We start from the raw sequence: 72,089 nt of genomic DNA, 5'->3' as shown, positions 1-72,089 counted from the left end.
ATCTGAGACCTTCTTCGTTGAGTTATGATGACCTTTTGCTGTGACATTAATAGAAAAACTGAAACCACACAGCGCTTCATTTCCGCCGAAACCTTTACACAAGAATTAAAAAAATATTTTTGGACATCACGTCAAGCACACAAAATAGAAAAAAGGTCAAGAAATAACCAAAGGGGAATACCGGATATGTGTCATATATCCCGGCATTCCCATGTTTACGTGCTTGTTTGTTATTCTGTATTAAAAAGTTACTGCCTTATTTTTTTATTATATTTCGCATGATGAGGCTATATAATGGGACTGCCAAAAGTCCCTACACATTTCATTTCATCTCAAGCACACGTCTTGGTGAAGATGCAGCACTCTTATTTGTTTGCACTCCTGACATTTGTGCTGAGTCTACTTCTAGTCGGGATGGTTTTCTGCTACGATATAAGTAAGTCCCCAATGTCCTGAATGTTCGTCAACGTTTTTCTACACCAAGAACGTATTTCATATCTTCATTGCCTAATATCTAATAGACGTTTTACAAAACGATATCACGTATATTAGCAGTATACAACTTGTGCCGGAGGTTCTAAAATAATTATTTCGCAGGCTGGTTAGTACATTGTTTTTGAAAACAGTATTTTTGGGAGAAATAGCAAGGCGGGGGCGATGTAAAAACATTGCACGTTGCAATGTAAAAATGCACTTCTATTTCAGCGATTCGTTAGGCTTGCGATCCACCCTCCGCCTATGTTATTACCGTGATGAGGTAACTTAAAAATATGGATTCTAAGAAAGGAATAGAATGGGGAAAATTATTCCTTTCATTACATTGACGTAGGACACGAACGCACAAGAGACGTGCACTGGCACTGAAAAGCGATTGTATGAGTTCCTGTGTTTTGCCGCTTGTGTGTCTGTAACTGTGTGACAATGTCGGTACTACGACAGCAATGAAAGCTAATCAGTAGCATGCGCACGCATGGGACCTGTCAATTCTTAATAGCAGGAGTTAGAAAAAATACACCATCACAATCATTATTTTATTACATGTTCATGTTCCTGATTTCCAAGAAAGGTCCTATGTGCAATAAATTTTCCTAAAGTTAGAATAGATCAGCTAACTTCAAAATTGTCGTTCAAACTTTACGGGTAAAAGCACCACATATGTATTGCCTTGCAACCGCCTTGCCATTTCATCAACAAAGAAGTAATTCACTATATTTATCTCCGCACAAGCGACGGCACGAACGAAAAGAATTATTACGAGGAAGCTTTAGCTCGGGATCTCCTATCTTGATGCACGTAAAAGGTGAATTCGTTTTTCTCGGCAACCACTGCACCAAATTTGACGAGGTTTGTTACACTTAAAAGAAAAGCTTTAAAATTGTGGCTGTTTGGTTTTCATTCTTTATTTAGGTCGTCCATTGTATATTAAAAAGGGGGCAAATATCGAAATTTCCAGAAAGCGAGACTATCAAGTTTACAACTCTGTAACTTCGCAATAAAAATGACATCACAATTCTGTGCATTCCATCTAATAGTACATCTGAAGTGGACAAAATTGATATATTACACATGAATCTCAGAACATTATTAATATGGAAATACAGCTTTTGCAGAACCCTTGTACGCAACGTAATGGATTCACGTAAAATATGACGACATAGTCGAACTTGTCCGCTATGAATAATCTAATGAATGCCGTTTACAAAACTGCTAAATCTGTTCTTGATGCAGAGCTATTATTTTGTAAACTTCGTGCCTATATTTTTTTGAACTTTTCATATTTTAAAAATTTTCAAACAAAATTCAGACTCTAAATTGAAATTCAGCCTCCAGCAGTCACTAGAATTTAACTTTTTCGCTCAATTGCAACAAATTTCATTAAAATCAGTCCAGGGGTAATCTCAGAAAAGCGTTTCTGCGTTTTACATGTACTTGAATAGATCGCGTCGGAGTTAGTCCCGAGCTAAAGCCTCGTCTTAAGGTCTAATTGTTCTAAACTGAAACATTGCCTGCGACACCGTGCACCTATAGCTTGCACCTTCTTGATTAAAAGAACTTTCTGAGAATTGAGTGAATGAACCTGCGAATCTGACACGTTTCTGTTTCGCTTCAAGATTGTAATGCCACAACCGGGCCCTGCCGTTTTCCAGATGGTGAGTTGTTCCAACCAATGAATTTTCTGGCACTTTCTAGTTCTTGCGCAGTTTATAACGCCAATCAAACAAAAGATAGCTATTTTTGTGCTGAAAATAACAATCATCATCATCATCAACCTATATTTAGGTCCACTGCAATCTCCAATTACCCCCGTCTTGCGCTAGCTGATTCCAACTTGCGCCTGCAAATTTCCTAACTTCATCACCTCACCTAGTTTTCTATCGTCCTCGACTGCGCTTCCCTTCTCTTGATATCAATTCTGTAACTGTAATGGTGTACCGCTTATCCATCCTACGCATTACATGGATTGCCCAGCTCCATTTTTTCCCTCTTAATGTCCACTAGAATATTGGCTATCCCCGTTTGCTCTCTGATCCACACCGCTATCTTGCTGTCTCTTAACGTTAGGCCTAACATTTTTCGTTCCGTCGCTCTTTGTGCGGTCCTTAACTTATTCTCGAGCTCTTTGTTAACCTCCAAGTTTCTGCGCCATATGTTAGCCCCGGTAGAATGCAATGATTGTACACTTTTCTTTTCAATGACAGTGGTAAGCTCACAGTCAGGATTTGGTAATGTCTGCCGTATGAACTCCAACCCAGTTTTATTCTTCTCTAAATTTCCTTCTCGTGATCAGGGGACGCTGTGAGTAATTGACCTAGATAAACTTTCACACTCTATAGGCTGACTGGCGATCCTGAATTCTTGTTTCGTTAAAAGGCTATTGAGCATTATCTTTGTGTCCTGCATGTTAATCTTCAACCCCACTCTTACACTTTTTGCCTAAGGTCCTCAATCATTAGTTGTAATTCAATCCCATTGTTGCTGAATAGGATAATGTCAACTGCAAAGTGAAGGTTGTTGAAGTATTCGCCGTTGATCCTCACTCCTAAGCCCTCCCGGTCTGAGAACTGGAATACTTCTTCTAAGCTTGCAGTGAATAGCATTGGAGAGATTGTGTCTCCTTGCCTGACCCCTTTCTTGATAGGTAACTTTCTACTTTTCTTGTGGAGAACCAAGGTAGCTGTGGAATCCTTGTAGATGTTTGCTAAGATATTCACGTATGCCTCCTGCCTCCTTGATTATGCAATTCCTCTATGACTGCTGGAATCTCTACTGATTCGAATGCCTTTTCATAATCTATGAAAGCCATATAGAGAGGTTGATTGCACTCCGCAGATTTCTCGATTACCTGATTGATGGCATGGATGTGATCTATCTTGGAATATCCGTGCCTGAAACCAGATTGTTCTCTTGGTTAACTTGGTTCACTTAAATCAAGTGTTGCCCTGGTTCTATTGCAAATTATCTTGTCGAATATATTATACAATACTGAAACCAAGCTAATGGGCCTATAATTCTTGAATTATAGGTTGTCGCCTTTGGTTATTGGTTATTGGACGCATTGTCTTACGACTGGAATTATAGGTTATTGCACGCATGGCCTCACGACTTCAAGTGTACCCGAGAGCTGGAAGAACGCCAACATTATACTAATCCATAAGAAGGGAGACGTTAAGGAATTGAAGAATTATAGACCCATTAGCTTGCTTTCAGTACTGTATAAAATATTCAACAAGCTAACTTCAAACAGAATCAGGGCAACAAATGACTGCAGTCAACCAAGAGAACAGGCTGGCTTCAGGAAGGGATATTCTACGATGGATCATGTCCATGTCCAATCGGGTAATCGAGAAATAATCACAATATATGGGTTTAAATCTTAATGCCTAAAGATTGGAGGACGCTGCTAAGAACGAGGTTGCTGGATGAATTACCGGCCGCAGCGCCCACACATCGATGGAGGCGAAATGAAAAAAACTGACGTGTACCGTGCATTGGGTGCACGTTAAGGAACCCCAGGTGGTCCACATTATTCCGGAGTCCCCTAATACAACATCCCTAATAATCAGATCGTGATTCTGGCGCTTAAAACCAAATAATTTGATTTTTAATTGTTGGAGCATGAACTTGCCACTCCGTGATGCTGTGCACACTGGAATACGATGTTTTCTTGAACATATAAGTATGGTTAAAATGTACCTACCACACCTAATCGCTCTATTTTGAAGCGAAAGCTTCATTACGCTATCTCGTGCAGCCGTCGGCGACTCAACAGTTTTCACTTTGAGACCTAGAGGTCAAACAAGAGAGCATTAAGGCGCGTTTATAGTCCGACGTTATCGGCACGCGGGCGAGCGTCATCAGACGTCGGGCGCGTCGGAGCGCATTGGCCCCAAGAGAGCATTATATTACGCAGCCCAGAAGGGGAGAATTGCCGCCGTTGCCCGAGGAGACTTGAGCCCGGCTTTGAGTTGCAACCAAGTCTCACTACTTTACTGATCACTGCAGTGTCTTCGTAGGCATAAAAAGTGATGAATAAACACTGTATTCATTGTAAACATGTGTATATCATTTCGAAATCACACCTCGGCCACAGCTCGACAATGGGCCAGGGCAGTGAAGCTTTCGCTATCAGCCAGGGTTAACCAAAGCTAAACCACAGCAATTTTTTTCTTGCATAAACCGATTACTATCGGCTGGGAAGGGCCCGGTACCCACCAGCTCATCCCGCGCTAACCAGGAAACAGGCGGTGGCCTGGCGCCTCCTGCAAACAAACATGTACCCAAACCCGGTGGCCTGCAGCAGATTCTATCCAGGGCAATTCAACGATCAATGCAAATTATGTAAATGTAGGGCGGATCTGCCACATATTCTATGGGCATGCTCGAAGGCGGCTCCTTTCGAGGGCCGCAAAATTCAAAACCGGCAGCAGTGGGAGACCCTGCTGCTCAGCTCAGACCAGCAAGACCAGGTCTGGGCCGTCCAGTTAGCCGAGGCAGCCGCTGAGACCCAGGGGATCTCGGCCGTCTGCTAGGCAGAGGGAGGCTGCGTCCGCCCTCCTGGCACCATTAAAGTTGTATCTCTCTCTCTCTCTCTCTCTTGCATAAAAGTTCTACTAGAAAAAGCAATTGTGTCGTATTCGAAAAAGTACTTTCAAAACCTTTATAAAGAAAGGTGTCGCGTTGTCTCCATACCAACTTATGGTCCTTAAGCCTGAATATGTTACGTGTAATGCATTCTTTTACGGAGTATCAAGTTTCAGCGAGTGTAAAAGGTTTGCCTATTATGGCCAAAGGCCGCTGTTATTTTCCCTATTTTCACTCGACAATTAACACTTTATCATTGCAATGTAGGAGTCACGCATACACAACATTGCAATCTAATATACCTTCCTTCCATTCACTAGGGCAATCGCAATAGTTAAGTCATTTTGCTGGTGTGAAATGAATCAAAACTGCAAGTGGCGCAAGGGACTCCGCGGACCTGATCGGTTCCTCGCTGGTCCTGGCTATACAAAGTGATGCTGAGTTATACGAAGTAATGCCAAGCGATGCTAAGTTATACGAAGTGTATAAGCATTTCCTCGTGGTTCTTGGCATCGGGGAACGCCTCGCGAAGCACTTGCAGTTCGAACAGACGTAGGGGAAGTGGAGCGAAAGCTATGCACAGTGTACGGGTGGCGCGCAGCAGACAACACACCGCGATGACGTCACGCGCATGCGCAGTAGCGCGCGGGTTGTGGGAGCTCGGTCGAGCCGCCGCCAGAGGTGCCTGCTGCAGTCACGGACATCGCGAGCGTTCGGCGCTAATGCGGGGAAACGGAGAAGCGCGGATGGCGTCGGCAGCACCTCTGCGCGTCGCCTCGTTGGTGCTGCAACAAGTTGTTTCTCTCTCTCTCTCTCGCTGTCATTTTGCCTTTCCCTCTCACGAGCATAGCGCGCGACACTCCGCGAGGGGGTTGCTAGGCGACGCAGTGGCAGGCGGCACACTTTACGGCTGGCCTAAACAGCTCCGCTGTTAAAACACATAAGGGTTTCTGCGTCATCTTATCGTTGTCTATGGCTCCTTTACACGCTCCTAATCTGTTGCACCTTGGGCTATCCGCTTACGAAAGAGCCGGAAGAGCCCACGCCCTGTGGGAATCGATGTTATGCGAAGCAGTGTGCGGGGGGCCTACCTAGTAAACGAAACGACCATGAGAGCACGAAAACGTAGGCGGCTGTTTCATGACCTACATGACACGCATGTCATGACATTCGCGTAATGAGTTCCTCAGTAGTCCCTTTAGCTATGCTTAAGAGACATTAAGGTAAAAGCCTTAGTCGTGCTCATGACTTTGACTTCGACCATCAACCTTTAGCCTTTCCTTCACTTAGTACCCACGTCCGAACCCATTTTAGTGGTTTCTGATTGTTAATGTTACTCGATGAGTCATTGTCATTTTTGCTGAGTCATGCTTTGAAATATGACTTCTACCGTCATCTTTCAGCGTTTCTTTCACTTAGTACCCACGGCAGAATCCATTTCAGTAGTTTTTGAGTGTTAATTTTCTTGCTCAGTCATTGTCATTTTTGCCGAGTCATGCTCATGACTATGGCTTCTTCCACCATCCTTTCATGTTTCCTTCACTGAGTACCCACGTCCGAACCCATTTCAGTAGTTTTTGAGTGTTAATTTTTTTTTTCGCAGAGTCGTTCTAATTTTTTCTGAGTCATGGACATGACCATGAATTCTACCACAATCCTTTAGTGTTTCCTTCACTTAGTGCCCACGTCAGAACCCATTTCAATGGCTTTTGAGTGTTAATGTTTTTTCGCTGAGTCATTGCTATTTATGCTTAGTCATGCTCATGACTATCATAGTATGCTAATTTTGGTACATAACAATTTACCGAAACGACCATGAGAGCACAAGGACGTAGGCGGCTAGATAGATAGATAGATAGATAGATAGATAGATAGATAGATAGATAGATAGATAGATAGATAGATAGATAGATAGATAGATAGATAGATAGATAGATAGATAGATAGATAGATAGATAGATAGATAGATAGATAGATAGATAGATAGATAGATAGATAGATAGATAGATAGATAGATAGATAGATAGATAGATAGATAGATAGATAGATAGATAGATAGATAGATAGATAGATAGATAGATAGATAGATAGTAGATAGATAGATAGATAGATAGATGCCGTCACGTGCCCTATCACGCACGCACTAGTTCCCACCTTTAGTGAGCCAGATGGCTGTGACATGACGTGTGCAGTGAAGCACGCACTAGGCACACCTTTAGTCGGACACAATCTTGGAGCCGCCGTGGCGTCGGGGAAGCGTGCTCGTCTTTCTCCACGGAGGCTCGAGTTCGATTCACACCCAGACAGAAATTTATCAAATTTTCTTTATAAAGCAATTGATTAAATTTTTTATAGGTACCTCCCGGAGAAATATGACGTCAATCCGAACACTTTCATGCGTCTTTACGCTTTGCGCCGTCTGCCATTTTTAGTGCCATCACTCAGTGGTGACCCCGACGACGCCGGATTTTCGCGTAATGGGGCATAGAATGCTGTCGCATTAAAACAATGTAACTTTCTCTGTGCAATAGCCAACATGCACTTCGTTGCGTCCCCCTAGATTGCTTCAGCATATATTTAAACGCTGAATAATTTGGCAGACTCATACCTCAAATAAGTGGAACTTAGTATACCACGCAGACCCTGTAAGCCACAAACAGTCTTGCATACTTTTGTCCACGTAGGGGTGGCTTCTGCAGTACCGAAACGCGTGAGCGCAAGCCAGCCTGCGTCAGCACAGAAAAAAAATCAATAGGTAACTTGTACCAGTCAGCCGTTTCTTTAGTTGGTGAGCCAATTTTTCTATATAGGAGAGAATCTGCAGTTTCTTTTTTTTTTTTTCGCCAGCTGCTTGGCTTTCGAACGGCAAGAGCTCCTTGCGTAAGTGTGGAGAGTACCCCCAGCATATCGCCGAGCACTATTATCTCATCGGAATAAATATGAACGAACAAGCCCAGCAACAAGTGGATATTCGTTCCACTTTTCAGTCTTTTTTTTTTTTTACGTTAGCTGAAATTGCCACTGTGCAATACGCTGGACGGCCAGCAGGAAAAGAAACAGGAGGATGGAGTTGCTTCAGAATAGTTTGGCTTGTAAACGCTAGGCCTGCTCCCTCCTAATGTTCCTTTTTTTTTTTCATCTGTGCTATTGTAAAATGTGATACACTAAAGTAATTTTAAAGCCGGCAATACTACATGTTTGCCATTCATTGTTTATCTTTTGCATGTGAAATTGCGCCTAAATAGTTTCTGTAGCCGTTTACTTGTTCTTATGGTTTTATTGTGCGAGTAAATGAATTCAGAGCACAATCCAATGACGACACCTTTGCTTCACCATTGGGAGCCACAGCGTGCGGAATCGGATGTCCAATGTGGTTTCGAACTGTTTCAAAGCAGTCAACTGAGCGGTTACCCCACACTCCATGGTGACACCCAGTTCATGCCGAAATTACGGTACCTGTCGGTTTGAAGGGAATAGACGTAGTGATTTAACTTGAAAGTTGGAGTTATATTGTGCGGTTGAGAGCCTGGTATCTTGTTTTTTTTAACGATATTTCCCCTTCCACACACATTTATACAATAATAAACTGAGAATAATCGGAGGACTATGGGTCATTATGCCTTTAAGAGTTTGAAATAGCTATCGTTACGAACCGTAATATTCTGCGTGACTTGAACTATACTTCGATCAATCATTTTTCTCTGTCGTTCTTGCAGCATGCAATTGTCCAAAGCCGAAGGAGGACCAAGAACACGGACGTCCTCTCTTTACCTTCGACAAGGCAACAAACTCGTGCGTTTCTATCATAGCAAAGAACGACAGTTGTAACACCTTTGAGATCCAGCAGGGTTGTGAATTCTTCTGTGGCGATGCAGAAGACTACCCAGACTACTAGACAACGGGCAACAGGATAACGGCAGAAAACACTACAGCTGCACGTAACGCTGTTGAATAAATGCTTTATTTGATTTTTGTAGCTGTTCTGCATGAGATTACTAATTACAATATATAACTTTTTGATGACGGCTCTTGTCTACCACTATGTTTATTCTCTGCCAGCCATCTTTTTTTCTTTTCTTTTCTTCAGTCTTTTCTGCCTCCTCTCCGTTCATGTGCATGGTATTGTCTATTTCATCTTCCGCGGTTTATTTTCATTGCATTTCCTGGTGTAGCGTGTGAATACATTTTGAATTGAGACACACCGTACGCCACTATGCTTCCAAGTACCAAACAGCATTAAAACGCCATGTTTCTGTGGCGTTTTACTAACACACAATAATCTGAAAATAATGTTTTGCGCTACTTTTACCATGTAGATCAACCAATAAGGCCAGTTCTAAACTCTATCGCAAATAGACGTTCTGGTAGTTAAAAATATTTTCCTGATCACGAACTTGCTTTGTGTACATATCCAGCCTATCACATAAGTGCACAAAAATTGGCCTTGTGGTCAGGGGGTAACAGCTTCCACCGGACGGTGAGAGAGACAGTCATCGTCTCGGGACCTTGGTTTAAGCCTGGCGATTTACACCAAGGTCTCGAGAAGCCTCCAAGGTGGATGCTCGGAGGCCTTTAGAGGAGATAGCCAGCAGAGAGAATGGTGGATGGTAATGACTGAGAATAAGGGTTCATAGTAGTAAGGGCGGTATTTTGGGAAAGTTCAGGCCAAGGCGAAGCACTCATGCTCTGTGTTAGAATAGTTATCTTGAGAAATGGAAAAAATGCGACTTGCATATTCAATACCACAGGTCTCGCGTCGCTCGCGTTTGGCGAACACAGCTTTGATGCCGTGTCCACTGGCGTTGGTGCGAATTTTACTGGGCGCGATTGGATCGAAATCCGCTAGTATAGGTGGTGAGTTCCGCAAGTCGATTAGCGCGGATAGTATAGTGGGTAGTTCGTGGCCCCATGATCAGTGCACGTCCGTATGGAAGGGCGGTAAAGGTGATAGTAATTACAGAATTTTGCACGAAGCTTCGGAAAATAAAAACAAGTACATTTAGTATATGTTTAGTGCAACAAAACACAGGGAAGTTCTTGACGGTGCGAATCTTCTCAAGCTTAGGTTGGCCACAAGAAGCAATAAAAAAATAATCAACCACATTGATTCGTAGTCTGCCGCAATTACACTTGGAGGAGCCCAGCTGAAGGGTACCTCAACGAAAGACAGCTACAAAGGTCGAAGAGGAGTATGAACAGAGGACGACTGTCCATTTATAGCAATTGAATAGTGTACGTTATGCGTTGGAAAGTATTGCACAGTACAAAACAAATCACTTTGGATTAATAAACGCCGCTTAGTATAATAGGCGCTATCATTTCTAGAATCCAAGTTGTCCACTATAAATCTGCTATAGTCCGAGCCCAGGTCTATGAATGAAAACTATTTGGCTGCGTGAGCACAGCCGAGGGTGTCATGAATGCGTGGTAGCGGATATACGTCTTTACGAGCTACGCAGTTCAAGGAACAATAGTCGAAGCAAAACCGCTAGCTGCCATTCTTCTTGGCCAAGACGGCAAATGACGCCCACCGGTCAGAGAACACTTGGATAAATCTACTGGCTCGCTTCATATCTACTTCGTGATGGAATACCGAGCGTTCGGAATGTAACATGCAATACTGGACGTCGTCTGATATGGCTAGGATCACCGCGATGTGCACAAAGAGTCACAAGTGACTCTTGACCTAATGAAAGTGTTGGAGACTGCGCGAAGGGGTAGCCGCCGTTGCCACGGTTTATTTAGACCGGCCAGCCATGCGGCCATGGGGTCTCGGGAGCGGCAGATACATCGGGTGCTGAAGTCGAGAGTGCTAGCTTGTTCACTTTTCTCGTGCTACATGCACGTGAGCCATCTTGTTCCCCGGCTCTGGAGGCGATAGTCTCGCCGCTAGAGGGGCCCCCTCCTAGTGCGCAGAGAGAGAGAGAGAGAGAGTAACGTTTTCTTCTGAGCAAGCGCAGCTTGCGTCCTAGGTGGGCGGCCTACATTTGCAGGTAGCCGCGGGCCCTGGCCATCTCCCATACCCGTTCGATCAGGCTGCGCTGTTTCTTCGGGTCCGGGTCGGTTAACTTGGCCTCCCACTGCTCCTGGGTTAGTGTTTGGGTGTCGGCGGTGCCGTGTTTTCACATACAACATACTTCCACATACCATATCGCATAGGGTGTCTGGGACATCACAGTACTTGCAGATGTATGGGTGCTCAGTGGGTGAGATTCGGTGCAATAAGGTACTGTGGACGTAGGTATTAGTTTCCAATTCCCTCAGGGTTACTGCCTCTTCCCTAGTTAGGCAGGGGTGAGGTGGCGGGTACGTTCTTCTGTTTAGTCTGTAGTGTTGCAGAATATCGGTGTACCTTTTGGGGACTTCATCCGGCCTCCTTGGCGCGTCCTATGCGAAAGCCCGGTGAACGGGAGCTCGGCCAGAGGCGTCGGCTGCCTCATTCCCCAGCAGGGACTCGTGGCCCGGAGACTAAACGATGGGTACGTCTGGTAGTTGCTTCTTTGCCGTTTCTGAGAGGATTTGTAGGGCTTGTCTGGAGATTCTCACTTTTTGATAGTTTCAGCAAGCCGCTTGAGAATCAGTGAGTATTACTACGAAGCGCGATTAAAATATGTACGAAAGGCACACGTACAGAAAGAAGAGAGATTGCAAGCCTATATACATAGTGGCAATTCGTAGCGTCCCTTAAGTCCCGGTAAAGTCCGTGATGCGGCGAAGGGCACAAATAGCTCTCTGGTGGTGGTGACTGGGAGTTTCTATGCACAGGGCGCATTCTCTTGTGCGTTGGGGACGTCGGCTTACATTGTCAACGTCTGCGCGCCCAGTGCAGTGCAATTCGGCAGGCAGAGTTGAGGCGTATTGGCCGATTCTTGGCGGGTGCCGCGAGTTCAGGCCGTTGAGGGGAACAACGCTGAACGCGGAGTCATCAAACGGCGTGCAGCAGTGGCAGTGGGGGAGAACTGCGAGTGTGACTGTGCCTGGTTTCCCTTGCTGATTCATGCGGCATCACCATTTCCGGTGCGGGTACGGTTGTACAGGGCGGTGTATTGTGACGACCACCAAGACCTTGGTCTCCAAATGGCGTGGTCAGTACGGCCGCTGCTCGTTTGTTGCGTAATTTGGCAGGGCTTGTGTCAGAAGGCTTACGAAGAGCAGATACCCTCATCGTTGGTGTTATTGGGTTCACGCAGTCCTGAGGGAAATGTACCAGGCAGCACCGGCAGCGTAGGTTGTGAGCTAGGCTCAGCCACAGTGATGCCGTAGTGTGGAGTCACGACCTGCCGTAGGTTTGTGTAGATGCCAAGGCCTAGTAGAAGTCGCAGCTCCGATAGAAGACCTTCTGGCAGCTCGCGACTTGCGTCAATATAGCGCAAGTGTTGGTTACCAACGTTGTTCATGTAGAAGTGATTCTCGAGGTGAACAAACCAGATGGCAGAGCTGGTCCTGCAAAACTTCGGTAGGCCATGCATCCGTGGAAGATGCGATCACAGAACACCGGGAGGCTAGCCTGGCGCTGCTTGCGGCGAAATCTCGAATACCGATAGCATGAGGGTTGCGGTGACCGCTGAAGAAATCGTAAAGGATGTGCTGGTGATGTCGACGTGCCGGGGAGAGGGAAATTTGCGCCTATTGGAGCCGGTGGGAGAGCGTCTGAGCCGGTGATGAGTGAGGTACCCCAGAAAAGAAAGCGGATATCTTGCGGGAAAGTCCAAGGAAGGAGAGCGGCGGGCCGTAGAAAAGGCGAAAGCGCTTGTGTTTGCCCCTGTGAATTCCTTGGAAAGAGTCGTCGCGCCACTGCATTTTAGTTGAGGAGGAGACTCACGGACCGAGTATAGGTGTGATGCTGGCGCCGGTGCGTCCTGACGACCGGCATTGGTTGGCGCATGCGATGTGGGACGACGAGATGCGGAATGACGCGACGGTTCAAATGGCGAGATACTGTTGTGACTGAGTGCTCGAGGTGGCGTAGTGAGCACGGACGGCTGCCCGCAAGTCCTTGTAAATGTTGGGGCCGGGGGAGGGGGGTGGCAGCAGGAGCCTGGAACGCATCCGGTGTCTGTAACCTTGTTGATACGGAAGTGACTGTCCAGCTGGATGAACCAGATGTCTGGCATGTCGCTGTAGAATTCCCGGACACCCTACAACCGCGGGACATCTGCCGGGCCACGTGAGGCCACGTCACTGTCGTCTTGGTAGAGTCGCTGCGTTGAATCGGGCAAGGCTGGGCTCAGTCGTACGGGTCACCAAATTCTGGGAGGCGGGGCGAAGAGGTAGCTGCCGTTGCCACGATTTATTTAGACCGGCAAGCCATGGTACCGGGGGCGGGAGCTCGGGAGCAGCAGATACCGCGGCGCTCAGGTCGAGAGGGCTAGTGTGTCCACTTTTCTCGCACTACATCCACGTGAGCCGTCTTCTTCACAGGCTTTGGAGGGAATTGTTGCGCCGCTACAGTGTCTGTATGCCGCTTGAAAATTGTTGAGCTCTGCACCTTGGGGCAATCGTCTTCATAATTATGTCGATGAATATACTAGCGGCGCTAGCTGCGATGAAGGGTGAACGAGTTTCAGTCGCCTCAAGACCCTAGTTTTGACGGAGCGAGGCCTCGCCGTGGCCGCAGCGTTGATATGGGCTCAGCGATCGATTAGATTCCGTACTCAGGGCTCGTATTCAAATTATTCATAATGAAATATCTTTTGGTCATACACAGTCGCACACTTTGAAAGTGTGCAACTCGGGAAATAGAGGACCGGCCGCCTATGAGCTCCGCATCGCTGCGGCCTTATCATCAGTTATCTAAACGTCTACAGCATTCAGGTTACCACTCCGAACAAGATACATTCGTTCAGTATTTCACGTTCAAGTCAATGTATCCTCGGTATCTCAGTTATGCTTCTTTCATGTGCTTCACAGTGTGTTTGCTATAATCAGTCCAAACTCTTAATTACTCGATATGTTTGGTCGACAGTCGACCGCGTTTGAAAGGATAGCGAAATAAACAAAGGCTCGCGTGCGAATATTTTCCAAAACTTTCGTGTGCGTAATCGTGCCCTGTGTGAACACCACAGTGGTACCCTTTGCAAAGCTGCTGTTATTGCGATGTGTCTTACAGAATAGATTCCCTTTGAGCCATTACCTGTATATAACTCAACGATTGCATGGGTTTAGATGTCTTAGCGCGGCGTTATCACTCCACCTTCCTTTCTGCTGACTGGCTGCTACTGTTTCCTTAGTAATCAGAACCACCCCAGCTAGGAGCGTGCACAAAGCTAAAAAATGGCAGATTCAGTAACGGTTAACAGCGACACTTTGCTAGACACCCGAGTTTCGCTGGCCTTAAAGCAGTATCTCGTTGCATGCGTGTTGAAAGCAAGTGTTCCTGTCGGTGGGTGTAGCGAGCGATACTGTGCTCGAGAATGTGAGCTGCCGAGATATCTCAAACTTAGTCGCAAAGTGGCATAATGTGAGCCATGTTTTACCTGACCCTTTTCCAATGTTTCATAAAACTTCGGTGGCTTGTTATCGCGCAAAAATGCATAGATAAATTGATCAGGAGAGCGTCTTATTGTTGCAACTTTGTCACGCCTACCTTTCTGCTTACGCTGAATATTTGTTTTGTGGTTTACAGGTTAAATACCCGGTGGATCCAGAAACTACTTGCATGACAATACGGAGTGGTGTTGCCTGTTCCCGTGTATCAAGAATTTAATGAATGAATCAACTGCACAATGAAATTTGATAGTTTATAAGGTCGGCTTCAAGTAACCTTTTATATAAAAAAGGTCTATTACGCATGTGGAGTTTATGTAGAGCCTATACTGCACATTTGTACACATCATGCGGAAAAACATGTAATTTATTTATTCTTTTGTTTGCATAACCTATTAGAGGTTGGTTAAAACTTAACAGCAGCCAATACTGAAACATCGGCATTATTCAACTTCATCAAAGGCCAATATTATAATGAACTGTACGCATAATCACTATACCTGGCCGGATTACCTTTCAAGCTTTATTGAGTATCTTATGAATATTTTTAAAGCTATGTCACCTATGGCGTATAGACTAAAAGTGCATGATAAATAGATTCAAAGTGCATCCTAAAAAGTGAGCATACACTTCGTCCGCCGTGCCCATTTGCAATTGCTGTGAGATGGAGACATTCTCAAATTCTTTGATTTACGTTACTCCTAGCAGTGACTGGCAGGATGATTAGGCACAGGTATTTCTAGAGCGTTCCTTGTTCTGCCCGCCGCCTTTCATTGTCGCTGCTGGTCGAAATTTTCGCGAGTCATGGAACACAGTAACGAAGATGAAGACGCTGTAGGAACACAATAAAAATTACAGAAAATAGTAATTGCTGGGTTATCAAATAAAAGTATTGGGAATACATTTTAGAGGATCTGCTTTACATTCACTGCATCAACAAAAAATTCCTAGTTATTGTCAGTTCGTATTCTTTAATTTCCTGGCATACTACAGGGGATTTTGTTAAACTTTGCCATTATATTCTCAGCGTTAAATAACTTTTGATTACCCAAGGCGCATGTTTGTGATAAGTGTTGTCGCTTCATTTAAATCACTGTTCCTCAAGCACCGCCATATCAATAAACAAAATTCTAACTAAAAATCGGCCCGCAGCAAGAACGAGCCCCACCAATGGCGGCGATGTGGTCTTTAACTACCACTAAATTCACTTTTCGCGTACTAAGCTGATAGGTAATTGGGCGAACTTAAGTTCAATTATTCGAGTTCAGGACAGGTGTTATCTCCAGCTGTGACACACATTAGGCTCATTAAATAGTCAATGCAATCATACAATTCTGTGCTTGCTTTCGTAGTGAAGACAATGTTAAACAACCGGAGCAAGTAAATTCAATGAAAACATTCAGTATTTCTTATCATTTGGATCATTATGGCCTTTATCAGCACACAAGCACATTTACTTGCTTAGCCGTTTTCCAGAGCGCTTCTTTTATACTGAGCAATCAATATTATTTGTTTTCAACATGCTATGTATCGCAAGTTAAAATTGTCGGGTGGCTGTATTAGGGAGCCAGCTGCTGTGCGGCATGCAAAACTTCTTGTGTGTGTTGCAGAGGGTGCTTGGGTGCTATACTTATTCACGCAATAAAAAACTTACGGCAGAACTGATTCTGATCTCTGTCGACAGTAACGCGATCAGCACTCGAGCCATGCAGCAACACACCGTATTCGTAATGTCTTGTTTATTTAACATGTGCAGAGGTCATTCAAAACTTTCGTTACCTCGGCTATATTCGGCATACTGCGATATCGTTCCGCTTTGCTCTGGCACTCGCTTGCCAAATTCACCCATGAGCAGGACGCATGATGGTTACTGTATGACGCCGACGAAGTGACAACGATACAATTATTAACTAGGAATTACATTACTAGGAACGACAAAGGCAGCATAACGACAATGATATGGCAACGACTGAATGACGACCCTGGCTGACAACGACGACACGAAGAGAGTCGAATGTCTAAGTTATAATGATAACGATGTAACGATCGCGTCGGCAGCACGGTGACGGTATGACAACGAATCCATGAAGGCGACGCATGACGATGATGCAATGAGGACAATGGCTTGACAAGTGTATGACGACGATGGGTTGACGACGAATGTATGATGACAATGACGTTGCGACTATTGCAGCGTGAAGCCTGTATGACGGCCATGGAGGAACGACAATGGCTTGAAGACGATGGCATGACAAGATTCGAATGACGAAACAGGAGTTACGAGCATAGCACAACCAGGACGACATGGTGACACCTGTCAGACAACTGATGCATGATAGCGACTGTCTGACGACGACGGTATAAGAACTGTGGCCTAATCGCCATTCAATGATGGCTTACAATAGAATGACGAAGAAAGGTTGACGTCCACAGAACGACGAAGTCTGTATGACGACGAGTGCATTATGACGACTGTGTGTCTACACCTATGTAACGACGATGGCATGATGAAAGTCGGTGAATATCTTGGCAAGTATCTACACGGATTCCACAGCTACATTGGTTCTCCACAAGAAAAGTAAAAAGTTACCTATCAAGAAAGGGATCAGGCAAGGAGACCCAATCTCTGCAATGCTATTCACTGCATGCTTAGAAGAAGTATTCAAGCTCTTAGACTGGGAAGGCTTATGAGTGAGAATCAACGGCGAATATCTCAGCAACCTTCGGTTTGCAGATGACATTGTCATATTCAGCAACGATGAGGACGAATTCAAGAAATGATTCAGGACCTTAACCGAGAAAGTGTAAAAGTGGGGTTGAAGATTAACATGTAGAAGACAAAGATAATGTTCAATAGCCTGGCAAGGGAACAATAATTCTGGATCGCCAGTCAGCCTCTAGTCTGTAAAAGAGTACGTTTATCTAGGCCAATTACTCACAGGGGACTCTGAGCATGAGAAAGAAATTTACAAAAGAATTAAATTGGATTGGAGTGCATACGGCAGGCATGGCCAAATCCTGACTCGGAGCTTATCACTGTCGCTGAAACGAAAAGAGTACAATCATTTCATTCTACCGGTGCTAACATATGGGGCAGAAACTTGGAGGTTAACAAAGAAGCTCCAGAACAAGTTAAGGACCGCACAAAGAGCTATGAAACGAAAAAGGTAGGCCTAACGTTAAGAGACAGGAAGAGAGTGGTGTGGATCAGAGAGAAAAGGGGGACAGCCGATATTCTAGTTGACATTAAGAGGAAGAAATGGAGCTGGGCCGGCCATATATTGCGTAGGATGGTTAACCGGTGGACCGTTAGAGTTGCAGAATGGATACCAAGAAAAGGGAAGCGCAGTCGAGGACGGCAGATAACTAGGTGGGGTGATGAAATTAGGAAATTCGCAGGCGCAAGTTGGAATCAGCTAGCGCAAGACAGGGGTAATTGGATATCGCAGGGAAAGGCCTTCGTCCTCCAGTGGACATAAATATAGGCTGATGATGATGATGTTACCTTGCGAGCACCACTGCTGTTTGTCTGCGTAGTATACAGAACACAAAAGGAGACGTGCTGGCTTGAGGCGTTGTGGGACGCTATTGTTCATAACCTCCAAGAGGGATGAGCATTGTCATTAATTGTCTCCCATGACACATCGCATCGTGGCTGAAGTGTTAAATTTTAGTTGAATTTTGGGGCTCTGCGTGTCACAACCACAAGCGGATTATGAGGCACGCCGTAGTAGCGGACTCCGGATTAATTTTTACACCCGGGTGTTCTTTAACGTGCACTTCTATCTAATTGCACGAGTAAATTTGTATTTCTCTTCCATCGAAATCTTGTTGCCGTGGTCGGATCGAACCCGCGTCCTTGCGCAATGCCATAGCCCCAGAGCTACGGTGGTGGGCACATAAGTGTTGATTTGACGTGCGACTGCTTCAGTAGTGTCGCCTGAATCCTACGGTACTTTCATGCGGCTTTGCGTCTGAAACCACTGCGTCAGTATTCCGCTTGACCAATGGGCATGCTGTTTATTTTTCAGGGCTATCAGAGACAAAGAAAACTTAGCTTTAATGAACGCTTTTAAGTTGCCGTAAACGGGGTGGGGTGTGAATCTCGGTGTCGCGGTCGCCCTCTGCCGTTTGGTTCGCCAATTGCCCGAGCTCTATTTTTCGAAGCGTGATCAGGATGCCTTAGAACGCGTAGTTGTGAAGCGAGGTGCACCAAGGAAGAAGCATGTGCTTGCTGCGGTATAGTTAAAATTAAATTAACTTATGGGGTTTTACATGCCAAAACCACGATCGGATTATGACGCACGCCGTAGTGGGGGACTCCGGAAAATTTGGACCACCTGGGGTTTTTTAACGTGCACCTAAATCTAAGTACACGGGTGTTTTCGCATTTTGCCCCCATTCAAATGCGGCCGCCATGGCTGTGATTCGATACCGCGACCTCGTGCTTAGCAGCCCAACACCATAGCCACTAAGCAACCATGGCGGGTCTTGCTGCGGTATAGTTAAAGCAACGATGGAATAAGATTTATTAGACGGTGAAGATATCTATCTACCCAGCTTTTATTTTAGGCTCCGCTGGCCATTTTGAAGGCCTTGGGTTCAGGGATTGCATGCGGGAAATAAACTTGTTCGCAATAGTGATTCGTAAAAGGCGTTTTTAGGTTTGATGGCAGAAAAGCAAGGCTACCACAAACAATGAAGACATACAAAAACAAATTTCACAATAGTGGTTCCGAAAGTTTGATGCTGGGAATTCTTAGTGCATTTTTTTAATCTCGCAGTTTCGCCCGAAAGGCAAAGCATCAATTGCGATACCAAATTAGTAGAGAGCTATACGGAGTATATATCCCTTACAAAACATTTCATTGAGAAAGCATTGCAATACCATAGATCAATGTTGACAATAACACTGAAAACGCATTGTGATTTTGTTGATATATCATTTGGGAAAGTGTTGAGGGCTCTTGAATATTGGCCACTAAAATTTTATTGAAACACTATTAGACAAGTAAATGTTGAGTGATTGTTGGGCTACTGTTAAAAGCACATTGTGCTTGGGCATCTCGTTGAGTAATTTTCGTTGAATTATGGCTGGGTTATCATTGACGCAGCATTGTAATGGTGTTGTGATAGTTCTGTTGACCAGTTGAGTCATTATTCCCACAGCATTGAATATACATTGTGCCACAGTAAAGATAGCATTGAGATTTCATAACTCGCCACTGAAATATGATTGATATTTCGTTGTGGTAGTGCAATATTGTTCATCTATTTTGAAATAGCTTTACTATATATTCACACTTGCATGCTGTGGTGCCTGTTCTTCATAATAACTTTCCCTAACACGAACAAACTCAAACGAGGAACTATTCCAGGTACCTTTATTTGCACCGAAGATACATGCACATTAAACATTATTACAGTATATAAGCCACAACTGCATCGAATCTGAAAACACAGGCTAGTGCCTATAGCACTCTTAACAGTGTAAGTACATCTGAAATACTATACATTTGAACTCAATCGGAACAATCAGTGTGATCTTCTCTTGTAACTTATGTTTATGACTAGAAGGCAACGTGACTCAAACGCAGGCCTTAAGCATAGCCTTGTAACAACTTTGAGCACATGAACTCTTGGCTTGCATGCGTAAACACACAAAATAAAGACCACTGGATACCTTACAGTAAAATGTTTCACACACCCAGTAAAATATTTCCCACACCAACACTCACAGAAGGAATTACATGGTGACTATTTTCCCAGTGAGTAGGCCAAATAACAAGTGGACTGGAAACGAATGACTTCATCTAAATATATACAACACACCTGAATCATGTGTTCTTATTAGGTAAACTTCTAAAACGTTTGTGTTGTAAAAGCAGCTTACCTCCCTGGCAGTAGTCAGCAACTGCAGAGTATTTGATTTCTTGTGTTAATTTTAGGTACAGAAGACTTTATTGGCGGCATTTCCTGAATTTAGTGCGCTCATCAGTGAATTTTTCTGGACTTGCAGAAAGCTAATGGAAGCATTCCTTTGGGCCTTTTTCACCCTATGCAGCAACTAAGTGGTACCTCGGCCAATAAGGAGCTAATGCAAGGCTAGCTAATACTTTCAATGATATAATAAAATGACATGATATACTTACTTAGCACAGACAACTGGAGTGACAGACAGCTAACACAATTCCCAACAGTGAAATAAATGGTCACCTGCACCTGCATCATCAAAGATCCCAGAACGACTAACTCATTATAACGCATGAGAAAATGTTCCAATGACTGGATAGCCAGATTGGTGAGCTAGTGAAAAACACAAATAAATGCACATACAAAACACCATTTACCTCCTTGCACATGTAAAATATAAATAAAATGCCACCAGCATTTCGCTGCATAAAATATACAAAAGTTGCATAAAAATTGCGAAAGACGGAGGGAGCTGGTTTTAGGAAAGGCCTTTCGACTATTACACAACTACCGACAGAATTTTACAGCTTTGAAATGTTGGTAATAAATCAGGGTGATTATATCTGATGTTTAATAGTACAAGGACTTGGAATGACTAAAGAGTGCCGTGAATGTTGCATGATACGTATAATAAATAAAAATTAATTCCTATGAAAAATAAATATTCGCTCTATACAGACCTAAGATTACTATCTGTATAGAGCCTAAAATATATATGCTACTAAAATCTGCAGCAGTACAGAAACCTAAAATATATATGCTTCTAAATGACAGCCCCAATTATATTATGCAGAAGAGAAGGGGGAACTCACTGCCTGCTTAGTAGTGGTAACGTTAAAATTCCGGCACTGTCAGGGGTGGCCCGGGCTCTCAGGGCCCCCCTCTAAATCTGCCAATACCACAAGCTCATTTTCTTCTAAGGAAGGAAATAAGCTTGTGGCACTTGCAGGCACCCAACACAATTAATCCATGCACAAATACATGCCTAACTAGCTTAGTACCAAGTTTCTATGGTTTTTACATGTTTCCATTACTTTCACTGTGCTAAGGCAGTCAGTGTGTAGTAATACTGCTTCATGAATGCTTGTGCCTTTCACATATTTTATGGCAAAAATAACTGTTAGTGCTTAGGTTGTAAGAATGCTCGTTTGCAGATTAACAGCCTCACATACATTAAAAGAATGTCGCAGCACTGCAAACAATACTCTTGCTTGTGATTCTGAGGCGTCGGTGAAGAACTCTGAGATGGCATACTTATATTGGAGTACTAGATGGTGCAGTTGTATACATGCACACGTAGTACATGCTTGGTAGGTAGGTAGGTAAGTAGGTAGTAAACTTCATTGATGTGCTGAAGAAGTCACCCCCCCCCCCTCCGTTTTTATGGAGGAAGGACCACGGGCCTCTCCCACGTCGGGACGAGAAGGCCAAGCCTCACCGCCGCATCGTGGGCCTTCTGGACTGCCTGGAGTTGATGGAAGTTTTAAAACATGAGGTGTCGCACTCTTTGCACTGCCAAGGTGGCAAATTCTTAGCAGGGGTCATTAAATGATTTGCAAGGATCGATATGGGCAAGTTCTTGCAGCAGTGGTCCTAACATGCATTCCGAATGGCAGTCTGCATGTCGGCCGTGTAAATAGATCAGAGTATTTGGCATGTAATCTACCGCAGTGTGGCAGAGCTGTTCAGGGTCTGGGTGAACCTTAGCATGAAGCTAAATGACGCACTTGGCTGGGGACGAAGAGGGTAAGGGAAGGGGTGGCTGCTTAGCCACATACTAACACAAATATTTCAGGGAGGGGGGACGTGCCCAGTACAGCTATACTTACTACAGCTATAGTAAGCACTAGAGACCTATAGCTCGCTTCCAAATATAGATCTCTTGCTTCCTTGAGTAGAGGAATTACAGTGGCTTTTTTTTTAAATGTCGGATGAAGATGGTAACTAGGTATGTGCCATTGGGAATGTGCCGCTCTAGAATGAGGAAGAAGATCCTTTAAATTTCTCCGCTACTGTCTGTAATCGAGCCCACGTCTCACGGGCTCAAGGACAGCAACTCGACGCTTTAGCAGGCAGCGCCACAAATGCACTGGCTAGAAACAATTTTGAAAGAACGCCTGTTATGCCAACGCTTTAGTGAGTTGCCATGAATGCACGTGGTATGTGACGCTCTTTAATGAACATCTCACCAACTTGGGTCACTGAGTGTGCGGAAAGCAAGGGGACAATGCTTAGTGTTCGCGCGCACTCGCGTGCCGCTTCTCGTATCGGAGGCCACGCGGGGTCTTCTCGGAAGTGCACTAGATGGCGCTGAGTGTCCTGAAAGAAGCGAGAGAGTGGAGCCTGGTTGTCGCATGACGCGTTTCTCGGCGTTCGCGTGCGCCCGCGCTCCATGAATTTCGGAGGCTTGCACAGGCTTCGCGGTGGCGCCCCTAGAAGGCGCTGAGTGTTCCTCGGCACACAGAGAATGTACGTAAGAGGTCAAGAAAGTTCAGACAAAAGTACACGGTAATTGGAAGTGTACATGAACAACCAGGAGTCGCCAAAACGAAAATAAGAGGAACTGTGACAGTAAATTGGATGCACAGAATGAAAAAAAAGAAAACCATGCAGATTTACAAGAATGGCAAGAAAGAAATTAGGAGGTAAAATCTGTACGACAACACAAAAGGCAGTGCCTTGCCATTTGAGAGTCGAGCTGGTTGCGTGAGGACGAAAACACACCGGAGCAAATATTCGCCACAAGCTGGAGCATATGGCAGCAGCAGCAAAAATCTGGAGACCACTCAGCCAATCCTAGTGTGATGCTGAGGCATTCACCCAGTGTTACTCGTAGGTAGCGTACACCTTCCAGAAGTGCTTAGATTTAAAGTGGATGGAAGCATCAAACGGTCAGCAGTGGAGATAGGCAAGAGACGTTTAGAGTACTCAGAACTCATTCAGAACTCATTTCATCTCAGAACTCATTGGAATAGTGTGTATGAGTCATGATGGGCAGCAATGCAGGAAATCCTCCCGTAACATTGTTCTAGAAGGCGCTTTAGTATGTAACGCACTTCGGTAATAGCAATTTAGTCGTGCAGCCTTCTGCTTAGTTGTTTAGCAGAAAAGTGGGAAAACAGACGACTTTATAACCCGATCTTCTCAAGAAGCAGTAAGGACATTGACACTTGCAAATAAAAGAATAAGGGCAATAGACAGAGTAAGTCTGACTCGCGCAAGTTAACAAAGAATGCTCACCGTTCATATTATCTGTTCCTTTACTGGAGAAATACATGAATACCAGCTGATATCGCTTGAACGCAGCTTTTAAGCCCTAAATCGTAAATATAAACAAAGGCGCCCAAAAGCCTGGCGTAAGTATGCTTGCAGCGTGCGAACTATGTCCGTGTTTTATCTGTTAACTTCAGGATGGCTAATATCTGATGTGCAATGGTATTCCGGAGTACAATGGCTCAATAGCTATGGTGGTCCGCTGCTGGGCAGAAGGTTATGTGATCAATTCGCACTTGCAACTTTCGCATACCGGTGGATACGGCCAGCAAAAACGCTAAAGCACTATAGGCATTCTGCGTTCCTTAAAAGCGCTGGATGTTCTAAATAATTTGCAGCCCTCTATCATAGTAGTTTTCATGGCCAGGTGTTTCCTTCGGGAGCAAAACCTATATTTAAATTGAGAAGAACTTCAACTTTACATTTCCGCCTCAAGGTAGAATCAATCAGCCCCTAGCGTAGTGCTTGACATTCAGTTTGTAAACCTATGGACAAGCAAGAATTTCATTTGTATACCCCACGGACGGATACTAAAAAAAACTCATACTCTTCACCTGCACCTCAAGGTCAGGTACGGTGAGGCTTCATTCCTTCTAGTCTAAATCTAACAGTAACACAGCCACTGAAACAATTTTAGGACATAAATGTTGGACATGCGCCTGCAACGATAAAGAAAACATCGAATACAGTACTCAGCATTGAAACATGTCTTTCAAAGTTCAAAAAAATATCAAAACTTATTTCCTTTTCAATGTAATCCTTCAGTATAAACGTCAAGCCACAATAGCCTGATGTACGTATGTCACATTCATTTTGAGATTTAGGAAGAAATAAAAGGCCACAGCTTGCTTCTATTTCCCCGAAACGGAAATCTATGGGGAAAAAATTGTTTTCCTTAGGTTGCGGGGCAACACGATCCTGATGACAATAACTCAATGTCAAAATGTCTGCCTCATTAAATCAAATAAACACGAAGGAAACGTTTTTCTTCGTCAGCATCTATAAAGACCTTTTTATGAGGTCATTCATATCATACGTCAACGAGACACTTCATCTTGTAATTTTTTTTATTTAGCACGCTCATGGTATTTAATTACACCTACAATGTCGCAGCACACTTTTGCACTCAAGTTGCTCATCACACCACTATGCGAATCGGGATTCTCTTAGCACTCTTGACAATGGTGCTCACCGTTCCGGTATTCGTGAAAAGCCTTGAAGAGCATGAAATTCCGATTGGTAAGTTGCCCAGTACTTCGCAATTCCTCTGAAAGATTGTCAAGTGTTCCTTTTATCAGAGTGGCACTAATAATTCAAGTTGTCGATTAGCAAAAGATTCAGAGGACTCGCAGCCATGTCTAATGAGTAATTTTCAGCTACCCCCTCCTCCACCCCCCCCCCTTCCTTCTTCTTCCCCGACGGGCTCAGCCGTGTTTCTTAAAGGTTTGCTGAAAATAGTGTCCCTTCCTCTCCACAACCACTGTCTCTATGTCTCTACAACCTGCCACCATCACGTATATGTTGCAGGGTGCGATGCGGGAAGATATTGTTGGAGAACGCACTTGAAGTGGTAAACTAATTATCATACTTCCGTCACAGCGAAAAGAAACCAGACAAACTTCAAGTAAGCGTCGTAGCTCTTACAGACAGTATTAGTTACCATTTGATCTCTATTACGCTAAAAATACTTTATTACTTTGCTATTGGATATCTTCCTAACACACTGAAGTTTGTCACATTCTTTTACTTACGAAGCATTTATATACGCAACATAGATGCATATGGGAGCGCAATTTTTCTTTCTTTTTTTTTGAAACACGAAGCTTTCTTACCGAACCTTCATGAACTTTGCTGACTTTTGCTGCTACTGGGTGCTTCTGCTCTCTTACCGAATAGCTCACACACAGAAAATTAAGAAAAAAAACCTTAGTTACCCAGCGCCAAAGCCCAACGTTTAATCATTAGACCACACTTGCACGCATACTTCTCTCATGTCACCGCCAAGTAACTCTTCCAGATTAAAAAAAAAACTTTCAGACGACTGGCGCGGGCGTCACATTGCGTAGCATGTGCATGAGAGAGCACGTTCGCACAGAAGCACATGTGCACACGACCATTTCCATTCGGCTGCAGACGTTGGAATGAAACGAGCAAGTAATTCTCAAACTCTCCACTGTCTCTCGCGTCGTACTTCTCTCGGCGTACACCTCTGCTCGCCGCTCTTTCCTCGATAAACAACAAACTTCACTTTCGTCTTCGTGACCATATAGTCCGTCGGGAACTCGCAGTGTTCATTCGTATGAACTGCTGTTTGCAATTCGGTATAGCTTATGAATTGCATAGTCTATGAAAAATAAACATTGCGTGACATTAAAGTTGTGACTGGTGCAAGGCATAAATATTATCATTGCACGCGATTACCCGTAGCATAGGAGGACCATAAATAAAATTGTACAAATCGCATATAGTTTTATGGCAATAAATTAATCTAAAAAGTGCGTTGGGTCCGGATATTTTGCTGTGCTGAAAGCTTATTCACAGAAGTTCGTTTTTAGCTTTGAAAACATATTTAAATCTGTTTTTGTTTGTATTTAGGCTGCATTAGACATATACAGAATTCTTACTTATGTAACAGAGAAATGAAATAGTTCAAGGGCTTTACAACTTTACATAAATTCCTTGCGTTTTATAAAACGTTCTTACGAAATCTTTGATGGGTGTGGCCGTATTCCAGACTTCACTGTTGCACCTGTCTTTACGGAAACAAGCGGCATGAAAAAGTGCTATAGGTATTGTACACATAGTTGCCACACATCAAAAGCATATGTCTCTGACCTCCTGACAAAGGTCTAAAAGACTGCTTTTCATTTAGGAATGAATTCATATTTAGAAATGTGTAAAATAATGCACGATCCCTACCTTTTCTTTTCAGGCTGTTTTAAATATGGCACTTGCAGGTACCCTGAAGGTAAGTTATCTTGATTCTTGTAACAAAAATTTTATACAAGGTGTCCCAGCTAACTTTCGCCACACTTGTAAAAAAAGCTCATATAGTATGCGAATATTAGACCTACGGCATTCGGTGATTGGTTATTTTCCACCATCAATACACGTTTTCTGTTGTCGTTATCAGGCTAATCAGTAAATAATGATTAAGCGAACGCGTTTTTTTTTCAATCAGAGCGAAGCTCCCGATAGGAAAACTGCTACTGTGTTCGGAAACAACCCACGAAGTCGTTTTTATGGCACTATGTCCTGCGTAATTCACGCCGCAACATGGCGGTTCGAAAAGTATTTGGAAGGAACGAACTCCGCTCTTTGGCTCAAACGGCAACCACCTTGTCCTTGCGATAGGCTGCGATGGTCACGTGGAACACGCAATTCGTGATAAGCGGAAGCAACCTACGTCAGCCATAGAGTTGCTCACTATAACACCTAGAGGGTAAACTGGCGCCACCGTCTATGCAAGTTTCTTAAAGGGCACCGTGCCCTCATGGGAATGACGGGATATGTGTCTGCGAGGCTTGTGTTGGCTGGTGTTGAACGAGGCTTCGTCTAAAACGTGGATATGGCTACACAAATGATGCGTTCTTGAAGTAAAATCTACATAATAGGCTTTCATTCACCCATATTACATCTCTCAATAAAGTTTACTCACCTACAATGCCGAATGAAGCGAAGAAAAGCAAGAACAGACAAGTTTTTCCAAAGCGAGCGATAATCTTGTCGTCTGCCCTCCAACTTTAGCGGCCAGCTGATACTTTTTACGTTTCATATAATTGTGCATCCAATAGTAAATCTTCAAAATTAAAAAAAAAACATGTTTTTGCGCATTAATAAAGCTAAAGCAGTTTTTTACGTGCTCTTTTAGCAGGAAATGAATCTTTGTGACAGACGGAACGGTGCTAGCCAGGCGCGTCTTCAAGGCATTCTGGCTCTCCAAGAACGATGCCAATCCGAAGTCACAATATACCCGCATTCCCACGGATACCACAGCACACCAGCGCCAGTTTTCCCTCTAGGTATTATAGTGAGAAATTCTATGACGTCAGCTTGCCGCTTCTAGACTGTTACTGAGTCGGCCAATGAACAGAGTTACTTCCAAATTTTTTCTTTCTTTTTCTTTAGCGCAAAACGAGAGGCAAATTACGCAGTATAAACAGGCAAGTGTGCGCGCTCGCATATATCTATCACGTCCTTCGCCTTTTGCATGACACAAAACTTTTTACAAATATGAAAGCCCTAACTGCTAGCCATCTGCAGGGACAAAACAAGGCATTTGATGACTGCGTTACATTACCGATCAGTACGAGCTTGTTTAGGTGTTTCTCTAAACACAGTGTTTTCACATAGTGTTTCTAGGAGCTTCACGTAGGACATGCTCACAGAAATATTCACATTCACACCGCAGCCAAAACGAGCAAACTGAGAGGGTGAGCGACAAGGTAAAGTGCGGCTGGTGAGGATAACAGGGGGAGGAGAGGACAGGTGGGGAGGGATGTCACTATCATTCGTGAATGCGATGGGTGCAAATTGTTGATCAGGTGATAACACTAGTGCCTTCTGTTCGCCTACACTTCAACGCTGACCACAATATCATACTCGATTTGCGTGACACTTTTTCTGCAATAAAAAGGACTTATATTTCACATCTGGCAAGCCTAAAGAGGCCTAGGATACTGCGCAAGCGCCATTGAAACAATAAACGCACAAGTACGCGACATAAAGTGCAAGCGCAAAACTTATTATTAATACAAATTACACCAACGCGGTGCACGAGAGTTCTATAGGCCTCACATGCACACAGCAGCCAAAACGAGTGAAGTGAGAGGGCGAGCGACAAGGCACAGTAACGGCTGCTGAGGATAACAGGGGGAGGAGAGGCCAGGCGGGGAGGGATGTCGCTACAAATGGTTTATTCTGGGCGCTTGGTTGCAGCAACATCAGTGGGGACGTCGTTCCAGACAACGCGAACATCGCATTTATCGTTAACGAAACTAGTAAGTAAAGCTTCCGTGCGTGTTATTAAAATATTCATCAAGCAAAGTGGTACGTCTGTGCAAAATTCAACCGCAGATAAAAAAGGGTGTCATGGCAGGTAATGGTCCAACACTCAGTATAGGGTACCAGTTTTATTGCGATAGCAATTATATGGACACTTCAACCGGATTTCTGCCGTCGGCGTCGCCATTGCCGTCGTCGTCACCATCGCCGTCGCCGTGAGGTTCCGTATAGATTCCAAGAGCGATAAAATCGTCGCCGCGCGCGGTATGCGCGAGCGAAAGCGCGCTATCACGGAGGGCGAACTCACCCGGGTGCTATCACGGAGAGCGAACGCACGGTGGAAAGCAAACGCGACCGTCGCGCGAAAGGCCGTAGGGGTATGGGAGGGAGGGAGGCGGGGCGAGGCGGCGCAGTGCTCCGGCACCAAAGACGTATCTTGCCACTCAATCTCCCACGCGAAAGCAAGAAACGGGAAGAGGGGGGGAGGGGGGGGGGGGCAGCTTCTCCTCTGCCAACAACTTCTCTTCCCTTTGCCCGGCGGTGCCGATCGCCCGCACCGTCTCTTATCTCTACACGGCTCTGACCTTTGTATGCGCTGTGCATTCGCCGCTCAGTTTCCGTTGAAGCGATAGACCGCGCGAACCTGCGCATGCTGCCAGCGTTTTGACAGTCGTTGGCTGCGGTCATTCAGTGTGATCTATTCATGTTTGCTTGTGCGCGCTGACACCACGATTGTTAATTCAGTTAGTAAGCCAATGTGTCCAAGTTTATGCAGCCGATAAAACTACTATCCCTACTCCGAATAGCTCCCTACTAATTTGCTATCGCAATCGATGCTTCGCCTTTCCGGCGAAACTGCGACATTTTTTGAAGACAATACCTTTCATGGCGAGTTACCACCACTTGCATACTGGGTGTGTCTATTTCTAACCTGCTTCCAGCCTCTTTCACGGGCTGATCCCGAGGATAGTACAGTCTAAATATAAGTACCACTGAGTCCGATAGGTAGGTGCCACACGGTAAGTGCCCCTGGGGTTACAGAGTATGTGACCACTACGATTATCTAAATGATGGTAATGATGGGGATGACGATCACAGTTGTGATGATCACTGTTTACAAAAAAACGTTCAAGATGATTCAACCGCTAGTTGGCATCAGTCAAACATTGTCCCTTCAGAACGGCTCTCGCAATAAATCATACGATTCACACAACCCAATTCTCAACCGCCACTCCTTATAATTTAACAAACGCAACATTTTTATCAATTTGGGGCTCTAAAACGTAAAGCTGTTCCAAACTGTGTTTCGTTTCTGAAATCAGACCTCACCGATTGATCCAACATTTTTTGGGCCACCCCCGCTTCACCTGTCCGTCACGCGACGACACGAAAAGTGTCCTCTGATATGAGGTCTGCACACTAATTATGCATGATTACGCAGTGCAAAAAATTATTTCTTATTCTACACATTTTATGTGTAGATGCTGCAATTACTTCAGCATTCTGTCACGCGACGTCACAAAACAGTGAAAACTAAGCTCGTTAATCTGACACTTACGCACTGGCATATAACAATGATAATAATTATTATTTAAAATAAGAATTAATAATAAGGTTATAATGAAAGATAATAATTTATTTTCGCATAATAAACATTTCTTTTCTGGCAGCATAACGTTGTTGAGCCCTTTCTGCACGTTTACGACATCGTTCTGCCAACACTTTGCTGATGATCCGTTTTAGCGGCATAAGCAGGCCAATCGCAGACGCCGGCACCACCCTCCTCATCCAATTGTCTGCTTTCCCTGCGCTAGCTCACCCCACTGAAACTCTCTCCCGTGCTGTGTCCTCCTCAACTCTTGTTAGCCAATTCGATCAGAAAAACCTGCTAATGTAGACAATGCTATTCGTTTTGAACGCAAACAAAAGGGACATCCTATAAACGAGGAGAGCGTTTGGTTGGTCGGTTCAAACAACGCTGCTGGTCACCGCCCGATGCCTGCGTGTGCGGTTAGTAAATGTGACGTCAATAGATTGGAATACATTTTCGTTATAGGGCCCTTGGTTAACGTTAGCTGGGACACCCTATGTACATGGCAGTGTATAAGAAAATATGTTTTATGCTGCTGCTACTATTCATTTAGCGATGTGCGAAACAACGTGATTGATGATATGCACTATGCTTATTTCTGCTTGCTGAATAAAATATAGAACAGCATCTCATAAACGATTATTGTTAGCCGTGCGCTTTTTATGGAGTGCCTCAAAAAATTCGCAATATCACTGTTCTGCGGTGAGATTTACGTGATCTTACTCTTCAAATTCTTCATGCTACGCGATGCTATTTTTATACTCTGATTTCACCCTCTCTCAGCTCTCTCTCCCCCAGCTCGGCGAAGCTATAGCCCAGCTGGTAGGGGGTATAGAGTTTTGTGTTTACGCCACGAAATTTTCCGACCAACGAGAGGTATGCAGCATCGCTGTAATAGAATAAATGCACGTATAAAAAAACAAACGCGGTTGTTCCGCTTAAGTTCTAAAGTAGACTTCAGGATGAAACATCCTGAGTGCAATCGAGACAACGCGAGAAAAAAAAAACAAGAAACAAGTAAGAACATAACCCTCATTGTCTTTACTGTCTTTCAAAGTCCTAGTCCAAGGTCATACGTTGTCTAACGTGATCAACGAAGTTTAAAGGGGCCCTGAAGTACTTTTTTTTTACCTAAGCATAGAATCTCATCACTATTAACTTACTTGGCCTCACAAATCTCCTGCCGCAAAATTGTTTCGAATCCTTCAAGCTCGAGCGAAGCTGTCGGACCGATGAGCCGCTTTCTGTCTCCTTTCATTTTCACTAGCGCGTTGGAAGCTACATAAGGGAAACGGCAAGAAACGCTGACCCAGCCGAAAGGTTGGACGCGAGACGGCTCGTGGCGGTATCCAGTGGAGGTCGCGCTATCAACGCTCCGCGTTTCATCTCGTAGGCCACACGCAGCAGTCGTATAGCAAAACTGTCGTGTTTAGACCGGCTCTGCGAAGATGAAAAGATTTTTCTATCTTTTTTGCGATCGCAGACATATGTAGTTTTATTTATTATTGCGATAGCAATTATACGAAAACTCCAGGCGCATTTCTGCCGTAGGCGTCGGCATCGCCGTCGCCGTGAGGTTCCATATAAAGTCCAAGTGCGATAATATCGTCGCCACCTGCCGTACGCTGTACCTGCGAATCAAAGCGTGGGAGGGTGAACCGCTGATCGCGGCTCAATCTAGCGCATGCAAGGGAGGGAAGCGGGAAGGAAGCGTCTTCCAGTGACGCTCCGGCGGGGAGGGTAGGGAGGGGGCGGTGTGTTCTACGCCGCGCGCACGCGCCCTGGCGGCCGTATCTGCAGTGGGGGCAGAGTCCACTCTGCGCTGTGTTTTCGTGGATTATTTCTTGTGAATGCCAGTGGCGGCACGAAGGTAAATCCGCTCGCTGCTAAGGCCGCGCTTGCTCACTACAGTGTTTTGACAGCGAGTTTCCGCGGTCATCGAGGGAGATGCGTTCATGTTTGCTTGTGCGCACGTGAAACCAAGCTTATTGAGTTAGTATGCCTATGATTACAAAATTGTACGGCCGATAAAAGTACTATCCTGAATTCGTATAGCTGTCCCCCAATTTGCTATCGCAATCGATGCTTCGCCTTTCTGGCGAAAGTGCGACTTTTTTAGCTCAAATGAGCACTGTTTCTATTACTGAGGATGTTCTCCCAATCGCGAAACCAGTCAATAGCTGCTGTTGGTCCAGCTGCTTGCGATGACGCTGTATGACAACATCGCGGAAGCGAGAGCAAGCGATTCGTAACTGTTTTCGACACGATATTGTGAATTCCTTGCTGCATACAGTGCAATAAACGTTGGCTCATGAACGCAGTCGCCTCGTTAACAGAGAGGCAACGTTTTCTTACTGTGTTCAGAAAGTGTTTCAGGGCCCCTTTAATTTGGTTTCAGTGTGTAAACAATGTCCAAAGCCTGAACCATATGGTTTTTTGAGATATACAGTTCACTACTTCGATACCAGCACTGAGCGCTGTGAAGAGACCATTGCAAACATGGAGACAAGTTGCAACAGCTTTGAAACATTGGGTGATTGTGCGCACTTTTGTGGCCTTGAATATGAAGATTACGAAGACGAATGATCCTATAGAAAGCATCGGTAAGTATATGGTTTGGTTTTTCAGATCTGGTGGTTGTTATTTCCAGATATACGTGAGGTCAGATAGAAGGGGAGTGTAGCGCGTGCTATTTCTGTTTCTGTAACTACAATGAATTTTAGGAGGTATATATATATATATATATATATATATATATATATATATATAATCTTGCTTTATTTTGTAGGATACAACAACAACAAAAAAACACAAAATTATAATAGAGACACCTTCCTACCAGAGTCAACGAGGCAATATATATATATATATATATATATATATATATATGTTAAAACATGAGTATTTATGTATGAATATTATAGCCAATTTTGAGGTTTTGGAGACATTGTGTTACTGGACACCTGTTGATTGCAGCTGGTTCCCAATGAAATTGCGCACTCGCTATCAAAAAAATTACTCTTGTTGCACAGGTATTCAACATTAAAGCGCGCTGGGTAGTAATATCATAGTGGGTTTACTGCTTTTCCTGTTTCCTTACGCGCCAGCGCCACTAAAGAGCACTCTTTTCCCTTTGTATGTAACCACTTTTTAGGGGCAGTAAAGAATTTTTGTATAGAAAAAAATTATCAACGGAACACCGCAGCATCATTAAGCGCATAGTGATTTGTCAAACCCAACTACAGATTCAACGTTCTGGGCTGATTTATTCAGGTCATCAGGGGCCGCGCCTAATTTTAGTTAACAATAACACTCTTTGGATGTTACGTTTTTCTTCACAGTAAAAAGCCAGGTCATCCGCGTAAGGAAACATCCTGCACTCTTTGCCTGAGACATTCAATCCTTCAACGGCGCTACATCCTAAGATGCTTATACATAAAGACTCCAAATTAAGTACAGACAAAAAATCATATACAATGGGCGTTCTAGCGGACATTAGGAGGACATAATGGAGCTGGCGAGGCCATGCGATGGTAGGACAGATAACGGGTGATCCATTAGAATTACAGAATGGATGCCAAGGGAAGGGGAGCGCAGTCGAGGATGGCAGAAAATTGGGTAGAGGATGAAATTAGGAAATATGCTGGCACAACCAGGAATTGGCTAAATCAAGTTAGGAGTTAAGGGAGATCTCTAGGGGAGGCCTTCGTCCTGCAGTGGACATAAAAATAAGCCGATGATGGTTGAAAAATAGGCTGATGACGATGATGCTTTGTGATGATGCCTATGCCTTATGAAAAAAAAAATAGAAAGTTTCTTAACGACCACAATTGTTATTGTTGCGAGAACTGCGACTATAGCAAATTGGGACCCCTTTATGTGCAGTTGAACGAACATAAGCAGGTTCCAACAGCCCAAAATGGAAGGCGTAATTGATGCGTTCAAACGCTTTCTCTAGATTAACCTGTCGCAGTACAAGGTGCTGACAATATAGGATGATCAGTACTGAAGAACTCTGCAAACATCTGTTTGTTTCTACAAACAAAAACTATGTGTGATTGGTCCAATAAAAAATGTTTCCGAGCTGGAATCCATCCTACAAGACAGATACATTTAGCGCTTTTGTGGCCAGCTTTGATAAAGACCACCAACAGCAGTCATACAGACAAAACTCGTACCACCTTAACAGCATAAAATGGCGACAAATAAATGTTAAGCTGTTGTAGAAGGCTACAGGCCTGTTGCGCTGGTCAACAAGAAATTAAAAAGTTATGCGCCATGACAGCATCGATGAATCTCCAGAACTAATGCAGTGATTTATTAAGAGCTACTCAGCATGGTTTGCGCAACAGCATGCATGAAGTCTTGCACCAGCTACTAGATAATGAAATTAAAGCGAAGAAGTATTGACATGTACGGTATAAGCAGTTAAGGCCGAGAAACGTCGCCTTAGGAACCCTATACCTATTAAATATCGTAAAAATACTTCTGATTCGCGATTTTACTATTGTACCAAAATGTTTCGATGTCGGTATAATCACTGCTGTGTCTCCCCTGCCATCGTTCACGCAACTGCTGTTCGCTGTCTATGACAGGTAGCTGTGAAAGTTAGGCGGAGAAGTCCTGAGATTTTCGCTTCAAACTGCACCCCCCCCCCCCCGCCTCCCCCACCCCTTTATCAGTAGGTCCACTTATTTCACAATGTTGATTTCTGCGCTGTATTTACTCAAATCTTTTGTCTTCATCCTGTCCGCTCAATAGTTTTCGTGTGGTACACCTGCTTGCTTGTTTGTAGCACACAATGCTCTACAATGTTACGAATCCCTTAGCATGAAAGTATGGACATTTTAAACAAACTAGGAGACTTCTTATCCAAATCTGGCGAAAGACCAGTAAAGCTGAATTTGCCCATCGGTCATTTGTCATGTTACACTGCCTTGATTCGAGCTGCATGTGCAAATATCTCAATTCGGCTACCAAAACATCTGCTTCATGTGAAAAAAAAAATCGCAGCCCGCCTATTGTAAGGAATAATAAAATTTGCCGTTCTGACGGACACATGCGCCAATATTTTCGTTTATGTTTGTAAAACATTTCCGATTAGTACGCTCATACTTTCCTTATTAGAGTAGCGATTATCAAGCTTAGTACCAAGAAGCTTCGCTCCCTCACTGTTCGGTTTTTTATTGGTGTTCTTTTTTTTATTTTATCAGGGAATTCCAGAAGTTTATATGCGGCGGACAAATATCTTCAAAACACATCTTCTGTCATCTTTTTTTATACCAGGATACCCTGTGGCCTTCAAGAACACCTGCGCCTTTTTTCTGAAACTTCAAAACAAAACACACTTCACCTAATCCATCAACTACCACTATCATTTTGAAAATACGGCGCAATAAAGATAATTTCTCACTAAAGTGTTCTTTCCTGTCTTATAGAAGGTTTTCAGTGATGCGACATGGTCGCCGCCATATTTTTGAGGACGTGTGTGCCCTGCCACGAGAGCTCTTGTGTTCGCAAAGACGGGAGGCACTGTTGCCGCAGGGTCCTAAACAAAGCAGTGAGTTTAGGAAGCTCCAGTGTGGCGGCTCTGTCGACGACATGAGAATCCCATGACCTAAAGTATACGTGAATGCCCATCCGTGGGTAATTTTAAGGCAGATTACCGAACCCAACACTTCTTGCAATAATGTGTTCGTTGTATGCTTCCAATTTTTAACAAACAGTGTGAATGCGAGTCGAAGAGATGCACATACCACGTGGGAAATCCTCCACCTCCGGTGGGGTATAGTAGTGGTATGCCATTCGACATTTTGGAGGCCGAATGGAATACGAATCGAATAGCGACTTAGTATGGAACATTTAAGGTGGAGAGTTGGGCAGAGAGTTGCTTGTTCCGGCCCTCTAACTTTTGTATCGTCCCTTTATCTCTGCACCTCTTTGGATTCTTCTTGCGAGTTAGAACATGTCTGTGTTTAGTGTGGAACCCTCTACTCTCATTCTTCAGCCAGACTTAACGCACTGCGATCGTGCATTACAGTTTGTGAGATGTAACAGCGAGACGATCAACGACACGTTTATTGTATTGTACAAGCTAACGTAACAGCCGCACCAACACACCAGGAGAACCTGAGAGCGAAAAGGTTCTGTCTCGTGACCACCACTACTTGTTACCTTCAGATACGTCCACGGCCACTCGTGGCATGGTTGCCACGAGTGGCACGCTTTCAGCACGCTTGAGCTTCTGTCCTGCCGGCGGCGCCATGTTTCCTTTAGTTCACACCGCTTTCGTGTTGTAGTGAGCTTCAGGAAAGCAATGAAAGGAGTGCAAAAGAAAATACCATCGTTAATTTTTTCAACATATTCAAGAAGTTTGGGGTGCGTGTCTCTTCAGAACCATTTCTATCAAAGAACTTTATATTTTGCACCTCTCTGCTTCTTGATCTTCATGGCTAAGCAGGAAGGCAAGACAAGCGAACACAAAAGAATGGCAACCTACCAAATTACTCAATGGGACTGAAAATGAAACTAAATTAAATGAAAATAAATAGGTGACACTCGCGTGTACACGTGTGCTCCTTATGACGGCGCTTGATTCCTGGTATTGATCTTCCTGTCTAATGAGTCACTAATTTACAAATGTCCTCGAAGAATAATAAATTCGAAAATATATGACGCACCTTTTTTCGCAGAAGTCATGCCAAACAATGTTGCAAGTATATCGCTGCTATTTCAGTATGTACACATGCGCCAGGGCGTGACTAAAAGCTAAGCCGGGTGTTCCGGAGCATTTTATTATCTATTCCGCCCATGCACGGTGCCTTTTAAGAAATTCATTTTTGTTCGTAGTAGTTTCATCATAATTGTCTCATACTTAGGCACGTCTTGGTTCAAACGCTGAAAATCGGACGTCTTTCTGCTTCTGAAAATTCTTCGTGGTATCACCTTAATCAGACATCCCGGCACATGTAATATTAGGCACTGTCTTAACATGAAAGCCCACATCACATCTACTAAGAAGCAAATGCGTTGTGCTATCTCGTTCTTTCAGTCCATTAAAACTCGTGCTCTCAGTCATTGCACGGCTGTTCTCCGGTTAGCGCTTATGTGCACTCAGGGCAGCGATGAGTGTCACCGCAACGTGGCCTGCAACGACGGCAAACTAAATCCTCCAACCGAGCAATGTTTACCATGGAACTCATTTAGCCCATTAGGTCATACTTGCGTATGCTCTAATCAGACCAGAGACCAACGGTCCAGCTTGCCTATGATGCTGAGGTCAGTTCAGAAACCAAGGTTCTCGATCACTGGTTTCCACCGACATCAGCGCCATAACATCTTTATAGGAAGGAGAGTAGTAGTAGTGATTTTATTGAAGGAGCGTCATTTTCTTCAATAAAATCATTCCTACAGCTCTCCCACTGTGGCGCATGCGCACAGCCCTGCCGGCCTCTGCCGCCGGCTCTCTCTGTGCTCTCGCCCGCCTCTCCCCTAATAGTGTCGGCAACGCGTTTAGCCGTTCGTCACGTAGCCAGCGTTTTGACAGCGGTTGTGTGCGGTCACACAAAGAACGCGCACAGCTGCTGTCGACGGCGGCGCCGTTTTGCCCGCGTTCGCACCGAACGCACGCGGCGTTGGTGACGTGTTTATGAAGAACGTGCCAACCTTTGCCGTACACCCTATGGCGGTGTACCGTAGCGACCCTAAGGCCATGGTCCCTGTGGTCACTAAATAAATGAAAACCACCGGATCATATATCGTTCTCATTCTTTAATAGGTCAAATAACCAATTGCACCATCACATCTTAATAGTCATAATTGTAAATACATAATCCGCACCATAGTACAGCTGCGCTGGCCTTCCATCTCCACCCCAGTGGAAGGGCCGACAGTTTTTTTTTTTTTTTTGCTTCACTTCTTTTACGTTTTAATGCGATTAGTATCCTTTGCCTACTTCGGGTCTTTTGAGCCTATCTATTTATCTATCTATCTAGCTAGCCTCTTACGCCAACGCAGAAGGCCTAAGATGTCTACCAGCTTGGCATACTAGATATGGGCCCGCGGTCGTAATGCCGTCGTATCGTTCCATATAGTCATCATTCTAGCTTCGTCATGCGACTCTCGTTATGACGTCATCATTCACGCCTTTTCGCTGACCCAGTGTGCCAAATTGCCTAACAGCTTGGGCCACTATCTATGTGCTCATATTCGTGACGCCGTCGTTGTTGTTGCATCATCATAATTCTAGCTTTTTCATCCGACTCTCGTCATGACGCCATCGCTTTTCTTAGGGTGACGCTAGCATCGCGTCTCACATACTTGCGCTGAGGGAGGAAACGTTAGTTTTATCACATTATAAAAAGAACTCCTGCACCTATCTATGGTCAATTTGATACCCTTAACTATCTGCATAAAATAAGAAATAACGCGCATCACGGACGACATTAAGGCACAATTTAAAGCGGAGAAACATATGTACCGAGACAGAACTTTCCGTAGCGCTTGACGTACCATAACGAGGGTGAATAATCAAAGGAACATTCAAATGAACATAGGCACCAAATCAGTTAGGAATGCCGATACCATTACCGATCACTCTACATACGTATTGGTATACATTTCTGCGATTTTTCAATGTTCAACTTTCCTTTCATCTATCTACTTCCTCAGTAAAGATGTTCACATAATGTCATTGAAATGAGGAGGTCAAGCTTCATGTTGGGGTCTCTAACGAAGAGTGGTGAGCGTTTAATTTTATGGAACTTACATTTTTTTTGCGCAATCTAAAGCTAATGCCAAAAAGGGCGCTTTTCCTTTCGAAGGCACAAGAGCATTGAACGTTTCGGTAATATGCTAAACGTAGCCGCCGCAACAACGTGTTCGTATTAAGGCGCAAACGAAAGATGTATTAGAAATCGTACAGCGCATTTGTCGGCAGCGAATCAAACAATAAAACACACAAGGTCAGCCCAGCTGAGCACTTTCTACTAAAGCCGCGTCTTGCAGCCAAGTGGCGCTTCGGTCAGCCGCGGTCAGCGCCGGTGTCGTTGGCCGACCGGTGTGCGCCCGTCTTCTTGACCGGGGCCGGGATGTGTCCCAGGCGGAAGAGGAAGATCCCGTAGGCGATGGCCGCCAGGAAGGCGACCATCAGGACCGCCACGCAGGCCAGCGAGGCGGCCGAGGCGCCGTTCGATGAGCGCCGAGCCTTGGCCTCTTCCGAGATCGTCTCGGTGACGGTGCGGTCATCTGTGCAACGAAGCAAATGCCGTGGAAGGTCTTTAAAAAGAAGACTTAGTGCCACACGAAATAGAGACAGCTGGCCTGACGATAAGGATGACGAAAGCGACGACCAAGACTTCAATGACTAAGCCACGACGACGATGATAGAACCATGAGGACGGCAAGGCTATAACAACACCGACGACAATAGGGCATTTTAGAAAGAACATGCCCAAGTGGCTGTTTCCATAAATTCCTTTGCCTTCTTTTGTACACTTATTGCGTCCTTTACTACGCGAACCCGATAGCATACCCCACCATGCCTCCCTAATGAGTGAACCTATATTTGACGCTGAGTTCATCGTTCACTATCGATTAACGTTTCTCTAAATGCGAGGAATTTCATTCAAATTGATCAAGCAGAAGCAGTAGGCTAATAAGATATTTTCTGCCCTTTATATCTACGTATAGTGACATCGGATCATCTCCAATCTAAAGCTAATGGTTGGGTTTGACGTCCCAATGCAGCACCGGGGCCTAGACATATGCCGTAAGGAAGAATTCCGGGTCAATTATGAGAATATGTAGTTTTTAAAACGTGTGTTGAAGCGCTTGCTTCAAAGTCAAATAGCATCGTCGGCTACACGGGGTGGCGCTCGAAGCCAAGTGGGCATAGAGGCTGAGAAGAGCGCGTATGCCACGCAGAATGAGCAAGAGAAAGGAATGAATTGAATAGAAAAAATTTCTTGTGCAAGTTGATGGCACGCAACTCTATGTGAGGAGAAATTGTAAATAGTAAATATGGGTCAAGTTGCATCATGCCGATTATACTAAAGCAGAAAAACCATCTGATGTGCTGTCTAATTCCGGAGGCTTCTCCGTGCCCTGCGATAACACCTGCTTTTTCTTCTGAAAGGCCCTTGCCTTCACTTCTGCTGCCCACAACTGACGACCTTTGAATGAAGGCGAGCTGCTTTTCCGAAGAAAGGTACACCTAAATTTAAATACATGAGCGTTTTGACGTGAAACATCTTTCAGTTAGCTTAGCTTGGGGGTCGCTTCCTAAAACTCGATGACACGAAAACATCTTGTTCTATAATCACATATATCTTTGCGACCGTACTATATACTCACGCACATTTCATTGGCATCGGTGTGTAAACGAAAAGGGCCATTACTTGATCATGCACGGACTATGTGCGCAGATGAGACAATTTTCACGTCATGTATGATGCATTCGGCGAAAAAGTTAACCTCCCGCGCGGCCTTCAGAGAGGCACAGCTCGGCAGTATATATTTACCTCCAAGCGGGAGTGGTCACGTATGAGAGAGCTCACTCAGCCATAGCAGGTATAAACCACCAAACTCAAACCTGTGCTCATCAGGAGCTATAAGACTTCTAAGTGTGCAAACTTTCGCAGAAATTTGACGGTTGCCCCGGCTATGGCACCCTCGCGTTCGACACGTAGTGACCATAAGTAGCGTGAAGAGACTCGGGCCGCAAGACGTAGGTATGCCGCTCCGCGTCCACCATTTTTGACCACGGCAGGCCCACTACGAATAGAGTGAAAGTACGAATACAAAATTATACCATGAACCCACACTAGCTGCATCATAATTAAGTAAGTAAACATTTTAATGCGTGAATGAACGCCAATTTCTCTATTTGGTTACATTATTTCTGTACCCTAATGCCCGTACACCTACAGCTGCACGCATAAGATGTTTCGGGTACCCCCTGTGGCTGCGTCCATGAGACAGCCTGCCCGATAATTCTTGAAATCCGCCAGCATTTTAATTGACTGTCTCCGCCACGAATCTAGTTACATTGTGCTCAGCTCACACTGACGCTTCCTCTAAAGCATTTTCTAAAGCTTACACTCTTAGCGTCACACGAGGGTAACGTCGAAAGCGGTACCTCTGACCAGCGCTGCCTGCGGCCGGCCCCCAGCCCTGTCGGAAGAACCGAGGCTGGAACGCCTCGACGTGGCGTCCTCATTCGACCCGGCGGGGTTGTCGGACGCCAGGCTCTCGAAGCTGTTGACGGGCGCCCGCGGACCCTCGTCGTTGAGCGCCGACAGCTGCTGCAGCTCGTTCAGGCTCAGGCTCATCATCTCGAGTAGGTTCGACTCCATGCCACCATCGCTCCCGGCCACCGTGCGGGTCGTGCTAGACGACGTACTCGTCGGGTCTTCGCTCGCATCGTCTTGCGTGGTGGACACCGTCGACATAGCGGCAGGCCTTCGTCTTCCTCCTCTTTGCAGACAATGGCACGTACTGCAGAATCAATACTTGGTGTTGATGTTGATTTCTATACCCGCTCTGTAATCGTCCCGCAAACCATGAGATTCGATAACAGGGCTGTGCTGGGGTCATAATGCAATAGACTAGGTACTAAACATGTCTTCACTCTCTTTCTGTTCTAAAACATGGCAGTCAATCAATTGATTGCAAATATTGTTTCACACTAAGATTACTGGGATCGTTCATCTGAATGATGAACGCATAAGGTCTGCATCCATAGGGTCTGTATCAGCACCGGGTCTGCATCCGAGCTAGTTGGTAAAGTGGCATCTTAAGGCAGGGAAAAATTACATACATTAGTACATAGATTTGATCTTCGTGCAATTGAGGCTACAAACATCCTTGTGACGTTATTTATTACACTTTATTTTTCTAAATTTCCAATCACTCATCGTTTTCTAATGACAGCAGGGCAAAGAGTCACTGCTCACATGCTTATTCACTGTGATTTGTTGCGTAATAACACCAACATGTTGTTCAAACTGATCAATTTTCAAAATCACCAGGCCATTGGAAGCCAGAAGGACGCTGTAGAGGCACCATGTACTGACTAGGTAGTACACTCTAGCCTAGGAATCTTGTGTGGACAGACGGACATTACCTAGTTGCATCTGCGCTCGACACTATCAACGGAGGTCAGTGTATTAATTTATGTAGGAAACTCAACATTGTTTGAAGCTGTCGTCTACACTACGCTGTAAGCTAGTGCTGGCGCCGGCTAGAAAACTGCAGAGCACGCTCCAAATTTTAACACGAAAGTGTTTTATGCCGGGGTCCACCAAGACTTCACTGACGTATTTCCGTCACGGAAATACGTCAGCTTACAATGTACACGAACATAATACAAAGAAAGAAACCAGAAGAAAAAGTTCCACAAACATGCAAAATCTGGAAATCGAACCCACGACCTCTCGGTCCGCGACGATAGATCGCCGAGCGTTTAACCCATTGCGCCAAAAACGCATTTGCAGAGAGCTACACAGACGCGCCTTATATATCTAACACTCCTCCGTGTACCCGCGCTCTTGCTCGGGGCGGTGCCGCCGCCTATGAGCAGAAAAGAGAAGTACTGCATTATGACACTAACGCGCACCGACAGTGAACGCTTCGGTGGTCTCAGCACTACGACGCCTCGATGCCAGCATTCGAAGGGACGCTGGCATCAAGAAGCACTACCAACGCCAGGTGGCGTTCACCGTACTCAGCACAGCGGAGCGTGGCCTCCGCAATTAGCTCTGAAAATGTTTCTGAAGTTGATCGCGGAGGCTGAAATTACGACGCGCTGTACGCGCTGATTTGACTCGGTGACGATTCAGTTACGTGCTTTGTCTTGCGCGTTGTATTAGTGTGTCAGTTACGTGCTTCGTCTTTCGCGTTGTGCTAGCGTGTGCAGCGTAGTGCAGCTTCCATATGTACGACGGTTGCTCATGGTCATCGACGTTGGTAGTCGTGATGGAGGAGACGTGCCACCAGGCGTCAGCGTGGGTGCATCAACGCCTAAGGGCGCTTTAGCCACAAAACACCAATAGACATTATATATCAATGTGCAATAAACATTACACTACTTCTGTGAAGACACGTTTCACTTTCGTGTTCTATACCGATTCCTATATAAGAGGGATCAACCACATTTTTTTTGTTATTGTTGTTTGCCGCGTGAAAGAACGGGCAACGAAGAACACAGAAACAAGACACAAGACAACACAAGCGCGGAACACCCAAGAGAATATTTTATTTGAAATGAGCAGTACGAAGGAAACCAAATGACACCGTATCAACTCACCAAGGTATCTATTTTTCTTCTTTATCGATCAGGCGTTTTAGCCTATGAGTCTATAACTAAATTGGATAACATATCCTGGCCTAAAAAACTGATCAAGCCTCCCATCACAGAATCGGCATCAATGGAAGCTTTTAACTGGTCTGCAGCCGATATAAGCGAGACGTTTATAGCACTGACGGAAAAAAATCATCGGCCCTTCCACTCCGTGAAGATGGATGATAAGCGAAGCTTGTCCCTTTGTATACCTAACATCCCATTTGCCATTAACTTTATGTTTGCTGGAATTTGGTCTTGTGATTACCAAGATCTGCATTGTTTGGATACTGGTGACATCAATAAGACAAGTTGGCAGTGAAAAACATCTTTATTGAACATCAAAAACTTCACCGGTCAATTTTTTTACAATTGAGTAGAGTAGCCGTGATTGCTGTGGTATACTGCAAGGGGTTTGGACATCTCGATGTCACACATGTCGTTTGCAAATGTCAAATCTACGCATGGGCGTCTTATAGTAGTGGGTACGTTCACCTGAGTGCAACATTGAAGTGAGAAGCGTTCAAACATTAATCTAATGAGTCACTGTCCTTCTGGTTTGGAAACATCCACGTTAAAGTGTCCGGGGCGATTGCTTAAGGTGCTCCTACCCCCTTAAGCAATGGGTCATGCCGCCGTACCTCAGTCAACTAAGGCGTTGCGCTGCTGAGCTCGAGATCGCGGGATCAAATCCCGGCCGCGGCGGCCTCATTTCGATGGAGGCGAAATGCAAAAACGCCCGTGTGCTTGCGTTGTAGTGCACGTTAAAGAACCACAGGGGGTCAAAATTAATCCGGAGCCCTCCACTACAGCGTGCCTCATAATCAGATCTGGTTTTGGCACGTAAAACCCCAGAAAGAAGAAGAACCATCGTAAACGCGGCCTCCCCATTACGATGACAGAAGAGAAGTGAAATTCTACGCTGGAATGATGAACGACAACGGAGCCAGCTGTGGAAGGAGACGACGACGCTCGAGCCATTGCTGATGATGATAGTTTCTGCGAACAGACACGGACGTTCAGGCGTCCAGACAAGCTTCACTTGTAAAAAAGCAGCGAAGAGGTTGAAAAGCCGGTGTTGTTACAGCCATTGATAATTGTACCATATAGAGATATAAATTTTATTGAAGCTAGAAAACAAGGATAAATATGCAAAATGCTACACTGAAATAAATGTAGTAATGTCTGGTTAGCTCGGCCAGGCTAGGGGACCATTTGTCGCCTCTTTGTTTCGAAGTTTCAAGGGGGATGCCAATAGAGACCATCCTCATCACGTACATATGGCCATTTGTAGTTGATGTACACTACACCGAGCACATGTGGTTAATGTGAATGAATTTAATGTTTTTGTTTAGTCTACACAAGTCTAGGCTGTCTTGTTCTTTTACAAACTTACCTTCTGGCTATGCAAAGTCTACACACAGCATATAAACAAGAGTAACTGTAAGTACGTCACGTCCTAGTACACTGCACTACGAAGCAATACCTTCGCTACATATACCTTTTTCTTCGTCGCTGTCATTAAACAGTTGCTGGTCTGCGCTTCATGTGTGTCTAATGTCTTTACGTTCTAAGTTCTTTGCGTCCGTGTGGAAGGTACTGCTTCGCAGCACAATGTTTGAACATGGCACAGAGCCAACTGGCCCACTACAACACATGATTGTATGTCAGCTTTATGTATTGCAATCTGTAATGTTTCACTCCTCATGCAGGTTACGTTTCTTCTCTTTCCCTTCTTTATGAGCAAAATAGCAGGCTAGAAGACTAACTACAGGCCGACCTCCCTGCTTTTTCTCAAATAAATCATGATTTTTCTCTCTTCGAACGGGTGATTTTCAGGAAGCCTCTCGACATCAGTCAAGACAAAGCATAAAGCCCCATGCTGACCGACTGTCTAAAAACTATCTATAGGCTTCAAAGGAAACACTTCATGAGCTTAGTGCAGACGGTTTATTAGACTATTTTCCGACAGTTAACAGCTCGTCGTTTTCTATTTGCTTTCCTCAAATGTGTACAGCGGTACTATTACTCCATGCTCACGATCTTCTTTTTGTAATAAAACCGAAACAATTGATGATTTCTTACTAATTTGTTTTCTCGTCTCTAAAAAAGACTTTGGCAGCATCATTTCGTTAAATGTGAAACAAGTTTACCCACTGTCATAAAAGTTTTTTATAACTCAGAAGTTTCAAATCTGCTCGAGGCGGCTTCATTGGTGAAGCTTCTGCCTATTCCGTAATATTCATTCCTTTTCTATGTCATTCTTTCATTCCCTTTTCGCTTGTTTGAACATAATGTAACTTTACAATGTCGCACCATTCTTGGGTGCTCACCCGCAATGACTGTGCCAAGTTTTTCTTCGGAGAAATCAAATGAGACTGCACATCCCGCCCTGCTGTGTTCGACTGACTAATTTTGTGAATGTAGGTCGTGGGCTTCTCGTCTCGATGAAAGTTTACACGTGAGGCTCCCAAGCCCTCTGTGCACTTTAAACCCGACAGGCATGTGCGGGACGTCGCTGCATGCTACACTAACTGCCATTTATTGCGATAGGAATTCTATGAGCAATCGAGGCGAATTTTCGCCGTCGCCGTCGCCGTGATGTTTCATATAAAGCCCAAGTGCAGTAAAGTCACTTTCCGCGTGGCATGGTGGGGGCCTGCGAGGTAAAGCGTGTGAGGGTGAGCCGAGAGGAATGGTGACATGATGCGCGCCATCTTCCCTTACCCAATGTTGAAGGTCACTTCACAAAGCACGCGATAAAGGTAGAAGGTGAGTGCACGTCTTCTATTCTAGCTGGCCGTAGTTGTACATGACGTCCGCACGCCTTAGCGCATACGTGGCCCACGTTCCGTATCTCGGAGCTAATCTGAGGCGGACGCAACGGCTGAGGGTGAGACGAGATGGCTGGTGGCTTCATGCGCTCTGTCCCAACACATGTCTGCAGTTCTTCGAGCTAATCTAATCCCAGTTTCTGAGACACGCTGAAAGGAGATGCAGTAAAAAGCAATCGCTCGCCGGCGCCGGCGCTCCTGATCACGCCAGTGTCGCGAGTGTTGGTGGTCATCGTGTGAGATCTGTTCATGTTTGCGGATGCACAATCACACTATGCTTCGTAATTTACATAGTAAGAACATTTTTACTGCAATTTATACGAACCTTAGTTCGTTTAGTTGTGTAACACATTGCTATCGATATCAATGCTGCACTTTCCGGGCAAAACTACCACATTTTCACTTATTTCTTACTCCCAATTCCGATTCGCCTGCCGCAGGGCAGTAATTTTGATCCATCACCTCCATGTCTTCCTTGGCTTTTCCTGTCCACCATACTACATGATGTTTGGCCTTCCCTACATATTGCGTGAGTGCCATTTCACATTACGAGAACAGACTATAGAACTTTAGAAATTGGGGATTCACCGTTAGGGTACGCCAATCAGCGGCCATACAAAAGCACTCAAAGCGAGCCCAGAAATGCAAAGGGCCTACAGGATAAACTGGGGTGGATTTTTGCTTATGCTAAGCCACTTGGTTACGCTATTTCTAAAACTTGTTATTTACGTGCGCATGCACTATGTGATATAAACGCAGTAAACACTTTTGCTAATGAATAGTCCACTTGCAGCGCAGGGCCGCCGATAATAATAGCTGGCCAAAGAATAACGTTATATCCGCTTAAATGCGAGCTAAGTCGCTATTGTTCTTTGAAACATGTGATATGCTTTCATGCACTTGGTTCACAAAATATAAACTGCTCTTTATCGTTATGTTTATCAGATACTACAGTTTAACCCACGTAGAATTTCGTAATCCTTTTATAGCGAGAGCTGTGAGCAATTCCACAAGCATATGCGCTCACGTAATCTACTCAGCAAATGGCCGTGGAGACCCGAAGGCCAGAGCAATGCGATTTCGTGGAATCCTTGTTGCTTTTGTTATCCTAAGGCGTAGTGGCTTAGCTATTTGGCTATGGATTTAGCTATTCAACCGGGGGGATTCGCCAAGACTCAGGCGGATAACTCTTCTTGAAAAAAGAATTCACTTGCAAATTTAAGAAAACTGATCAATTCAATGTGATAGATGCAATAAAATGAATGGCGTAGCTTGAATTCAAATGCACTACAAATAATAATGATAAAGAAAGGAGATTTAACTGGGCAATCGCTTGGAATAAATAATAAATTCCTGGACTGCGGCGAAAACATCCCCGTCACTGCACCCGAGTGTCGCAGTTTCTTTGTTTGCCCACTATCACTGGCTCACACTCACTATGGCCAACATGTGGATGGAATTACAAGGCTATTAGTAAAAATGCCTTAGTTAATTGGGAAAGGATCAAAAGAATATAAAATAATTTTAAACTTACATAGCAAAATTATTTTGAAACGACTATACGCTCTTCAAAAGCTGAGCAAGCATCCTTGTGACATTGCCCAAGAGAGGAGGCTCTGAGAGAAAGAATTTTAGGAATTGAAAAATTCACTTTAATTTCTCTAAATGTTGCTATTATAAACTTAGTTACCGCACCACGTGCCTTTAGCAGATGTCCCTAGAACACAAAACCTTATTTGTCCTAAACAGAATTCCATACCACATTTTAGACATGCTTTACCGTTTTCACGACGCCTTCGTGACTTCATTGCCGTGTCGTCATACATCCTGTTAACGTATATTTTATCATTCCACAGTAGTCTTCTTGTCGTTGTCATAGGGCCAAATGTCGCTGTTCTGATTGGCACTTAAGGCTCACCTTTAGGTTGCCTTCTAAGATTTTATTAAGATTCGTGACTCTCTTATAGTAAATAGCAAATCGGTGGTTCAATATCCACAAACGAAGCTTGTCAGACGACTCTTTCTTTTTCCATATACGCAAGCAACACGGGATTTTGATATCTGCGTCTTCCACAATGCACATGACACACTTGTAACCTTCCTTTTGATTCAGTGGAATTTCACAATTTTTCACATCATATTCTGGTTTGTAGTATCAAATATAATATTTATTCAGAAAGTTCAGTGGTTCCATTCAAACCATATATTCTGTTTTGGACTATGACCACAGCATAACATGGTTTTGAAATACAGACATGATAATGACGGTGATTGCGGAGATAGTTGTGCTGATATTGATGAAGATCATTTCCACGTCCCATCGGCAAACTTTAGTAGAAAATGGCAGCTGCATGCAAAACAAGCTTCCTATCAAAATTATTTCTTTTGCCTTTTCACTGCGTGCGTCTGCTCTGTATATATTACAATAATCTCCTATACATTATATTTTTCTTACAAAGTAACATTTCAGTGGTCTTCTTTTTTTTTCGCAGAAGCGTTTTCATCGTCGGTGCTTATGTGTACAGCCCAAACATAGAATGTCACGAATACATTTATAACCTTTCAGTGGTTTGCTTTGTTTTTCGTAGGATCGTTTTCATGATCAGAACTTATGCGTACAGCAGAAACATAAAATGTCATGCTATATTCTCTTCGAAAGCCTCCCGGAAGTTGAACCGCGCACTTTTTAATAGTGAGAAAAGTCGAGCCACCGGGACATTTAACAATATAAACAGGTCATGCTTCCTATGAACAACATTCGTCGTTATATATCGCGGAATAATGTCAAACGCAAATGTCGTTTCCATCGAAGGCGCCAGCTGATTTGTTCTCACTTTTCGCCACCAATTGTGTGTCACAATCGTACGGGCACTTCGGCGAAATAGGGCCTCGTGCGTGAACAGGCCAAATCGAACCAAAGTTATCTTTCACGATTGCACAGAACACAACAGTTATTTCAACGAAGCAAATATTTCAGAACTATTTCGAAGTAATAACGGGGAAAACCGCAACTGTGTTTCCATCTTTCCTCATGGCAATGCGTTGTTCCAGTGCCGCATTTACATCAAATCAAAGGTTCTCTATGAGACAGACACTTCTGCAGCACTCATTGCATTCTTCTGTTCAGTCATACATTTCTCTAACATGGTTAGACTGTTAACAGCGTTTTTCAGTGCACATCAAATATATATATATATATATATATATATATACTGCGCTTACCCCACTGCTCTGTTGCTGTGCAAATTTCGCGGCAATAAAACGGTTGGCGCTGTCCCGTGCCTGTTTTTCAAGGGAAAGGTTATTCAGAGCCAACGCCCCTGATGTGAAGCGAAGCTTTCGTGACGCAACGAATTAAACGCTGTAATATTGTTCACCATATGAAACGCGTTTTGCATAGCATAACGATTACCTGTCGGCCAGCCAAGACGGCAAAACGTATAGAGACCGCCAGCACGTGACTCCCGGGATCCGTGCAACCGCGATGTACACTATCTGTGGGATCATCCCCATTTACTCGGCGATAAAACGACCCAGCCGACCCTCCAAACTCCTGGGAATAAAACACAGAAAGCTTCGCTTTAATAAGCGAATTATGTCATGTCCTTAAAGACGTGTGGTGGCTGCAGTGAGGATATTTAGGTACCGTTTCTTTCATTTTGTAATCCCGCAGCGAACAGAGCAGGCCACCGGCGTATCTTCCGTGTTAGTACGGACGACACTATATAAATTGATTCACTATATGCGTGCTTTTCGCTGTGTAATCTATTTGCCAAGGCAACAGCAGCGTTAGCCGCGCATAGCAGCAGCCTCTCGCTTGGTAGAGTGCAGGAGGTTTCGCAAAGAAAACTTCGCTTTTAAAAATGACAAGTTGCTTTCGTCAAGGTCTCTCGCCGTGTGTGGTGTCTAAAACATAGCGGCCATCTTGTCACCAGCTTGTTTTCTTTTCTTTTTTTACTGTACGTCAACGCGCAGTCACTTGCACTACTCGCTGTGGAGTTGGATATGGGCATCACATAGACCCCCGACAAAGCGAATCCGCCTTCTTTGTCTGGACGAACCAGGCAAGTAACGGCGTCAAGTATTACGTGGAACAATCCAGACCATAAAATTTGATTTTCTAGGAAAGTTGAGCAGGAGCAGAGCAGCGGTAAGCACAAATAACTAAAGCAAATATTCTTATGATACTGCCCGCAGTTTACGGCACATATAGCTAACTGTCCATCTATCTATGTCTCTAACAGTTTTCTCGCCTACTTCAATCCCTGGGTAGTTCATGATGTAATGGTTAGAGTGTCGGGCTGGTTGTACTGAGCGTACCGGGTTTGAAACCAACCGTCGGACCAACTTGGGTTACGGGTTATGTGCCGGGATTCAATGAACCTCCGTCCCACTAACATGGGTCGGTGCTATTGCTATTGAGAATATGCCGTTCTTCAATGAACTTCTTTTAGCCAAGCTGGGTACCTCAGTATGTGCCACTGGATAAGTGCCTCTCTTCAATTACAAAGAAAAATCCTTTAGAACGTCTCCGGTGCTTGGCGAAATGCAACCCACGTATATATTCACACAATCGCGTCTGGATATACATTTACACACGCTCCACGCGTGGAAGCGCGAGAGGGGAGCCCGGTCGCTTACACGGCTCATACGTGACCCATTTCGGCGGTGGCGATACGGTGTGTTGTTACATTGCTTCAATGCTATAACCGCAATTACCTCAATATCCATCGTGAGATATGGATTCTACCGGAAGGATTTTATTTTATGATCCACAGGAAAAGCGCGGGTTTTTTCTATGCCGCGTTTAATCATTCCGGAAATACGTGAGAAGAGCTCTGAGAAAAGCCGCATTCGCGATTAATTCTTCGATGGACCGACATCATCAGCCTAGATATGTACGCACCTGGACGAATCCTTCTTCCAGCAATCGTCGGTTACCCCTGTCTTGCGTCAGCTAAATCCATTGTATTTTTCGTAATTTGATCACAGTAACTAACTATTCCGCCCTGCTTAATATTTCCTTCGCACTTGTTCTGTTGCAGTGACCGGCCGAATATAATAAGTCGATCGACGGTTTTAGTAGCAGTACTATGGAATATCCCTAGCCCCACAACAATTTCCGCGATTATTACTGCGGAGATCACTTGTGAACTTGGAAATGGGTCGATCGTGTTCATTTCTTTATTGGTTCGTTCGTCAGGTTTTTGATCTAATATGATATGACGTGAAGTGAAGTAAAATAAAATAGATCCTACGTGCGTCTAACCAACCAATTTGAGGTCAGAAGTGAGGCATTCTAACCCACACGCTACGGCCACTTTTAATTTCTTTCTTTATTGGCTCAGTTTATCATCCCATCAGTACAGGATGCAGGCCACGAATTGATATAAATCTTCTGGGCTTTACACACTGTGGAAGACGTACTAAAGTTTTAGTTTTATTTTTGTTCATATCTGCTCGGGTGGTTCATGTTTTGTCCACATCTCTCACATACGCAACGATTTGCACAAAGTTTCTAGAACTGAGCGCACGTTTGTGTCAGCGTGCTTTACTTGTATCCGTGCTTTTTTACAAACTGGGAAGGTCGAGGAGCTTTAGTATGGCCCTCCGCCTGTGTTCTCAAGATGTCCATAAGGTTCATGAAGGATTTTCTGGAACTTCAGAGATGTAACTTGACAACGCAGATAAAATAATGCATGCGAACAGATTAAAAGTGCTTCTAAAAACTGATTTTATTCGGCAATGGCACAGAGAGAGAGAGAGAGAGATGTTGTCGTGCTAAGTGTACGGCCAAGGGCAAAGAAAAACTTTTGTGGAAGCAGAATACCCAAGGGAACCTCTTCTTCTTCTGCCAAATAGCTTACACACAGAGCAGTGCTCATTTACCGAATAGGCCTTAGCCTAGCCATATGTGCTACCCCTACAACTGTACCAATCACCGCCTTGCTCTCTACAGAATTAGAAGATGAAACAACCTAATGTGCCGAAATATTCCTTCTGCAGCAAATCTGCAACAAATGCATCAATAGTAAAGAGAGAGGACACTTTTTATCGTAACACAGCTAATAGTCTGGAACTTTTCATTTGACATTGGCTTTGCCTACTAGATCCCGCCCTGCCCGTCACCGGCGTGCTAAGCAAGAGCCTGCGAAACGAAGAAAAATGCTACTTCTGGGCGTAGACCAGACATTTAGAGCGATATGGGATGCAGTTTTAGGTGAATTGTGATAATTATACTGGTACGGCATGCTTGGGCTGTTCGATCATTGCTACAAAGTGTGTGTGTGACAACCACAGGATGCCGCCACACTAGCTTAGGTTAGGTAGGGGGATCTTGTGACCTCTTAAAGTCGCACAATGTGATCTATAAGTAAAGGCGAACATAATTAGCTAAATATCATGGAAAGCTCGCTTACCGGGTGTGTTTCGCATGTCCTGCTTGCAAATGGATGGTGCTGCAGAGAGCACGTCGAGACATGTCGTATCCGCTGCTTCTTGTCAAGATCACGCGGGATTCTCTAAATGTATCTGGAAGTCATGAGGTCATAATTGCTACTCGCAGTGAGTTAAGAAAATCGCAGTCACTGTAGTCAGGTGGCTTTTCAGTTCTCCTTCAAGTTCTCTCGCCATTTCCCGAGATTCAGCTGCATACGTTAGTGCTGACAGAATGTACTCATTAGACATTGTTCGAGGATATCGCTAAGCTACTTTTCATGACCTGTGAATATTGTTATTTCTGCTTCAACGAAATAATTTTAGTAGTATCACTTACAGTGCGCGTCGGCTGGCTAATCCAATCAAGATATATACAGCGCGTCGGCTGGCTAATCCAATCAATATATATACATATATATATATATATATATATATATATATATATATATATATATATATATATATATCTGCACGTAGAAAGTAGCACACACCGAAGTAGGGTTATTTTCAAGTCGCACAATTGTGTTGCAAGATTTACCGTCGCTATGGTAACGAGCCGCGCTACTTTTCACTTGACGTCCTACAGAGAGTGTTTTTTATGTTATTAATATAGCATCACATGGCGCTGCGTGTCACAAAAAGGTTTTTATGTTCCCGTTCTGTCGTGCAAAAATGAGCGCACAAGTAGGAAAAATTAATCCTAACAATACAGAAAAATATTATTAAATCAACAAAGGCCGTAGTAAGCATACGACTCTTCAATTCACAGTCCAATAGACCCTTTCTCATAATTGTAAAGCTAAATTTTCTGCTTAGCAGTTTGTCCAACTAATGTCTGCTTAGTCACTTTCACGAAGAACGCGTACAAGCACAGTTTTCGTGTAATATGACATCAAAAATCCAGACGTTCTCGTCATAAGAAAGATGACAGACAAGCCCTAGAATGTGCAGCTAGCACCATGTCTTCGCTTGAACGATGGCCGGCGCCACCCTTATAGTTGGATAAATGTGGAGTGCAGAGAAGCACATTTGGGAATTAGGAAATGGGTTAACTATAGATATAAGCAGGTTGCCTGGATGCCGTCTGCTAGTTGACCCATGCGAAAATCCTTCCTTTATTGTGACTCATTGATGCTCCATAAATGGAACACTGCGACTGAAAGATGCATGTGGTACACAGCTCCAAAGCATTTAGTCATCTAATGACCGTGGCTTATTAATCATTTATTGACGTACGCTTCGCACGTTAAGGTGCTACTGTGCCCTCCGCCAATGTGCACCACATGCTCCCCCCTATATACCGCTACGGCATGCGTACAGTCTGATTCACCGATGCACTGGACCAAGGATTTAGGAAAAGGAAACGGAGTTCCCGCAGGATCTGGGCACATTGCCTCCAATTCAGACTTTTCACGACCTTGATAGTGATTTCTTATATATTAGAAACGTCATGCCTTCAGAGAGCAGAGATTCACACCTGCCGTGGAGGCCGAGCCTCATATACTTTAGTGGCCGACTGTACACCATGTATTTATTATTCACCAGATGTACCTATGCTCCGCCTAAGCAATTTCGCATAGTGCAACGAAGGATAGGCCTCGTGGCAGACAATCACCAAGGAGGGTCACCTGCATGCTCCTGGGAATGGGGAGGAGGGCTCGCCTTTTGTACTCGGCCATTGTAAGTAAGAATAGATAATGTGCCTGAGCGATCGAAAAACAAGTAGTTCAGCATAACAAGTTGTTAAAACACGCTCTATTGCATCTGGTTAAGAGTGAAAAGTGCAAATGACAGTTGTGAGAAATGAGTACGATTATACGACTCATTGAAAGGTGAAATAGTTAAATAGGTAGATCGACCGATCGACCAATTACCCGTTATAAAAGAAATAAATAGTGATTTAAAAACAATAAAATTCTGACAAAATAATACTACGTTCATTACAAAAAAAATAAAATTAGTAAAGGACGGCTTCTGAGACAGAAAAGGTTAATGTGCCCTTCCACGTATTTCCTCGCTATCACAACTGCACCCCTTCCACCCTAGCTGTTGGTAGCTTCGACCTACGTCAATTTATTCAATGCTACCGCTTCTTCCGCTCCTAAATTTGGTATGTGCGCGAAGTTGTCTAAATAAACGCCACTAAGAAAAAGCAAATGTCACCCTCACGAAGACAAGTCCCGTTGTCGAAACGTTGCCTCGAGTGTCATAACTTGTTGGACCATTGCTGATTTCTTCATAGCGCAAAACTTGCACCATTTACGCATAAGCCCGATGCTAAGGTTCCTGATGCCGTCATTACATTTCAAAGCGCAGAGGTCATCGAAGCGTTCAGATTGTCTAAGTGTCAAAGCGTAGGCATCACCGAGGACTTACCACATAAATTTATTAGGAACGTCACCATGACTAACAAGAGCCCAGGCTTCAGCTGCGGCTAAAAACCGGGCGCGTGATCTCATAGTAAAACTGTCTCTTCTTCTTGTTGAACGCAAGTGTTGGACTTGTTTTTTTATGGTTTTGTTAGATAATCACCGCTTGATGGCATTTCGCCAGGCTACACGCGCCGGAATGCACCGATTTTAGGCACCAGCATGAAGGCAGAAGCACATCCGACATAGTTTTATCGAATAATAAATACCGGGGTATAAGAGCCGCAAATATATGGCGTCACAAACTTCAGTCACATCGGTCACAAGCAACAGATGGCATGTGTGCGAAATATCAGACATGGTTCTCGTCTAAAAGTCATGCAAAGCAAGAAGGGCGCTCTTAAGATGACATAAGGAAAACACGCGAAAATTATGGTTTGTTGTGTATTGTCAGACTTATACCACCGAAAACTTCATTTAATAGGCCACCCTATGTGACGAACAAGGCCAGCTGCTTTATATAAGCTGAACATGATGATACTTGATTCAATTTAAATGCTCTCATCAAACTGCACCTCTGTTCCTCGATCAACCGTTGGCTGTATATGAAGTCTGTGAGACATCAGGCAATTTTTGTTTTCGCGGAACGTCGCGTGCTATTCGCTAGCAGTTGAAGAACTTGACTTGTTCTCTTGGATTCTTTTGTTATCAAACAATGTTCGATGTGCTAAGTGTATAAATCACTCGAAACCCCAGCACGTAGGAAATTTGTCGTCTTATTGATCCGACCACGATGGTTTGCAAGCTGACTTCTTTGTTCCTTACGATATTATCTGCTCGACTGATACTCGCCCTAAAAAATAAAGACAATCTCTATTGTAAGTATCGCTTTTGGCTTTCGAAGTAGAATATTCTCCTGGATCCTTTTTTCCTGTTGGTTTACGAGACCGAATTTTATTTTCGAAGCGAAAGCCCATGTTGTTTAAATTGCCGCATCTAACTACTAAACGTGCTCCCATTTCATAAGGTGCACATTTTCAAGATTACTAGCTTACCATTACTTTTTATCTACAGTATACAGTTATGCGTGCCATATTTCACATGATTAGAATATGTTTCGACCCGCCTAAAGCTGATATCAATCGGTGTAAAATTTAGAGAAGCGACACTTATATAGCTAACTGCGGCGCTAGTTCTCATGTTATAGCATATCTGACACCACTCATGGCGGTAATGCTACGTGTGCATTCTCCTTGTAAATTTTATTGATCAGTGGCGCCTTCAGGACCAACAACAATTGACCAAAACGCGCAATCTCCAGTGGTCGTTACCATTACATAAGCTAAAGAATTCTTATTACTTGACAAATATGAGAAAGTGTACTTGTGTAATATTTAACGCGCTCAGAATCTATTAGAAAAAGAGGACGGCCTGACTAGTTTAGTTTCTTCCATGGTACAATTTCAATTCACAAGTGTTTTTATTGACAGCTTTCTTATGATTGCGTTCATCAAGACACCCTCTTATGCAAGCTCAACAGTTATGGCATACATGGTATTGCATCTGACTTTCTAAAGAGCTTTTTGAATAACAGATTGCAGAATGTTCAGGTTAAGGGTGCACCCTCAGCGAAATTATTAATTCAGCGTGGTGTTTCTCAAGGATAGATATTAGGACCGGTATTGTTTTTATTGTACATAAATGATATCGCTATCACACCCGAATCGTCTAATATCTTGTCATGTACGCTGACGACACGAATATATTTTTTCATCCAGTTCCTTGTTCCAATGTAGGCTATGATAAATGTCTATTTAAGAAAACTACATACCTGGTTATTGACTAACAAGCTAAGCCTTAATTTTTCGAAGTCAAACTACAATATTTTTCAACATATCAAATAGTAGAAAGTATCACTATGGAAGTTGTCTACGAGCGTATTGAATTAAAGCGAGTTTCGAACCAGAAATTTCTTGGTGTTTGGTAATAATCAGAATTTTTCTTGGAATTATCGTACCACAAAATTGGTGCCTGATCTGAGTAAAACCGTCGGTTATCTGTATAAAGTCCCTTATTTGCTGTTCCCCTGGGTAAAGATATCCATGTGTTACGCACTTGTGTACTCAAAGTTATCGTACTGCACTTTCGTTTTGGGAATTATGACGTCAATAATTACATTAAACTCATTTCAACCAACAAACGCGCTTTGCATGCTATAGAGGGGTTTTATGGCAGACCTTCAGATTTACCTACGTCAGTGTTATTTCAGAAACATGGTGTCCTTAAAGCAAATCAATCATAGAATTTTTGTCTACTTAAGTAGATTCATCGTCACCAATTGTATTTTTCTTGTCCAGATAAATACAGCAGCCGATATGCTTTCTGCATGAAACGTAAACTTATACCAATGACGCGTACTTAGTATGGCAAGCAAACACTAAGCTACAAAGCACCCACAGCAATGAATAAATTTATTTTTGAAACTGAATATTACCTTTCACAAAAATGTTTTAAACCTACCATTACAACACGCCTAATTAAAGAAACAGTATCAGATATTTATTTACTCGATAGACTCTAGTTTATCTTGCTACCTTTGAAATTATTTTCTCTTACGCGCATGTGTCGGCTTAGAAATACTGTGTTTTATGACTGACATGTCTTTTACATCTATAAAAAATATGAATTTTAAATTTGTATCTCTCATGCGATAAGTTGTGTATGCAATCTAGTTAGTTGTTTGTTTTTTGTTTGTTTTTTTGCATAAATTTCATGCATGTAGACTTAATGCTTGCATCTGTTTACCATGTTTGTAAAATTAACTGGGAAATTGTTGTAAAGTGCTTGTGCATAATGCCAACTGTTTAACGGGTGAGCAGGATCTTGTCAGGTTCTTGCCTTTTTTCTTGGCGCCCTCTTTTCGTCGAAAAGAAATAAACTTTCACTTTCACTTAAGTAGAGAATCAGCATAATACCTCAGTTACGCGGGCACGTTTCAAAAGCCTTTGAGTCAAGGGCCTTTGAGACTTCGATACGGCAATTTTCAATAGTCATCTAAAGTTTAAGTGGTTCCGCGTCACGTATTAGTGACACGATGATCGTCGTATCAAAGCCGCCCAAAATACAACAAAACAAAAACAAATTGATAGTTTGTAGCCATGCTCAGTGGTTTTATAAACTATTTTTACATCGATGCTAATAGTTTTGTCCGTAGGTTTTAGGAAGTTTTTCAGGGGTAGATATTTCTTTGTAGTATTGATTCGGAAACGCCGCTACGAGAGGGCGCACGACCACCGTTAGAAGGCCTTCGAGATTTCGAGGGAGTTTCATGAAACCCTGTCTATTCGATTGACTTTTGTTTCGATGGCCGTCGAATCTCCCCTTTTAGCAGCAGCTATTCCCCTTTTGAGTAAAAAAAACTATTGGTTCGATTACTTTCGAAGTGCCCGTGCGACACCGCTATAATGTCATATTTGTTCAGATGCAAAAGTAATGCCTAAATATTAGGAGCAGGAAACGTCGATGTTGCAACTGGTTGTTGTTGTTGTTTTGGTTGTTGAGTAACTGCAAACACATTGGAAAATAGGCATGAGTGAGATATCCGGCTCTTCAAACACACAGCTAAAGAACTAAAGCCCCCCCCCCCCCCCCCAATCCCTCCACCGCATCAAATAAAACAAAACAAACGGTAGCGCTACACAACCCTACCGTAATTAGATATGTTTAGCTACAAGTACCTTAGCATGTAAACAGCTCATAACATGTCCATTACATGATTATTCTTCTTGTACGACTTGCTTTGTTAACCAGCTTATCTTAAAGAACGCAGTCAAGTAACTCCTATAGATATAAACGTCACCTACACTTAAAACTGAACGGAAGATAATCCCTTTGGTCTTCATCCCTTTACAGACTGCCGAGGCATATCTGAGGACAAAGACACCTGCATTTATCCCAAGAGTAAGTGCATTATGTCGTCCACTTCTTTTATTTTAGCATATAGTTTTGACACAGGGAAATAGCTTATGTGATCATGCGTGCTTATTTCATAGCTTAGAAACTAAAGCATTATACTAGCGTCAGGAAGCTTAATGGCTGGAATTTCCGCGTAACAGTTTCCCTAGAATGTAGTACCGGCTATTTGCCACGTGGCCTTTCAGCGCACCTGCTTGGTGGGGACGCCTTCAGGTTGGGGAGACACAACCATTACAAGCATGGAAATGCCGTACTGGCCGAGCACCTGGCTCCATACAAGCTTGTACCTTTTTGACCAGTAGGCATCCAGCGACAAGCTGAAAACTAAATTCTCTGTTTTTATGTGCCAAACCCATGATCTCATCCTGAGGCATGCTGTAGTGGGGACTCCGGATTAAATTTGACAATCCGGAGTTCTTTAACGTGAATCCAAGTATAATTATACGAGTGTTCATGCATTTCATCCCCATCGCAATGCGGCCGCCGTGGCCAGAATCACACGCGCGACCTGGAGCTCAGCAGTGCAACGTCATAGCCAAAGTTACCATGGCTGGTTTAGTCGGCTCAGTCTGATACAAAAAAAAAAAAAAAAATCACGCGTCATTCCACTGCTGTGAGACTGGATTATCAGCGGGGTTGTTTAGCACACGACATAGAGGTGACACGGAATTTAGATCAAAGGTATGAGCAAATTTTATTTATCTTGAGAGGTGACGGCGGTGATCCCGAGAAAGACAGGCGCACACGCTTTTTATTTTGATCGGCGGTCTTGATCGGCGGCATACATTTGGATTGGATTGGATTTATTGGCCCCACCCTTTGTAACGGGTGGGCATCGCCGTGAAAAAGTAGCGATGCCCTGGCCTTAGTAGGTAACAAATATAAGCTGCATGCACACATACGCAGAGTCACAAATGCATTCACACACACTGTCTATATCAATATCAAGCACACGCCAAGTTTGGCCGTTAATATGATGATGATGATGATGATGATTTATTGGCATCCCCTTTGAAACGGGGCGGCGACAAATAGTCACCTAGCCTGCTCGATTTAATCAGGTATACTATACATGTTCTTTATCTAGCATTTTTGTATACCTCTCATTATTATTTTTCTTTTTCAAAAATTTACCTTGTGCCGCTGCCTATGATTTTAAGAGATCAGGTCGTATGCATCTTTTCCCTGCTTTTTTTCCACCAGTACTCCAATCGTCTCTTGCTGATCTCTACGGCTGATCTGTTTATGTTTCCTTCCACTTTGAAACCAAGCGCTTCTGGGAGTTGCACGTTACCTACGGTTCTCGCTGGGTGGATCCCGTCGCATTCCATCAGGATGTGCTGAGTGGTTTCTGGATCTTTACTACAGCATGCACATGTCTCATCTAGTTCCGAATATTTGTTCCGATATGTTTTCGTCCTTAGGCAACCGGCTCGAGCCTCAAATAGCAAGGCACTGCCCTTTGTGTTATCGTACAGATTTTCCCTTCTAATTTCTTTCTTCTCATTCTTGCAAATCTCCATTGTCCTTTTTGTTTCCATTCTTTGCATCCAATTCACGGTCTCTATTTCTCTCACTTTCTTTCTGATGACTCCTGGTTGTCTATTTGCAGTTTCGATTATCCTGTACTTGGTTGCCAACTTCCTTGACCTCTTCCTCCATTCTGTGTCTACGCTTTTCATGTAGAGATACTTGTGCACGTGGAAGATACTTAATCGCGTGGAAGACTACCGCCACCTCGGGGAGCCGGAGGAAACTAGACACGCGCGACGGGACCGCCACCCCGTAAGAGCGAAAGGAAACTAGGCAGGCAAGCACTTGAAATTACGACAAAGAGAGGGCGGTGCGAGCGTACATATGGCATTGGCGATGTTGGTATATATCGCATAGCGGCAAATCTTTGATAAACCCTTATTATCTACCTGAGAGTCTACTGATCTTGAAAATGGTGCCTATTGATAACTAATCTACTGAAAATGCATATAAAAGTCATGGGACATTTAAGCTTTTGCACAGAATGAAGCGATTTTGCATCAAATCCGGGAGCACAAGCACATTTGTTGACGGACACGAAAAATCCACGCAACCGTAGTCATAGACAGCTGCGCTGTAAAACTGATGCAATATACTCGAGTTCTTCGCATATAGGCGCATAATACTGTAACAATATAGTTATGGGACCAACGCTGATCGGTCATGAATTCTCTTCCGCCAGCAGGATTATTTTCTGTATTCAATATCTGGCTATAAATTGAAAAAGGAACCTAAAAGATTTTTATTTTGTCTTTGTTATACTCAGGGGCGTTACTACGGACCGAATAGCTGTTACTACATCCTAAAACATCCCATTCGGTGTTTTTTAGCGTGCTATGCCCCGAGCCATTGCTTTCTCCGCACGCTCGAAATACGAAAAGTACCGCCTGATACAGTCACAAGAAAAGTGATTTGAAAAAAGTAACCCTTCTCATCAGTTCACTTGGGTTGTTTATAAGGTATACCTGAGTCTGCACTATACTTTAAAACTGTTTTCCTCAAAAACAATTGTTTCATTTTTTAAGTTGTTTATTTTATGCAGGTAGTAAGCCCTTTCGGTAAGCACTTCTGAAGATACAGCCGAAAACTATGAGGTGGGGGGTTACAATTTCAAATAATATGTTTATTCTGTGAATGGAATTACTGCAATTTTTGATGCAATCTTGTGACCACAACTTCCACTGCTCCCCCTGCAAACACAGTGTGCAGGTGTCCCATGATGAATGCCGGAGGATACATAAGGTTGACTCTGTGGCACTACGACAACCACACCGGCCGGTGCCGTAAAATCGTGGGAAGCAACGCAGAGGGATATTGCAACATGTTTGAAAAGAAAGACGATTGTCGAAAGTTCTGCAAGAAGCCCTTGAAAGAACAGCGTCCCAAACCGAAGAAGTAAAACAATAACGCTGGCAGGTAAGTGGTTGTTAAGCTTCAGCCATATGTGAATGTGTGCGTGTAATTTGCATGTGTACGCGTTTGTGTGTGCGTGCATGCGTGCGTGCGTGCGTGCGTGCGTGCGTGATGACAGCCTCCGTTACTATGGCGACATGCTCAAACAAGAAAGTACACAAATGTTAAGCGGAGTGATGGTTGTTGAGTAAACAGCTGCGGTTGCCATGGTTGTTGAGTCAACCTATGGTGCCGTGGTTGTTCAGTCAACCATAGCAACTGCTGGAGCCTTCGCGATCTCCAGGATCGGTATTCTTCACCGCTACAGCATCGGTGTAGTGACTAAGAGGCAGAATCCTGGACGGCCGATCTGTTTATCTAAGTTCGTAAGATCGTTCCGGCACAATGATAATTGCCCACCCACCAGCACCCTTTCACCCAACCCCTTCCCTTATTCCCCTTTTCCCCTCCCTCGATAAATAATAAAGTTTTTCCATCCATCCATCCATCCTTTCTTACTAGTTTTCGTGCGAACAAGTATAGTATTCCGGTGGAGGTCATCGGCGGACATCCTGACAACCAGGGGCACGGCGGCTGCATAAAAAAAAAAGAACACAAAACGGTGGAGCCTGCCACGTGCATCTGAAAACAGGCGTGATCCGCCGTGGCGCCACCAGTCAAGGACTGCTGTCTGAGAACGGCGTAGAAAAAGCATGAGGAACGCGCTAGTAACGCCGTCGCCCGTGTAAGCCCAGGCGTCCCATCCCTCGCAAGTAGCGCCGTTCGGGCCAGTCAAGCGGCCTAGAATGCAACTGCGGCCTGGACGCTCACTCCCATCGCAGCCCGCCTGACACGGCAGGCCGCACCTTTATTTTATTTTTATTTATTTTTTTATTCAGCGGCCGTGCCAGGGGAGTGAGTCCATACAAGCTATCACTGTAAAAATTCTGCGCTTTCGTGAGCCAGAAGCACGATTGGTCTGTGACGCACGCCTGAAAGGCGGATTAAGTTTTGACCACCTGGGGTTCTTTAACATGTACTATATCTTACAGGGACTGTCTGTCGTTTTTAGTGCAAAAGCACTACTAGCTTACCGACCTGGATTTCGCCTCTGTCTGTTTGGAGCCTCTTCACACAGCCCCGCGCGTTTCGCGGGCACCGAAGAAGAGGCTGTGCACAGAAGAAACGGCCCGCTACGCCTCCAGTCTCCTCGGACGACGCTCACACGCACCGTCACGCGTGACGTCATGGAAATCTACCGCGCTCCCTATACATAGTTTGCACGTGACGTCATATCCGCCGCCTACCCCGACCGTCCGCCATCGCTAGGCACCTCGCTACTAGCCGCTGGCTCGCTGCGTTTGTGTTCGGCGTTCGTTTCTACGTGTTAGCGCCGCGTGTTTGCTGTCGTGAAAGCTTTGCGATGGCAAAAGTGAGGAGCCCTGAATTTTGCCCTTTCTACATGGACGAGCTTGTAGGGCCGACGCGGGCTCGCTACAAAGAAAAGGTCGGAATGTACGACGGCGTGGACCCATACTAGTTGCACGTTGGCGTGGATACCACACCCGGCCACGACGTACGTGGATATTATTAATTAGCTTGTCCCGTCCACGAGCTACGTGACGCTGAACGAAATAAAGGCTTACAAATCGCTGAAGGCGCACAATTACTTCACGAGCGGTTGGGTGAGGAAGTTTGCAGCGAAGCGCCTGTCGTCGGGTCTTACCATCGTCCTCGGCGAGGTGAGTCAATGAAAGCATATGTTTCTTGGCGTGCGGCAGAGAAAACTTTCTCAATATTTTTTGTGCTGCTTCATTCAGGGAAAGCTTTCTTGCCACAATGGTTCACCTATATGCACTTTTTACCCAAGCTTCAAGACGTGTATTCGTTTCTTTCTGCGAGTTTTGGTTTAGAGTTAGGTGCATGTCCGTGCATGTGAATTTTGTTGCGTTAAATAGAAGTAGCCCACTATATTGAAAGCATGCAGACATTCAAATATTGCTTAGCATATCGCTAAGCGAAGCACACATACCAAGAAATGACGATGCAAAGCAGTTTGTAGGCCGTTAAAAAAAAATTGGGGTTTTCCGTGCTAAAATCACGATCTAATTGTGAAACACGCGGCAGTGGAGGGTTCCGGGATAATTTTGACCGCCCAGAGTTCTTTAACGTGCACTACAGCACAAGTACACGGGCGTTTTTCAAAGCGGTAAAGGCGACTATGCGTGTGGGAGCGGGCGATCACCAACCAGTACGGGGCTTTCGCTGCCGCCCTTTTACGATCATGCGTGATGTGCAGTGTTTTGGCGTGTTATATACTCGCCCGAAACAAAGTGACGACACGCACGTTGTTCAGGTCCTTCCGATTTATCCGGGAAAGCCACAGGCACCCACGTTTCTCCGACAGCATTCTTGTGCGTTCTCACTGCCATGTTATTACGTTTGGTGTGGACCTACGCCCGGTTCTGCGTAGCTCGGCTTCGTGGCAGTGGTACTTCTTGTGCGGCAACCGAAAATCGCGCAGATTGGCATGATCACGACGCGAGAAGGAAACTTCGGATCAACAACGCGTCAGCGCGCGCAGCCTACCCCAGCACGCTTCCGCAGGCCCGCAGGTGCCTAAAGATGGCGGACAAGCTCGCGGACCGGTGCGGAAGTGACGCACGTGCAAACTATGTATAGATGATTTCGCTCGCGCGATAACAGCACTGATAGTGCGCTCCCAAGAAACTTCCGATCACGGGCCTTATCAGTCTAATGTGCCGGATCACGAAGCGCACTCCTGCTAATCTATATCACCGCCACTGCCTTTCTTGCTCGCTATAGTTAGCGGACTACGACATTGAGGCAAACGGGAAGCCGTCCAGGGCGCATGTTTGTAAACAGCGAAAAGGTCTGCATGCATGCGTGCCGTGCCGCTTAGTCACTTCGCCCTTAACCTCGCTTTCTGCGATGCCCTCGTGCGTATATGGTAAATAAATATGGAAAGTGAATCGGGATTGTCGTCGTAAAGGTCTAAAGTAGAGATTCGTTGCGCCAAGTACCGCGAACAACGAGCTCGGCGACACAGGCAGCGGGAGTCGACCGACGAAGATGTGGCCCAACTATTGCGACTGCAGCAACAAATACCCCTAATTTTGATCCATTCATCGCTATTTAGAACCTTTCCTGGAGGAGGCACACTGCCGGGCATCGTCTTTCCTTTTTTTAAGATTTGATAGTCCTGCATCAGATGTCTGAGCGGTAGGTATAATAAGCTTCTAGCAATTTGAACAGATATGTCGTAGCTTCTTTCCGTGTTGTCTGTGTCGCGTTGGCTGCCTTGTTTATGAACATAAATTTGGAAATTTCAATGTATCATGCATAGGGCGCCTAGCAGATGAAGGCTCAATATCAAATTTTCTATTCGAATATACCGCATATTTCGATTGTATATAATTTGCTGAATTCAAATTACATATTAATGTAGTCCTATGCCTTCTGCATTTATTTCTATATTTGTTTAGTACGCTTTTTAAAGAAAAATTGCTCTCTCTCTTTTTTTCAGAAAGAATGCTCCCGCGTTCAATTCCGAACATAATTTCCACACGGCTCATTCAACAAAACAACAATGCAATTACATTTTTCGACCCGTATAAATTGTATTCCAGCTTGCGTAAAAGCGATATTTGGCCGCTGGGCACAGCGCTCAAAGCCGACATGGATGATCAATTTACACGTTGCTTCTTGGTCATTCATTGTGCCTATGCTATAAACGATTTCGACAGATATGACATGGCTATCGGTGTACCAATAGCCGTGATGTGATGACCTTCATTCACCGCCTCAACAAAACCTGAAAAATCGGCGCCATGCTTGAGAGAAGATTGTGGACGAATCATCTACTGTGGGTGCTTTAGGAATCGGACGCAGCATGCGCACATACGTGACCCCAGTCGTACAGACGAACTTCCTTCTGACAATGTAATAACGTGTCTAGCTCTGACGAACGCATGTAACTTGGTCAACGAACAGAATACGAAGCACAAAACCTTGTTTGTTGGCATAAACAGTGACTTGTTATGCAGTTCTTACACCAATAAATGATTGACACAAAGCACGTCAGAAAGGTTAATATTTACAGCTTATTACATAAAGCTATGGTTCGCTTTAGAAATTACACAAGAAGCTCATCATTTCGAGTATATCTGAGTTCACTAAAATCACCAGTAAAATCGCTTCAAAGTAGCTTGTAAATTAGAGGAAACGCTTGGAAACGCTGAAAATGAGGAGTCAACGCCAAAACATATGTCAGTAGCAGTTGAGTGGCCATAACTGTTTGCTGGGTAACATGTACCACGCCACTAACTGTGGTTTTAGCATTGCCGAATGTAATTTACACCGCTTTTCATTATAGCGTACCGATATGTGCAGTCAGCATTAATTCAAACACAAGCAAGTTGAAAACAACTGTTTCCTTGCTACGTTTCAACGTTTGTCTAAATTAGCAGCTGTGGTCTAATTCGGCCTGGAAAACCCACGCTTTTTCGAACTAAGCATTGTTAGGATTGAGTTACCCAGTGGTTGTAAGTCACATTTAAATGTAATTAGGCCTTTGCAAACTTTCTGATTATTGATTTTTGTTGCTTTCAATTTATTCTGGTGCTACATATTCAGAATTACCACAACACTGGCATGCCTTTCTACGACATGCGCTGCTTGACGTGGGCTATCATCCATCTTGGCAAGTTCTAACTACACTTGTAAGCATACGTTGCAAATAGTTGCCCGCCTGCTTTGCTTTAACGTAACAAAATGGTTAAATACTATGGGTGAGAATGGCGAAACAAAAATCGCTGACCACCTGATCAGGGAGCTTTTCGGTACTTTCTCATAGTACGCGCCGAGCATTGCAGCCTTCAGGAGTGTATCTCGAGCAACAAAGTTAAGCAGAGTCAATCTGTATAATGCAACAACCAAACTGTAATTTGAATCATCTTCGCCATATTGCTAGGCGAAGCCATTCTCAGTCTGAAGACATTAAAAAAAGCCTACAGGAAAACAATCAATACTTCGCGTTCTTTTATTCCTTGACTATTCGCCAAGTTATATTACCACCTTCGTAATCACCGTTCTCCGATAACTGCAGCGTTTGTACGATAGTGAAAGTGTTACCAATCAGTTACTGGTAGCGGCTTTCTCGCGAGCTCAACGACGGCTAATCTGACAGAATCTTTTATTTCAAAACAAGTCAATTATGCAGGTCGAGCCGAGTAAACGGCAAAAACTTAAGAAGTCGGCCGATGTATGTCGGTTGCTGCAAACCAAAGTGAGCACATCCTTAAGTGCCATGTGCATTGTCTTTCACTTCGTCACGTCAACTGCTCGTTGTTCCCAATTCGGCACCGAATATTGTCGCTGTCGTTGCCGGCGCAGTCGTTGTCGCCGCTTCTGTGTCGCGCACTATGCTACTCGACGTGGTCAGTCTCGGCGGAAGATGCGCCCGAACAGCTTGGCCATCAAGCTCCACACAATCGCGTACACCTTCTCGTCGTGGCGCATAAACATCAGGACGAGGCAGGCCACCGATCCGAACGTCACGATGGCCAGGCAGAACAGCAAGCAGTGGCCGGCCAGTGCCGCGGGTCTCCTGCGGTAGCGGAAGAACCACGTCGCCCCAGCCCGAACGGCAGAAGGGGCGCGAAGACTCGCCCCGGCATCTGCAAAGATTGTGTTCGTCACGTTCTCTTCCGTGTCCTGATCACAAAGGAAAGAACAAAGCAAGAAGTGAGCCTCACATGACACTATTAAGACGAAAAGGCTTAGGTGCCTATGATGGCAGTGTCATCGGCGGTGACCTTGGCGAAACTGCGCCGTGATGAAAAATGGCCGACGCCGCAAAGAGTAAAACACGTCAACAAATGCTCGGATTGGCGTCACATTTCTCAAGGAGGTTCTTATAAACAAAGTAAATTAGTGGCCTTGAAAATAAAATTTTGTACATTTCGTTCTGGGTGGGAGTCGAACCCTGACCTCCAGGGTGCGAGACGAGCACGCTTCCCTGAAGCCACGGCTGCTCCGCGGTTCTGGCTTACTAAAGGTGTGCCTAGTGCATGCGTGATTGCACACGTCACAGGGAGGCGCTCGTGCCACTGCTCGCGCGTTCGTCGTCGTCTTCTTCCACAGCTGGCTCTGATGCCGCTCATCATATTGGCGTTCCCATACTGCCCCTCCCTCTGCGATGGTGCTGACGGCACTAGCCGATTACCAGTAGGTGCGGCGATTTCGGTGAGTTCTGTAGTGCACTCCGATGGACGAACCTTCGACGGAGAAGGTACAAACAAATTAAGCAAGCGTTACACGTTTCTAAACATGGAGTCAGCCTGATTGCACTCTTGGCAAATTTTTTGCCACGAGATACGTTTATGAAGAATTGTGGCAACCTGTTAACACTTTACAAACGTGTAACACTTGGTGAATTATTTAGAACTGTAGTCAAGAAAATCGGGCAGAAACCATGTGAGAATTATTGTCAAGCGATCGCTGCCCTGTTGACCACTGCCGAGGTACGCTGCTGTGGTCACCTATTGGTTAACTTTATACGTTCATGTTATGAGGCCTGCGGGTGCTCTGATGCTGCACTCCTTCCATGATCGGCCACACATCCCGCACTGGTATCTGGATGGGTCCACTAAGTCACCACCTTTGATTACAGTCTCCTAGCTGCGCCCACTTTACTCGGCCAAACAGCCGTCCACGCAAAAGTGGCAAGAATATCAAAGAAAGATTTGCCTTATGAAGTGTAAAGGAAGGCCTATGAGAAAAGGGCCCCCAACAGGCGATAGGCAAGCGGTAACTTCTAGCCAACTCGCTCGTTGCGGCGTGGATAGTGGTGAGAGCAATACGGAGACGGTGGCGCGGGCCATTCGCGACGTCGCTGAAGAGCTGCCACGGGCCATACATTGCCTTCAGACGCCCGACAATTGCGTGTCGGTGCTTCGCACCAGAGTCGCGGCCACGAGCCCCCGAGGTTGTTTGAAGTAGGGACGGGGGCAGCGTTAGAGGAGGCTGGCTTGCTGAGGTTATGCCAGCCTTAGTAGTTGAGTGGCTAAGGTGTTGTGCTGCTGAGCACGATCGCTTACGTTCGATCCCAGCCGCATTTCGATGGGGGCGGAATGCAAAAAACGCTTGTGTGCCGTGGATTGGCTGCACGTTAAAGAACACCAGGCGGGCAAAATTAATCCTCAGGCCTCCATTACGTCGTGTCTCAATCAAAAACTGGCCCTGGTTTTCTTTATTTATTTTATGTATAAAATACAGCGGACAAGAAGTGAAAGGCAGGGTGAGCAGAATACACAAGATTATTTACACAAAAGAACAGGATGAAACAAGTTTGTGACACGCTTTTCACACAATTTTTTTTTTTGGTCATGAGGTATACTATTAAGAAAATTTAAACAGCTTGGCATTAATACAACTCGAACTAATACACGAAATAACAACATTAATTACACAAATGGTATACAGGTCACGGGTGCTGGGGAAATGCTTCAGTTAGTTTATTCCAGTCAGCTATTGTTTGTGGAAAAAAAAGAGTTTTGGCACGTGAAACCCCAGAAATTATTTATTTACTCATTTCAGACGGTAACGGCCTGACGACATGCTCCATCCTATAGTCGGTGACATCCTGAGAATGCAGCAGCAAAAACTTCACACTGTTTTCTTTTTTTATTGAAGAGCTATTAAACAACGGCGAAAGGAGGTTAGATAGACACAACGCGGCTGAAGTAGGCTAAAAATGTTTCGCCTTCATACACCACTGTCAAACTCGAATAGAATTTGAATCGATACGTCAGCCAATTACCTTCGCTAATTTCTGTAACGTCAAGGCGAAGGCGAACTTTAAATATCAGCGTCTTTTGGGAGCTACGTTCTGCATCGCCGAAGCATGCAGGGTAAGTGCAGTGCTGTTGTGTGGGTGCAGCTCTCACTGAAGACGACACCAACGCTACTATTTCCATCATTATAGAACCAGTAAGGCCGTTAGCTACAGAAAAGTCTGGGCAGATTTTAAACAGTACTATTTTTTTTTCTGTAGCACCAGTAGTGCTCCACTGACACAGATTGTTTATTTGCATCTGAAGTACTCAACCAATGCGCCAAGGTAGATTTATCAACTTGTTTAGATAAGATTAGCCGTATCTTTAGGCAGCGCCTCACCCCCGCAAGGTTATTAGCGAGTTCTGACCTCGAGCCCTAGCCAGGTATTCCACAGACGAGACGCTTTCCCGGTGGTCATCGACGTCCCCACTGTTGGCGCTATCCCTCGAACGCCGGGTTCCGCTCATCTCGTAAGCGCTGTGCTCTGTTGTGGCGAACGACTGCTGAAGGCTCTGCTCAGAGGAGGCCCGCTTGTCCTGCGTCCCGAACATCAGGCGAAGCTGGCTGTGGGCTTCTTAATTGTCTTCTTGATGATGATTCCGAACATGGACACACATCCGCGAACGGGGGTTGGCCAAATAAACGGGTCGTGAAACGAGAAGAGGGGAAGAATTATTACTAGTTGTAATACCAATATAACTAGAATTACATTCTATTGCTTATCTGTTTAACAAAAGAAGAATAAGGAGCAGGTGTAGTTCTATGGTCAGTCTACTGTAGAAAAAGAACGAAGTCAAAGCGGAAAAAAATGATGCGGGAGAAAAAAAAAAATAGGAAGGCAGACACATCCCACGTTGAAAAAGTAGATTCAGGATTCTTACAGTGCAAACCTACCTAAAATTTTACGATTCTCCTCAGAAATATCAATGTATGTTTTCATTATTGAACCAAGTGCATTGTTTAATAATCATTGGTCGCGACTACAAACCCCTCAGATCGTATTCATACAGTAATAGCTAACACCTTTGAATGTGCAAATTCAACGTATTCACCCCACAAGTCAATCCAAGATAAGCCCCCGGATTGAATTTGACGATATTTTCCCCTCAAATGTTAAACTAATGCCATTGCAATATTTAAATGACCAATGACAACATTACCTTTGTCACCTGGAAGTAAGCTATATAAAAGCCACTGATTCTTCCCTGTCGGACAAGAAGGCTGGCGTAGGAATTTTCTCTCCTTCTCTTAGTCGGTCCTTTTTTATTCGCCTTCTGAATTACACGCCTTTTTTCATAGCAGAATTATTGGCGATTGTTCTGGCGCTACGCAAACATCCGTCGAATCAATCGTCAGCTGTCGTAGTTGCAAATGATTAGTCGGGATGTTCGTAGCTTTCCACGGCAACGAATGCAGCTATTTTAAGTGTGTTCCAAAATTTAGTCCGTACAACTTTACAAAAAAAACTATTTCCTGTGGGTTCCTGACCACCGCGAGCTATACTTAAACGAAATTACCGATTTATTAGCCAGAGCGTCTTTAAGTGGGCCTTCGATTCTTATTTCACCGGATACAGCTTGCGTCACTGCATCAAGATACTGAAAGGTTTGCCTACAAAATGACTTAAACAAATTCTCGCTGATACCATCTCCAGACAACCAGCATCTCGCTTTTTGCTGGAGTAAACAGTGGTGTACTTCTCGGCAACTGGAAGTTACATGCACCAGATTACGCTGTCGCATCCCGCAATTGAATTTTTCTTTACATTGATCTGGTCTGATGACGTCCCCTCTATGTCACAATTGAAAGGAAATTGAATCATTAGATCATTTCTTTTTATCATGCCGACGATATTCAAACCAGATAAAGATATTACTAGAAGCTCCACTCTGCAAAATAGGGTTAGGATTAAGTATACCGGTAGTATTATCAATCGGGTC

The 72,089-nt window shown here is 44.4% G+C and overlaps 1 protein-coding gene and 2 long non-coding RNA genes across 3 annotated transcripts; 2 read left to right on the top strand and 1 right to left on the bottom strand.

The window, feature by feature from the left end:
• Positions 1-26,748: 26,748 nt before the first annotated feature.
• LOC125940390 (uncharacterized) lies at positions 26,749-35,804 on the top strand. The gene is made up of 3 exons (XR_007463608.1): positions 26,749-26,782; positions 32,808-33,012; positions 35,623-35,804. It is a non-coding gene; the product is annotated as an uncharacterized LOC125940390 (long non-coding RNA).
• Positions 35,805-39,301: 3,497 nt separating this feature from the next.
• Positions 39,302-41,909, bottom strand: LOC119464900 (uncharacterized). The gene is made up of 2 exons (XM_037725772.2): positions 41,547-41,909; positions 39,302-39,655 (listed from the first exon to the last, which is right to left on the bottom strand). The coding sequence occupies exons 1-2, from the start codon at positions 41,857-41,859 to the stop codon at positions 39,432-39,434; spliced, it is 537 nt and encodes a 178-aa protein (XP_037581700.1). The 5' UTR covers positions 41,860-41,909; the 3' UTR covers positions 39,302-39,431.
• A 14,027-nt stretch (positions 41,910-55,936) lies between these two features.
• Positions 55,937-66,062, top strand: LOC119464899 (uncharacterized). The gene is made up of 4 exons (XR_005194655.2): positions 55,937-56,267; positions 59,302-59,349; positions 62,100-62,313; positions 65,837-66,062. It is a non-coding gene; the product is annotated as an uncharacterized LOC119464899 (long non-coding RNA).
• The last annotated feature ends 6,027 nt before the right edge of the window (positions 66,063-72,089 follow it).

This window comes from Dermacentor silvarum, chromosome 9 (genome assembly GCF_013339745.2).
Source record: "Dermacentor silvarum isolate Dsil-2018 chromosome 9, BIME_Dsil_1.4, whole genome shotgun sequence".
NCBI classification, from domain to species: Eukaryota; Metazoa; Arthropoda; class Arachnida; order Ixodida; family Ixodidae; genus Dermacentor; species Dermacentor silvarum.
Note: the sequence above shows the minus strand (reverse complement) of the source record. Positions and strands in the feature narration are given on the sequence as shown.

What these genes read in the sequence shown, in the direction of transcription:
- LOC119464900 (XM_037725772.2), bottom strand. Translation starts at nt 41,859, where the DNA reads ATGTCGACGGTGTCCACCACGCAAGACGATGCGAGCGAAGACCCGACG. An exon ending in GCAGGCAGCGCTGGTCAGAG is followed by an intron (nt 39,656 to 41,546) that starts GTACCGCTTTCG and finishes TTCGTTGCACAG; the next exon opens with ATGACCGCACCGTCACCGAG.